At 41.9% G+C, this 72,089-nt stretch overlaps 1 protein-coding gene across 1 annotated transcript; it reads right to left on the bottom strand.

Annotated features, from left to right (window-relative positions):
- Nucleotides 1-19,851: 19,851 nt before the first annotated feature.
- LOC146786142 (cytochrome P450 2J4-like) lies at nt 19,852-65,055 on the bottom strand. Its single transcript, XM_085633166.1, has 7 exons — nt 65,014-65,055; nt 54,984-55,163; nt 50,309-50,475; nt 48,869-49,017; nt 24,452-24,612; nt 21,488-21,664; nt 19,852-20,004 (listed from the first exon to the last, which is right to left on the bottom strand). Exons 2-7 carry the CDS (start codon nt 55,152-55,154, stop codon nt 19,852-19,854), a joined length of 978 nt encoding a protein of 325 aa, XP_085489292.1. The 5' UTR covers nt 55,155-55,163; nt 65,014-65,055.
- Nucleotides 65,056-72,089: the final 7,034 nt, after the last annotated feature.

Below are 72,089 nucleotides of genomic sequence, written 5' to 3'. Positions count from 1 at the left end.
ACCTGCGGTAGTTAATTCCCTTAATGCGTGCACAACCATAGTTGACAACATGCTGGATTCTATGATCACTACACACCAGCAACCTATACTTCCTTGCACTGCACCAGCTATAGGCTCTCCTACCATTTCCCAACCCCCTACTGTTGAAGCCATATCTCAGGGTAGGGTAACACTCAAGCTGAACCCAAGGGGGAGGATCAGTTCAGCGGATCGGCCCCCAGGGAGGGACTTGACACTACACTTACCTCCTGAAGCCTGCCCCTATTCTATTATTTTAGCTAATGTTCCAAAGCTCGTGGACGGGAACAGCGAACACTGGTCCTCATTAAAAAACAAAGCCCTTCACTATTTGTCAAACAAAACAGTATTGGGGCAACATTTACACAATAATTTTTTGATGATTAGACGTGTACCTTGGGTGGGTAAGACTAACAAGTGCTTAGATGGTGACTGCATTGTCATAAGTTTTAGATCTCCCAGGTTGGTTGAGGACATTCTAAGGCAGGCAGGTTCTGCCAGAGTTCATCTTGATTATGTTAATGTCTTCCCCCTGGGTTTTTTCTATCCCCCCGCTCCTGACCCAAGGATGACCGATAATTTCCAAAAGAGCAGCACACACTTTGATTATCGCGTACCTATCTCTAATAGATATTCTGCCCTATCCTCCTTGGATGACAATGAGTGACTAGGGCAGCTAGAACTAAGTATAGTGTATGAAACTCAGCCAGCAACCCCAGACATGGTTTCTTTGACAGTTAATAGTGCCTGTAATGGTCCCACAGGCCCTCTAACCAAAATGGTCTCTTGGAACATAGCAGGGCTAAGAAATAAGTCAGATGACCCGGCCTGGAGACAACTTATCGGCTCAGGCGAAGTTATCTGTCTCCAAGAGACTTGGGATACGGACAACTCTCTGAGTTTAGATGGATATAAAAGCTTTTTCGCTCCTGCTGTACCGTCTCATATGGGGAGGGCCAAGGGAGGTTTGGTCACCCTGATCTCAGCTAGCATTCCCGGCTCGCTGACTCAACTCGATACAGGTTCATGTAACTGCTTGGCAGTTCAGATCTCCCTCAATGGGGGCAGTAATTTTTTAATTGTTAATTTTTACAATTCCTTTTACAGAGACACCACGGTTGACCATCTTACCGCATTACATTGTTTTTTGGCTAACTTTAGAGAGAAAATTGAGACAACATGTCCTATCATTATCATGGGCGACTTTAACATCCACAGATGCCTAGAAAAATGCTATCTGGTGGATCCTTTAGCCCCAACTGAATCACGGGAGGCCCACTTTGAGCACTCTTCACAGGGTGCACTTTTGGAAACAACTCTCGCTGACCATGGCTTGTTACTCCCTGCCATGGTGGATGAGAACATCCCAACATTTAAAGGGAATGGGAAATATTCTGTGATCGACTATATCTTTATCAGTTCAGGATTGAGGAACACGACTAAGGAATATTCGGCAGTTTGGACACATTTTAGTGACCATAATCCCGTGGTCCTGATCCTGTCTGATCTTTTTTTACAGCCTGCTATTGTCGACGATAGAACGGACAAATCTCATATCCGTCCCACTGATCAGGATCGCAGAATCAGATGGGATAAAGTTATCCCCGATGATTTTTTTGCAAATCTGAAAAAGAAGGTTGGCCCTGAGTTGACCACTTGCCTTGACCTGGAAGCAGGGAACATGGAAGTATTAGGGGCGTATTCCGCAATCTGCTCCCAGATTTCAGCTGATCTCCGGCGCCCAGCGAAAACAAAGGACAAGGCAGATTTAGGCTGGTTTGACAAAAATTGTTCCCTGGCCAACAGAAAATTGAGGGCGGCCTTGAGCAGTAAACCTTTGAACCGGTCTAACATAGTCCAACTTAGGAAAGATTATACTAAAATTTTGGATACCAGGAAAAAGGAGATCCGGGAGGACGCTTGGGAGGAACTTTCTTCCGTTGACGTCCTTCGCAACAGTGCTAAGTTCTGGTCTGTTGTTAATAAACCTTTCTTTCGCGATCCCTGTAATACTCAATTAGATTGCGGTATTGGGGTTCACCAGTGGCACTCTCACTTCAAGTCAGTCTACGAAGTGGGTATGAACGGTGGATTAAATCCCCCTCTTCCCACTATAAAACAATATACTTTATTCGTAACCAAGGGCGAGGTGGCTGAGGCCATCGGCAAGATGACGAGCAATAAGGCTCCGGGTCCCGATGGCGTCCCCTCGGACCTTTTAAATCAGACATTGAGACTTGGTCTATAGTTTTGCTGAACGTTTTTAACAGGGTCTGTGTCGCAGGCATTCCGGACACTTGGTCCGAGTCCGTGATCATACCCATTTTTAAAAAGGGTAACAGAGGGGACCCTAGTTGCTACCGCCCCATCTCACTCATCGATTCCGCAGTTAAAGTCCTGGGGCGTGTAGTCTTGGGCAAATTAACAGATTGGTTGGAGGATACCAACACCCTTTCGTGCCTACAATATGGGTTCCGTAAGGGCCGTGGCACCATAGACCAAAGCTTGAATCTTTACCTTTTAATAGGTAAATACACTATAGCTAAGAAAGGGACGTTATACCTGGCCTTCATGGACTTATCCTCGGCTTTCGACCGAGTGAATCGGTCGAAATTGTGGGAACTCCTTCTCAAGCAGGGAGTAGACGAAAATCTTGTCTACTTCTTAGCAGATCTCCATAGAGATCTTTCTGCAACTGTCAGATACGACCGATTGGGTAACTGCACTGGTAAGATCGGAATCTCCAATGGTGTTAGACAGGGCTGTATTTTAGCTCCCCTCCTTTTTACACTTTACATCAATGACCTTGCCACTGCCTTAACAGAGTCTTGTAAAGATATTCCTAAGGCTGGGAAGTATCAAATTCCTGCACTATTATATGCAGACGATGCTGCACTGTTAGCGCGCACAGCAGTAGGGCTTCAAAGTCTTCTAGACACATTTGCCGACTTCATGAAAAGACTTGACCTAAGCGTGAATTTCTCTAAATCGCACGTCATGACTGTAGGTTGTAAACCCAAGAAAATAAAGACCATGCTATGTGAGGGCCACGTTTTATCTAGAATCACCAGCTTCCCATACCTGGGGGTCATCTTTGATGACAAGTCATCCTGGGCCCCTCAATTAGTTGCAAAACGTAATGCCTTTGCTAGATCCATCATAGGCGTTCTGGACTTTGCTCGTAAACTGGGGGTGAAACCCATGCAAGCCATACTGAACATTTATGCAGCTAAATGCATTTCCATAGCCATGTATGGTGCGGACCTGTGGGGTTTCAAAAATGTGAAGGAACTTCAGGTGGTAGAGGACAAGTTCTTAAAATCGATTCTATCGCTTCCCCAGGCCACCTCGGGTTATATTGTACACCAAGAATGTGGGGTTGGTTACCTAACTGATCGGATAGCTTTAGCCCCCCTATTAAAATGGCTATCAATCTGGCTAAATCCGGAACTCGATTTAAATCGCGAAATCATAACAGACTGTTTATCACTTGAGTTCGGAAGGGCTATCCCATGGCTCCGTTATGTTAAGAACTTAAGTGACGATATAGGTCGCCCAGATATATTCGATAATCCCAATAATCTATCAAAGGGAGACCTTAAATGGGTAAAAGATATATATAAGCGCAGAACAACTTTAGCCAGAGAAGAAAGGGAGTTAATAAAACCTACAGTAAAGGCCCATCAGCTATTAATTACTACATGCAGCATTGAGCCTTACCTGACCATTGTGAACAATATGAATCATCGCTTTTTATTGACAAGGTTTAGACTGAACAAATATCATCTTTTGTTTTCCGATTCCGCAGGATGGATGAAGGACAGGGACTTAGAGATCTGTTCATGTGACAGATACTCTCTTAAGGATACTGTCCATCTTATCTTTTTTTGTAAACATTTGTCCCCTCTCCGCAGAAAATTCATCATCCCCCTTATCAAGAATAAGGGATTCAGACAAGTCAAACCTGCCCTTTTGTATCTCCAGCTGCTAAGTACTACCTGGGAGACTTTTAACATTGCTAATTTTTTGACTATTGCGATGAGATTAAGGAAAAAAATCAAGTGGTCCTAGTCTTGTTTTTAAAATTGATTGTGATTCATGAGCAAACCCGACCTTGTCTTATTTTAATGTAGTGTTTTTAAATCATGTGCACATGTCTATTTTAAATGTAATATATATTGTATTTATTGTGATGTTTTGCACTTTTATGGCTCTTGATATGAGCCGAATAAAGTAATTTTGACTGACTGACTGACTGACTCAGTGAAGGAAGGTTCGGGTTGCGGGGCGGGGGAGGCGGTTTGTAAATCTGCAGAACAGGTGGGAGTGGGTTCAGGTGCTGTGGGATCAAATAAGGCGCCAAGCATTGATAAACAGGTTAGCACTGATAAACAGGTTTTGGATGGGTCTGAATCCTCATATGGGCAAGTTTCAGGTGCCGTTCACCCCATGCATAACAAATTACCTTACATGGGTTTGTCCATGCCCATGGGTACGTATTTGGCTGAGAAAACTAAGAAGAGGGTTTGGGACCACGAATTTGTAGACGTATTCAAGCTTCTTCATAGGGATATTCAAGCAAAGGAACGGTCCAAGGAAGAAGAGTGGGAGCTTTCGAGGCGACCTAGGGTTCCAAAAAATATCGAAAATTGGACGGCAGCATTTTTTATTTATGCAAGCGTCTATTGTGAAAAACATCAGGATAGGGCTGTTGCAATGTTTAAGTATATTGATATCATACGCAAAGCACATTTACAGTCCGGGGGGTTCGCATGGCTCAAATATGATGAGGAGTTTAGGGCTAGAGTAAGTCTATTCCATGATAAGCCTTGGGGGGATGTGGATCAGGAACTGTGGCTTCAGTGGATGTCCTCATCTCAGACGCCTGCGACAACGCATACTGCAAGCGGGCTTCCAATTACTTATCAGCCCTATCTGCCTCGCCCCACCTAATTTGAGGCAGGTGTTGTGGGAAGAGGACAACTACCAGTTATGGGATCCTGTTGGAACTTTAATCGAGGTTCCTGCATCAGGCAATTTTTCAGGTTAAAGCACGAATGTTCACAGTGTGGTGGGAAACATGCCATCATCCAGTGTTTTGCCAACCAAAGGTTTGGGGATCAGGGAAAATCACCAAGAGGTAGGGGAGCTTTTCCGCAGTTTATCTCAAAGGGCTCATACCCCAATTAAGTTATCGGTCATGACACAGTGGTTGGAAGGGTATCCTGATACGGAATCAGCTTCAAAACTCTATTGGGGTTTCAAGGAGGGTTTTAAGATAGGTTATCAGGGTCATTCCAGGTGTTAATAACTCTGCGGGATCAGAAGGGCATGCAGGTAGAGGATATTCAAGTGCAAGGTGGGAAGTTTAGGATTCCTTTGAGGAAGTCAAAAACTGATCAGCTGGGTAGTGGCACTTGTATCTTTTTAAAGGGTAGCGGAGTGCAGGATTGTTGTCCAGTGAAGGAATGGGAGTCATTTTTTGTTTCCTTAGGCCTACAACGTGGGGACATATTCATTCACAAGAATGGGAGTAAAATTACTAGTGGACAACTATTGGCAGTTTTACGTAAAACTTTGTCATTGTTGGGAAAAATCCCGCACTTTTTGGGACTCACTCTTTTCGGATTGGGGCAGCGACTGAAGCCTACAGATTGGGTTGGGGTTTGGATGACATTAAAAAGATTGGGAGATGGAAATCTGATTGCTGCACACGATATGTAAGGAAATGAGATGTTATTTACTATGTGGACTAATATTGTTTTTTCCCCGCTAGGTCGTGTTAAAAGTTCATTATCATCAAAGAGGCGGACATGGATAGTGGGCCATTCGTTTGTAAAGTGGTCAGCCAGCTTCGCCCAACAGCAGATTTATGGCCGAGCTCTTGGTTTGCCTAGCAAGGGACATGAAGTTGTATGGCAGGTGAAAGGGGGGATGAAGAGGGATGATTTATTTCCTATGTTCTCTGAGCTGTCTTCTGCTAGAGGTTTCCCTGATTTATTAATAATCCATTTGGGGGAAAATGATCTTGTGGCATTGTCCGGTTTATCCCTTTTTGAAGAAAATGAAATAGGACTTGGCGGTGCTCAAGAATAACTGTGTAGATACAACTCTGGCTTGGACTGAATTTATTTACAGGCACCATTGGAGGGGAGCTCGCAACCACACGGCGATGGAAAGGGCTCGCAGGAAACTCAATCAGGAAATGAACATTTTTTGTTCTGCAATGGGGATAACGTTTTTAGCTCATGATAATATCACGGGTGCAGAATATCATCTATTCAGGGAAGACGGGGTGCACTTGTCACAAATGGGCCAGGCATACTATTTAATGGAGTTGAGAGATCTATTGGCGGATTTTTGGTGAGAGAATCTTTGGTGTTCCTTTAATATCCACTAAGGTTGTGGCAGCAAACATCATTTTTGTTTAAAGGGGGGGGGGGGGGGGGACCAGGAAAACTCTCTGGTTTTCCTGGGTGGTGTTTTTTCTTGGGGGTTGGATGGCCTGGGGCGGGGGAGGGGCGTTGGAAAGGTTGATTGGGATTGTGCATTTCATGGGGTATTTTTGATGAGAAGTCTTGTGGGGAATATTTGGTTTGATAGCAAAAGTTTCAAGAGTAATCACAATGGGGTTTTTGTTCCAAGAATGTTTATTGTAGCAAGATTCTAATTTATGTTTCCTGGCCTAATAAAGTGACCTTTTATGCTAAATGCAAATATTTGGTGTGGTTGTTCATATTGCGCGATGAGGGCCGGAGGGAAAGTCCGCCATCCAAAGTAGGCAATAACGTCTGTCTTGAAATGCCTTGAAAAAGGAAGTAATGTTCAAATTCTGTACTCGTAGGAGATTTGCCTCGGGCTCCTCACAGTACTGAGTATGGTCGAGTGCTGGGTTAGATTTCTGGTTGGTTAATTGGATCTACTAGTAGGGGTTCAGGGTATCTTGGCTTAATAAAGGGCCGCATTTTAATGCCCAAGGCATTGAGTTGGGCATACTCATTCAAGACTTTCTTGGCTAAGTCTAGCGATGCCCAGACTGTTTTGGTTGCTTCAGTTCCAAGTTGATCTGTTGCTTCCACAAATTCTATTGACTCCAAGTCATTGGTTTTTAGATTCTTTAAGCTACTGATGGATTTTCAGAGACGTAAGATGTTTCCCCTGTTTAATATGTCAGCCCAGCCCTTTGATTTGTATTCAGGAGGAAACACAATGGTTGTTGACTCCTACTCCTGTTGGGCTGCTTGTTCGCAGAGTGACTATATAAGTTGATTTTTTAGTCTTGGGCTTTGGGGGCTCGTTTCGCCCACCCGTGCTGAATCTATGCCAGGACCTGGCATTATGGTTACAACGCCATGTGTGATTCCTCTTCTGTCTCAAGGGTTGTCATTAGCATTTATGCTGTTGCTTGCTGTTGTATTTCCGGTAGCACTTCTTTTGGCATCTTTATGCCCTTCCTGGATGATGTTCTCTACTGTCTCATAGTTATGATCATGCTGTTCCCTCTCCGAAGTTGAGATGCCTAGTGAGTTTACCTTTTGTTGATTACCAGGGCGTTGACTCTGATCATGGGTGGAAGATGCTGGTTGAGTCATTTTCCTTTTCCGACCCTTCCTCTTCTGCTTTCTCCACTGTTTTTATGGTTATTGATGAATCAGTTTCCTGCGGAGATTTGCTTATCATGACAAGATTCCCCATTGGGGGTGTGAATACCCTTCGAAACAAGGATGTATTAGAATCTTTTGCTTTTAGCCTCGAATCCTCGTGGGGCTGCCCGGTTTCTGATTTTAAATTATAACTGAGCTTGCCCCAATCTCGGTTTATTGGGTTTATCGCTGGTGGGCCGGTATTCTTGGCTGGGACTGTTATTTTTGCTGATTGACTTACCATAGCCTCTCTTATATCAGCTAAGAGATTGCCCATTGCTGTTGGTAATGTTGACAATTTATCTACAATTGTTACGCAGGTACAGCTGGCCTGTGTAAACTGCGCCTCTGATTGGGCCTTCCTGATCAGGTTGTTAAGGTCTGCCAGTTTAATATCAATATTTGCCACAAAAATAGAGAGTGAATTTAAGACTAACAGTTGGATATCCATCTTGTCAAATTGGTATTGCATGGCATTCACGGACATTTGCGTAGTATGCAACAGGGAGGTCCAGATGTCTTTTCTTTCCTGCAGTTTGTCTTGTTTGATATCACATTCTGATGAGATCCTGCTCTTTCCTTTTGGTTCTTCTCAAGAGGCCTGGTTGTACGAGGCTACCAACTCCTCCCATTGTTCTGGTGTAAGATAAGATGTCTCTAGCTCCAATTCCTGAGTTTTTAATTTGTATAGCCCTTGCGTTTTTTTATTGAGTTGAGTTTGAATGGTACTTTGCGAGAGTTGGTGGCGCATCTGTTCCTGTGATAATCTTTCCAGTGGCTCTACTGTTGTTGTTTGGAGCTCATCAGATGTTTGTATTCCTTTTTTGCTGACCGCCGAGTTGTGGGCGGTCATTGTTACCCTCGGTGACCTCTGGTATGGCTGCTGAGACTTGTTGCCTCTCCTGTTTAAATTCTACCTGTGTCCCAATTGATTCATGTTGTTGGAGGGTCTGAAGGATTCCTACGTCTCCCTTTGGGGTGGTGATGTTATTTGAATGTGTATTTAGTTGTACCTCCTCCTCCTCCTTTTACTTGAGTAGTGCGAGCCATTTATCCGCGTTTTCAACCTGAGAGTGCCCGTTGGAATCATGATTTTTTTCCTTTTCCCTTCTCTTTCATAGCTAGTTCATGGCTCGTAGGCTGTCCTGGAGCATCATTCTCACTCCCTGTGCTTTTTATGTAGCTGTCGTAGGTGCCGCAAATGCTGGGCCTTACCGGCTCTTGCATGTGCATAGATTCTTGGCTTGTTTACTCCCTTTCCTCGATTCCTATCATCTTCTCTTCTTTCCTTACTTCTTCTAGCTCTCTTGTACTTGAACTGTTATTGGAAGTTGTCGGTTCTCCGCATTCCTTCTTCTGTTGTTGCTGTACTACCGTTGGTTAGACAGGAATGGGAAGACTGCTTAGACTGTCATTGCTCTAACACAGCACTGCCCCAGCATCTTTTATAAAAGAGAATTTGGTGTATATTTTTGGTTGCCAATTAGGTTTGTTCAAGGTGGTCACGCTAGATGTTGTAGGGGTTATGAAAGCGGAGCCTGTGGGCTGGAGAGGAATGGTGAGACCAGGGAGCAGTCTTCCTCATTTCTCGTCAGTTTACTTTTGCTTTCTTTAGAGTTTGTTTTGACAGTTGTCTTGTGCATCCTTTTACTAGGCTTTGTTACGGTCTGCTGCCTTACTTTCCCTGATCTCATTATGTTCTCGAACGATCTCAGACGATCTCAGACTTGGGGATCCAAGTCCTTTCCTTACCCCTTCCACAGCTGGTCAGTTTTCACCCTTTTCTTCCGCGCCTGGTGCCTCCGCTGTCTGACATGTTTACCCTCGGCCTCTGGGTTGGTTCTGAGCGGGACAGAGCCGGCACACCGGATGTAGAATTGTGGATAGCAGGTGTGCAATCCTGTGGAAGAGTGCTAGCTAGTGTGTGGTATGGGGGGAATCTAACAGAATGAGTGAGTGAGGGCTGAGTGAGGTAGCAGGCTGTGGTGTAGGGACAAGCCACACCGGACTAATTCTGGCAGCTTCTGCTCCTATTCCCACAGACACCAACCACCTAGAGACTCTCACTGCCCTCTGCTCTCTGTCCTTACCCTGCTCTCTATGCTACACCAATCTAGCTGGTTCTATTACCCGGAGTTTTAGAGGTCTCATAGACCTTAGAGCCTTAGCATTGTTTGTCTTGTGTTGTGCCGTGCGGCCCCACTATGATGCTGCAGAACGCTGTTGGAGCCTCTCAAGAAGACTCTACAGTGACCTCCTGGGGCCTAATTGATCTGCCCATGATATAATCACTTCTGCACTGTTACGTTTCAATTGCTGTTGCTGTCGTCTGGGGGTGCTTTGATTATCAGTCCAAAAAAAAAGTTAGTGGGGCCTGGGACTGAAATGGTGGGTGGGAATGGTGGATTTGAGCCTCGAACAGGCTGTTAATGCTGGAAGTTAGGGCCTCTGGCCTCCCTTCGGCACTCTCAGGACTCCTCCCTTCAATGCTTCTGCATTTCTCACGGAAGTAGCCGCTTATTGGCTGCCCCCCCGCTGACCACCCCTCGGCGGAGGTTAGAGAGACCCCCTGCCAGTCGGCTACCACATCCCACGAGCTCCCCAACTCGCTCACCTCCTCTCCGTAGGTAGAGGTTGGGGCTGAGGTCTTTCCGGGGCTTTGGGACACCAGATCTGCAGGTTTCTAGGCAGGTCTTAGGCAGCAGGCCCCGAGCATCTCCTGCAGGTTGGCGCTCCCTTGGAGTCTCCTTTTCCGCTTCTCACCCACACCAGGCTGCGCTAGTGGTAAGCGATTTGGAGCGGCAGAGGCGAGAACGAATGAAGCAAAATGGAGAAAATCGGAGCAGCAGCGCGTGGGCAGCAGGTAACCGCTGAACTGCTGAGCGCTGTAGCTGAAGGAAGAAATGTTGTAGAGTGGTCCTGAAAACTGACCCCAATAAGATACAGAGGGAAGCAAGAACATGGGTGGTGTGATGGGGAATGTCAGTCTCTCCGAAGGGAACCAAATAGATTAAAGAGCGAAGATCCCTCTGATAAAGATGACCACAGGCACCTAAAAATGTTCTATTAAGCAGTGTGCTCTCAAAAAAGAAGCACACTTTGAGGCAAACTGGAGAGAAATGCACAATGCTATTGCCAGTGGTGACTTGCGGCTCTTCTGGCACTAGGTACATACAGTGCGTACAGTACCACCTTCCAACTTAGAAGCCCAAACTCTTGAATCCAAATGTGTCATGTTTTTAACTGAACTTTATAAAAGACCCAATGATGAAGATGAAAGGGATCATCAAGCAGATTGTATCAATCTGTGGCAAGTACAGGAGTCAGGTATTTCATCAGGGATAATTTCCAGTTTGAAACCATCTTAGGCAGATTGCCCAGAGAGCCTCCCAGTTATTCTTAATAAGTCTAACCAATTGTGGTGGCTGAATGCCCTAGTTCCCATTTTTAAATGGGTTTCCAAAACAGGGGTAGTTATGAATTTGTGACAATGTGCAGTAATAAAGCCCATCCACATACCCATACCATGCAAATTGCTGTTTGATCTCGTTGGTGGATGTGTCCTAAAAGATATATGCCCAGGCTCTTTTTATATCAATTATGCTAGGACTTTTGGCTATATGAGAATTGCTAAAGAGCATGGTGAGTTTTGGTCAAAGTGTTACACAATTGACCATTGATTTCTCTCTGAGGTGCCGAAAGAAGGCCCACAAGCACAGTGGGCAAATTATGCTGAAGTTTTGTTGACTTCCAGGTGTAATTCAGAGTACTGGACCATGGAATACTATGGAAAACATAGTTTTACCCAATACCTGCTGGCTTTGATAAGGAAATGATGTGCAAACAACTGGGTTCAGATAAACCTAAATGGGCTAAGATTTTTTATGGATCTAATCCGGGTTAACAATGGGTTAAGACAGGGATGAGCTCTAGTCCCCATGTTCTTCAGTTGTTTACTTTCTGGTCTCCCAGAAGTCCTAGGGAGTGTGGGTTCTTGCTTCCCTGAAATATGCGGGCACATACTCATTGCCTTATGTATGAAGATGACTTAGTGTCTGATTTATATATTGGCGGAGTCTACGCTGTCTCCATTGTTGACAAACTTCTCTGATGGCCCTGGGGAGTAAGAGCTGTCAGAAAAAATGGCTACATATCCACTCACCAAGTTTAGATGGGCGGATATGTAGTCATTTGTTACTGTTCCTTCCACAAGGTGAAACCTAGCTGTAAGGAACTGTAAAACTATAATAATGCTTACTCTACCATGGGAGAAGTCTCCCATGGTGAGGGAGCATTCATTTGTTTCTTTCCAAAAAGCAAATTCAATTTTAGGATTTTCTGTTTGAAAAGAAAAATAGATTACTGTTTGCTACAGGGTTGCGTCCTTCGGAGAGGAACCGCTGTGACGAATGTTCCTGCCATTGCCTTTATACATGCTGCTTGGCAGTCATTTGTAAATTACATATAAATCGGGGCTTGCTGGATCTTACACCTATAGCAGTGGTGTAACAATAGCCCCTGCAGCCCCCGAGCTCCAGGGGCCTCCTCCGCACTATGCACTGGCAGTGGGGCCCCTGGCCATAAAGCTGCTGACTGGGCCCGGAGCATGTGGGGTCCCCTCGGTTAACTTTGCAGGGTCCCCCCCAAGTTTTGTTACACCACTGAATTATAGGCTTGAAACAGAAGTTGCAAGCCTTATATGCAAACTGTGAAATTAATTTCCTGACAACTAATGTGGATAAACCCAAGACCTTGAGCTTTTTTAGACGAGGCCAAAGACATTTTCCTGGTATTTTAGTACGTCCCCTTTAGAGAAGGTAATCTAGGTATTAGCTTCTCCTGGAATCCGAAATGGTATAGGCCCATGTCGAAGATACAAACTGTGCTTTTAAGCACAGTTAATGCTCCGAGGAGATTTGATCAGAGAAACAGGGGTCTATCCATTGATCCATTTTTAAAAGCAGTATCAGGGAAACTGATTCCTCAGGCCCTATAAGTTGCATTGTATTATATATTTTTTATATGTATATATATCTGTGTGTGTGTGTTGAGCAGTAGTTATGGTAAAGCAGCTAGAGAAGCTTGAAATGTATGATGAACTTTATTGAGTTCAGTGAATGATTTTCTATATTGTATTTGAATTGTTTTAAAGAACATACTGTATGATGAATTTGAGTATTTTAGTATGAATGTATATATTCTATTTTAGTCCTTATTTCAAGACGATGTCAGTGTGCATATTTCTATGTGATGTATGTTTCAGAAGTAAAGTATTTAACATCTCAATGCTGCCACAGAATGTGTAGAAATGCACTTTCCTGTAATATCCTATAGCATGCAAAAGGAAACTTGTTGTTTTACATATATCTCCTTTCAGCTGATCACTGTTTCTTTGAAAAACAAATCTGAAAAAAGCAATTGTTTTCCCTTGTACACAACTGCAGCTGTAATTATGGTCCGAGATCTGCCTTCCAGTGCCCCTGCTGGCTTTGGCAATAGACATTAAAATGTCACAACTTAACTGTAAACCTTATTACACTTCGTCATTCATTTACAGATGACTAGAGATGTAATAACTGTAGTGTGAAAAGGAAAGAATGTGCAAGGTCCCTTGTTTATATATATTATAACAGTATTAGCCATCCTGTTATTCTACTCCCATGCTAAGGACAAAGGAAGTGCCCACATCACTTGTCTTTTGGGTAATATTGCTGCTAGTTGTTGATCTGAATTTCCTACAGCAGGTGGTTAGGTTTGTTGTGTATTAGTGGTAAGAATGGACCTCCCTTGAATGCCTCACTTATCTGATATTTAAGCAACTCTACTTCCAATTTTCCATCTTTACCCGAAGCAGCTCTTTAGCCTAAACCTCTTATTAAGGTCACTGTCAATCTACTCCACTCCTTTCTGCTATCTCACCCTACTTTCTCTAACTCTCCACTCGCTCCCTCTATTTACTGTGCCCTCTTATGATATACCCTACCCCCGCTCTTTAAATTGTTTCTTGGCAAAATTCCCCACTCTCTCTCTCTTTATATGCTAAAGCCTGCCCTCAGTCCACTCTACCCACCAATGCATTTCTTTGGGAAAGTACTCTTCATAACTTTATGTGACTAACCTCTAAACACTTGTAAACACTTGTAACTAAATAAAAAAAATGTTGAGAATACACACCACACTGCTACGGCCTCCTCTGCCCCTTGACTGAAGTCGCACTCCTTCCACCCTGCAGTTTCCATGTGCTGAGTGCATTTGTATAGTTTCTAGCCACAATCTTAGTGATGCCACAAGGCACCACTCATCAAATCAATGACAGAAAAGCGAAATGATATATTAGTAAATTTTATTTAAAAAATAAGTTCACAAGAAGAATTACACTAACATACAAGAAAAAACACAGCACTGACTGGCCAGTCTTAATTTATAAATTAAGAAGATGTAACTGAGCAGTGGTCTAGGTGTGGGTAATGTCTTAATGTTCTCATTCTGACCATGTAGCCCATCTATCATACCTACTTTAATCTGCAGAAGAGAGACACTGGGTTAACCCCATGCCTCTCTTCCATCCTCTTCTGCAAGATACATCCTCAGTGGGTCATGAACGCTCTTCATATTGTGTTGAATACTTCTTACTGATCATGTTGTCTCTCTTTGTAGCTTTCATAATTGTTGATTTTTGGGGATTTCACTTCTCTTTCTTTCAAAATCAGGTCCTGTGGTTCATGTATCAGCATCTGACCATTTGCTGTATTTCTAGTACAACAGCAATGAATAGGTACCTATTGCCTTGTGTGGTTCCCTACAACAATGGTCCCTTTGAAGTCTATGAGGTAGTATACTTTTAGGTTGGTGGGTGGGTGGGTGATTGTCCAAGGTGATGGTAATCCCACAAACCTGAATACTTTTTGGAGGTCTAGCAAGCATATGACCCCACTTGGCTAGCTATGTTTTAAAAAAAGACAACAATAATTGGGGTAGAGACTGCTTTGCCCCTAGAAGAAACATTCAAACTGAGTATTCTATTCCATACACCTTCCAGGTACCAATTTTAGATTATAGCTACAATACTGTCAAAGTAAGGAGAGGAGCAGTCACAGGTGCACAAGCTTGAAGAATGAGAGATTCTCTAACAGTTTGTCAGGAGACCTGTCATAGTTATAGATTCTAACGCACGGAAGGTCATCTGAAAATGTGTTAGCAGTATTGAATACTTTAGAAAAATAAAATGGCTGCTGTTGTGGTGAAAGTACTTCAATTAATATACACCTATTGTAGGGAGTTATAAGATGGTGCCAGTAGGACATTGCTACTGTACCTAAAACAATTCTGTATTATGAGCCCTTTTGTCTGTCCAGGGCCCTCTCTGCCTAGCAGGGTACAACACAGATCTGATACCGGTGAGGATGTAGTATTCCACCGAATATAGGGTCCATGTTAACATTCTTCACCCCTTCAGGAAGCCTTAAGGTGAAGGCCCGGAGGAGGCTCGTGAAGAAGATGAAGAGCTCGATCCTGACCAGCGTCTCCCCCAAACACACACGGTGTCCTGTAAGACGAAAGACAAGAATGTTGCTGTCAATTCTCCCACAACTATCACAGGCAATGGTTAACATACATAAACCGCAATCACATGGGAGAAGGCATACCTCTGATGTGGAGATGGGCAAGGTGCACAGGAGCACAAATGGGGGAAGCTGCGGTGCGATAAATCCAAACAGCTTTGAATGCAGGGAAGCATCTCTCTACATCCAGATTTTGGCAGCGATTTACTATAATTTTGTCTCAGGGTATGTCCATTTTATGGCGCAGCCAAGATGCAAAATCCTTTTTGGTATTTACTAAGCAATGCAACATTTATTTTAGTGGCTTTGCATGGTTTAGTAAATAAAGTGACAGCAAGGCAGTGCTATGTGCTGCCTTGTGTTACTTTGCATTGAATAGGTATTACATGTGTGGAGCATTAGCTTTCCCATGCATCCACCCATGTATTTTGATGCAAACCCAAATTTACAGCTACATATAATCCTGGGTTCACATCAAAAGGGTGTGCCTAACCAAGAGAGGCATAACAAGGAGAAATATCTTTATTTCTCCTTGTTTCGTCCTCTTTCCACGTGTGTTGCATTATGAGGCACACATACAAAGAGGAATATACCTCTAAAGATTGTTTTTGTACAGGAAGGTATTCCTTCCTGCACAAAAACAGTCTTGCTCTTTAACACAAGCACCCTTTGCTTTGGCTGCAGGCATCCTCAAGAGCTCCAGTGTAGAGAGAGAGGTGACGTTCTCCATATCTTAAAAGATATGGCACTGATGAGCGATCTCCCCTTCTTGCAATGCAGCACAGCAACTCTGCTTGCCATTCTATGTTGTGTGAACTTTTGATAAAATTGCCTATTTTTGCAATGGTTTCCTTGCTTGGCCCTCTCAGGTCTTTTCCCAAGCACATTTTAATGGGGAAATGGTCCTTTTATGAATAGGCATTGCTGTGCTTTTCTTCAGCAAATAAACTTCTTACAGCAATATATGTTAACCATCTAACTTTTTAAAACTATGCAAACATCTTTAAGTTACATGTTCAGATATTCAGAAATGACTCAGCCTGAATCTTGCGTGAATATTGGGGAACAATTGTAAACAGATTGAAAGCAAAGTAGTGACCATAAATAATAAGAATTGTCGTTGAGAATTGTTGCAAGCAAAACTTCAGAGTTGAGAAGGAAGGCTGGTAGGACAGGAAGAGTACTTCATACAACAATTACTGCATACCAGGCAATTTTGTTTGCACAACTCACACTTTGTAAAAGCAGGTGAAGTTTGTGGTGTGAAAAATAGTAATATTTCAAATTCTCAGTTTGAAGCATTTGGATTATCAGTTACCCCTCATTCCAGCCTCTAGTACTCAGAATACAATAATAATATTGCACAGTGGAAAACTGCACTTGTGGTATCTGCATTCCCTCAGCAGTATTCCCAATCCTTAAGAAAGGAGAGGGATGTTGTACCAATCCCCACCCCTTACCCACACTTGGACAAAATAGAGGATATAGTTATTAGCTGCCCCTATGTATAAACTGGAATTCCCTGGCCCCATCTCCAATGTAAATCAGAGAATGGGTGGGATACTGGACAAACTCTTCATTTCATAGGGCACATATTTCTCCACCACCGCTTCTGAAGGTGGGAAATGAATGTACTTGCCTCAGGGCAGTCTAAGGGTGAAGAACATTTTTTGTGGAATCGCTCCCTCACAGGTGAAACAGGCCGAGGAGAAAGCTGTATGTTTGTAGAACTTATATTGCAGCAGTCTAGCTGGGGAGAAAAGGACTCTGCAGGCATATGCATAAACAAAAGGGACAACGTTGTTAGAATGACATTTCTTAAGAAGTGTCATGTCAACCTTAACTACTTAGGAGCAATACATTTAATAGACCCTTTAAAAAGGAATGCAAACACCTTATTCCATGGACCAGGACTCAAATCTGCTTCTGCATAAGTCAGACCTAAACCATGCATAGCTCTTCAGATCAAGACCCCATAAGACAAGTGGAATAGTCACGTTCAGTTATGATTTACTTATCCAGCAAATTTTTATGTACTTTGCTAGGACAAGATGTTGAGGTTTTTCCTATGATATCACATGTATTATTATTATGATGACCTTATTTACTTTCGAAGAAAAACTAAAACTTCACACTAGACATGGAGAAGCTTTAAAATCAAAATTGCCAGTACCATATCAACTTAAACAAAAGGTGGAGAGAACTCATGTGGGTGCAAGGAGGAGGGGAATGAGATTTCTTGATCAGAATAGTTTATGCTTTTGAATAAGTTTACTACTTTTTTGGTATTTAGAAACTGTGCTTTTGTAGTAACCCCCATAGAAAATAATGTTACAGGAAATCTAACTATTTTAAATAGTTAAAATAGTTAAACAGATAAATTGAATAGTGTATATTTGCTATTTAATTGTAAAATATTTTAATAATCTGCTGTGAATTTGAAAAATAATGTAATTAAACATTTTTTTGAAAATCATTAAAATAACTTTAATTCAGTCTGTACATTACTTTTAATAATTATTAATGCACATTAAAAAAAATATCACCGCCAGGACTGCCACATTCAGGGCGGAGGTCTCAGCATGGTAAAGTGTGGAGAAACATTAAACAATTACTAATTGTTACAAGTGATGTAGAGAATTAATTATAATTCATGTAATCAGTTTTAATAAAGATTTATGTTCCATTATGTTGAATTATGTTATACTTAATTAATAGATATTCTTACTTTTCCATATATTTCAACAATAACAAATATGTCCTATTTTTACAAATTATGTTTAGAATTAATTTATATTTCTAGGTATTTTAAATAATCTGATTTAATTTAACATTCTTCCCAATTGGGTTTTATTTTAACTCCCTGCCTCCATTATTTTGGGAGGGTGTTGCTATACCAGTAGCTGGTCCTTTGTAGTGCTGGCCTTACTATAATATTGTAATTTACTACAAAAGTATAAGTGAAAAGGGTTGGTTACTACAAAAGTTTGTGAATAGCACATTGTAGTAGGTTTTGTAGTAGTACTACTCTGGACTACAAAAAAGAACCACAAAGTGCAGTTTGTGAATCAGGCCTGAGGTTTGTATGTTTGAAAAGTGTTAATATGCCGCTGACCTATGGGTGCACGGCATCTGACGTATAGTTAGAATATTAAGAGAAAATCCTGAAGGAAAAATGTTCACTCATTACATCAGTCGTTTGAAAGATTAGTCTGAACTGTATTTAAAGTCAGGTGTAAGCAATACATAAAGCGATTTATTTAAGCATAGTTTTTTCAATACTAAATCACACTGTGATTAATGTTTTTTTCAATACATACTACAACAGTTGCCTTAAATTAGTCCACGCATCAGTTCGTAGAGACATTTGATTGTGTATAAACCAGTGAGACAAAAGAGAAAAGTCTCTGTAGTTATTTATGAAGCATCAACTGTTGGTTTGTCAGGCTGATGGGAAATGACCTGACATATGGTGGCTACACCATAGTTATATGTTAAATATGAAATCAAATATAACTTTTCAACTTTTTAACAACTTTTATTATTATTATTAACTTTTTGTGATTTATGAATTGTGCACTTTGTTTTACTTTGTTTACTGCTGGCATGAAGTTGTTATGATTTCAACAGTGTCAAAGATCAATTCACATCTCTTTCTGGTGTGTTAACGTGGTCAAAGGTAATGTGAAATCACAAATTGTGATAAGAATAGAGGCTGTATTAAGGTTATGGAGCATAATTACAATAAAGTGGTGAAGCGTGTCACTAAGCCAAGAAGGCTAACGACATGCTTCGTCACTTTAGAAATGCGGGGCAGTACCATATTTACTACACTATGGTGCAGCCTTGCATTTCCCCCTGCGTTGGAGCTAAATTAAGCTGCCTAGCGCCAATGCAGGCACCCTTGCACCAGGGTGCCTGTGTTGAGGGGAAGATTGTTTATGTGCAGGAAGATCCCCCTTCCTGCAAATAAACAATCTTTAAATGCTGTTTTGCAACTTCTATCTGTGCTGCTTGATGCTGCCCACATAGAAGTTGCAAAATGGGTTTCTTTTTAAATGATAGCCCTGCATTTCATAGGCAATTTGGTGTTTGTATATGTGCTGCACAAGGCAGCACACATGGAAACAGCAAACACAAGCATTTCTCCTCATTTTGCGTGGTTAAGACCAGGGTTTCCATGGTCTTAATTTTGGCGCTGCCTCCTATTTACATCACCATTCTAATGGGTATTGCGGTGGAACACCCATTGCCCTCCCCGTTCACGCTAAACACAGTGTAAAAGGGTGCCTTAATTACAAGGTAGCATTAAGCCATGTTAATTATCAGTGAAAGTGATGTTGTGAAGCGATAGTGGTTTTTAAATATGTCCCTGTGTGACTTCACTTCTGCTACCCATGGCATTTTGGTGAATTACTGTCATTGACTGTTCGCCTATACATACCTAAAGGACATTCTGCACATGGTGCTTGTTTTGAGTTGTAAATAAACATTCATCTCTTAGTAGGATATCATGCAACCCAAATATAATTCTTTATTTGCATTTGTTAATCTACTGAACATGCCCATTCCTTAGACTTCTGAATTAATACCATGTAGGGTATAATATACTTTCTGCAGTAGCCATCCTAGACCTCACCTTGAATTTCTGAGTATTTCACCATGTAAAGGAGTGCCCAGCGTAGAGTGGTGGTGGTGGTCTCTGTCCCAGCTCCAAAACAATCAGCTGCAAGGCGGACCATGTTATGCTCATTAAATGTAGAGGCGACATCATGAGAGTCCTGAATGGAATATTATTATGCAAATTCAGAAAATGTGAAATATTGAACCAGCTTATTGTGAAGACATCATAACTTGGGGAACTGATTAGTAATGTAAAGCAGTATAGTCTTGGTCATACAATCAAATCAATAGAAATTCGTATGTTGAATTGCATAAATAAATTATACAGATTGCAGATTTCATTTTATCATAGGTACAGATAACATTGGGTTAGATAAATTAGGGTAAGGGTATATTATAAACTCTGACATGGAAGTATAATGAATGTGGATTAGTGATCATGCTTGCAGTAGTTATGGTGATATTAATTGATTCCCTTATCCAGAAGAATGGAAGGGAAGAAAGACTTAAGAAATTTGACGGATGGGCAGATTCAATAAACCTACATTAAGGAGTGATCGGAAAGAGCAGTATTTCCCTTTGAAAAGTGGAATGGAACAAATTAGTAGCAGATAAGAATTTTAATAAAGGAAGGAAGGATGATAGAATCAGTGAAGGATGATGAATTTATTCAGCTTTTTTGTTCTGTAAATTGCCACATTTATTGCCTTTCTCTTCCTTTGGACAGCTGTGAAACTATCTCTGTCAATAGGGTTTGGTTGACTTACTGGGGTTGTGTTTGCAGTTTGATCCTGTAAGAAATGAAGTGAGTTCTAAGCTTGCTGAGGTGTGGGGCCCACTACCATGTTACGGAGGAAGACGTGTTATTCACAGAAGTGACCAGGGGCGGTAATATAGAATGCTGCTCACTCTCCTTGTTAGTGTGGAGGGCACCTATCAAAAGGTGAGCTTGATGTTAAGAAGGAGAGTGCACCGTATTACGTTGCGTGTGCAGCCCCCTGGCAGCCAAAAAGTTTAGCTGCCCTGGGAGCAAGGCAATCATCTGACATACAGAGCTTCTTTAAAGATCCCCTTGCAGGCGGGTGCAGTGGGGGACTGCACCCCTTTCTCCCCTCTAGAAGGCAGGGGGCGCACTGATAATGCACCACATTATAGGTGGCGCACTGTCAGTGTTCCTCCTGACAGCTTCTTTGCCTTAGCGCACATATCTATAATACGGCACAGAGGCAATGGGATTCCCTAATTTGCATGGAGCCACTCCCCCAAGAAAACGAGGGAACACCCTCTAGTGATAGCGCTGTCTCTATATGTGCTCCAGCACTATTTGGATTACAGAAAGGGTAGCAGAAGTGTCAGCTGACTGAATTAAGACCTTAAAAAGGCATGGCCTTTAAAAGCTCAGTTGGTTTGTTAGTTAAGAGCTGAAGTTAATCGAACTATCTGAATACAGAACTTTTAATTTTTTACTCTTACACTTTATTCTTCAGTTAATTTTACCCATTTGCATGAGAAACCATTCAGTCATAAAGATTCCTGTTGTGTGACATTTTTTCTTTTCCTCGCTTGTTTTTTTTTTTAATGTACAAAGCGCCACCAGGGAGCTTGACCAGAGCAGCCAACATGGCAGAAGCAAACACTTACTGTTGATATTTTAGCATGGTAGAAATCAATCAAGTCCTGGGGCTCTTCAGGCACTTCATTCTCTTTGTGACTCTGAATCTCCTTCTTCACAAATTCTTCCACAAAGACATTGCCCTTGAAGACATCCTGATGAGGTCCTGGAAGATGCCGCATCAGCCAGGGGAACGCATCAAACAGCTGGAGTGAAAGATATTGCATTGATTAAGCAGAGTGTCCCTTCTGATCATACATTTAATAAAAATATTGTAGGAACTTAGCAGATACTCCCTGAATGTTCTGGTTTGACACAATCTGAATCAAATACAGATGCATTCTGGATTATCGGTAGACAATCATGAAGCTTCACGCTCTTATTTATGTGAGTAGGTGCCTGGGACAAGTGTTTGATTGTCTGCGTGCCTAACAAAAAATGAAATTAGAAACTGCATTGTCAGAAAACGTAGAACATAAGAAATAGTATGTAAGAACTAGGCAAGAGAACTTTGATTAAACTCAATCTATACAAGTTCTGATTCTTCTGTGTAATCTCGAAGGAAAGCCTTGCTGTTTGTGTCGAGCTGTTATGGTTGAGCTCAGATTCCCTACAGTGACTAGCGTTTATTTCTAGGTGCCATATTCTAACTGTGTTAGAACCCAGCCACAGCTCACATCACTTTTGAGGCTTCTCTCCCACACCTTCAAAAGTTCCCTTGTCCATCAACCCTCCTTACTCTACCTCTTATTCAAATGAACCCTGCTCACCCATTCTTCGAAATCCTTTTGTGCCCACCACCCACAGACGGGTCCCACAACAACAACATATCTTTGCTACTTTTGTCCAAAAGCATTTCCTACATCTTGTTGCTTTGAAAGTGGACTTGTCTCTGAGGCAGTTTCCAGAACTCCAGTGAAAAATGTAGGGCACCAAAAGCAAGTGACAAAACATCCAAGTACTTAGTGACTTAGAATCAGTCCTGAGGCCGACATGCTAAATGAGAAATACAGAATGTGGAAAAAGTGCAGGGCACTAAAAAATTAAATCTTAATAAAAATGTGATGATGTAAGAGTTCAGAAGTGATGGAGAAAAACTATAGCACATGTCAGAAGGGCAACTAACCAGAGTCAATGTGAATTCAATTTCAATGGTGATCTGTCCTTTACCCTAAACCTACATATGAAATTCAGAAACACATCATAGTATAGTGTTCGCTCACTGTCCTGTGTCTAGTCTTAATGTATGATACAGGCTTTGTTGCCACCTCTAAAATATTTTAAAGTGCTTTGGAGAGGATTAGTGGTGGAAAAATGCGAAACATAAAAGCACCTATGTGAATTCCATACATAAGACTGTAATAGAGAATTGTGCTAAAATTATCCCTGATCATGAGATCATTAATATGATGTCAGCTACTGTGGGATTTTTCTATCTCTGAGAACATCAGCCTCTCTGACTAGTGTAAACTGCCCTCTCTGTGAGTATAAACTAAACCAGTCAATATTTTGGAAAGGTGTTGGTGTGAAATTGTGTAAGATTGAGAAAATGTAATCTCATCCTTTGACTGTTGTATTCATCTCTTTCTCTTAAAATGTATATTTTATCCAATTTCTCATCTAACTTCTATTTGTATTCTTTAGCTCTCTATTTTCTCTGTCTTTGGTGGTGTGCTCACTCTCTTTTACTTTATCTATCATTGTCTTCGTCCTTCATTTTGGTCTTGCACATTTTAATCTCACTGAATGTGATGTCAATGTCCGCCTGATATTGCACACATAGCAATGTCAGTACCAGTAAAAATGATGTATGCTATGACAAATGTACGCATTATAATGTGAATGTGGGTAAATATGATATCAATGACCGCCATGAACTATGTACATGTAAATACTAAGTCATATCACTGCTGGCAAATTCACCACAGATGACCTCCTCATCAACCCCAAGTCAGAGATATGTGGTGAGACCCAAACCCAAGCCTACTGATCAATAGGTCACAGATGGGGTTACACTTAGCCTAAAGACAAATGCGCAAACATGGTACACCCTGACTCATCCCACAGATAGGCAGTTACACCACAAACAGGTCCAAGGAGATTGACCCCAGTAAAACACGTTTGGCCAAAAGCGTGCATTCCCAAAATACAACAAAGTTAGATGCCACATGTAGTTAGGAACACTTACCCAACCAGAACACGACATGCACACCACACACAGTGATCAAACGCTCCCTATGACAGCTATCTGGACAGATACACACTGCCCCACTTTAGCGATCCATGAGGTCGAGAACCACCTATGCCCCTGTTATCAGATGGTTGTATTTATGGTTCATGACTAGGCCTGGATCTGCATGCTTTACAAGAATGTGTAACTATTCAATTGTACCTAAGGAACTGTATATTACCGGCCAAAACGTCTGTACATTGAGACTGTGGTCAGACACTACTCTGTTGATGCTCTTCCGGCTTCTGCGTTTAATTATACCAACCTGTTCCTATTTTTCCAAACGCCTTGTCTTTTCAATTTGTCAAGGTAAAATCATATCCGAGCAACACACATGTAATATTAATATTAGAGCTGGTATACCCCATTGGGGTAGCTATGTGCTGTACAAACTTTAATATTAATAATAATAATGATGTTCTATCGTCTACTGCTGCAGGTTTTATTCTACGCCAGTGCTGTCATGGTTTAGCATACTGTCTCTTTTGCACTTTCCTCTCCTTGTCCTTTTCCCTTTTAAGTTCCCTTACTCCTTTACCTAATTTCTCATTTCGATAAATCTGTTTCTCTCTACATGGGCATTCATCTTCTTCCTAATTTTCTCTCTCTATCTGTAACAGAAAGCTTGCATCTATGATTCATCAACTTTTCTTTCACAAGCTAACTTGTAATCTGTCTCAGGTCACACATTGAAGTTTTCATGCACAGGTTGCTTCCTCTGATTAACCACTCACCTACAGTATGAAGTCATCTTAAGACTCACCCTGCCCCATGAGCTGACTAGTTTGCTGGCAATTACATAATTTGCTTCAATGAGCTGATGGAATTCTTTATCATCTCTGGAGAAGCGGTGTCCAAAAACCACTGCAGATATCACATTAGTGACAGAATGGACAATCGCAGGAGATGGATCCAGGCTTTTCCCTGCAACAACAAAAAGAAGAGTTATAACCCACTCAAGTAAGGTATAATATACGAGAGCTGTGGGGCCCACAGCTGATCATACCTGAAAAACGGAGAAAAACAACAGTGGACTGGAATGCTTTTCAGAGTAATTTAAGAGGTTATTTCAAGAATTCGATCCACTCCCCTTTTTTCTGAATATTTAGCTATCAGCGTTATTCTCATGTTCTCTCAGGTGCACAAACCAAGACATTGATTACTCTTTTTGCAATGGAAAGTTTGTTTCCCAAACCTCCCTGACTTTGGAAGTAGTTTGCTTTGATCACTCAAGCTCTGTCTCAAAGGATGCAGTCTGATGCTAGAGTTTAGATCCGATAAAAAACAGATGCAGCTGAAATAAAGATTGTAAGAAAACAGGTGTTTTTTTGCAGGTCCCCCCCCCCCTTTTGCCCCAGTTAGACTACCAGATGTTTTTTTTTCGACTCTGAAAGTACCCGGGAGCCTGCTTACCAGGCCCCAGTACCAGAGCACATTCCCCAAAACTGATATCTGTCAATTGGTAACCTCAATTGGCAAAGGACTTTAACCCGCTTATGAGTCCCTAATATATGGTACCAATGGTGCCGAGGGCATGGGTTTTAAAAGGGGCGCCAGGTCTTCAACACAGTTTGTGCCACCCTGAGTAATCCAAGTAAACTACTGACAGCAGGCCTGCAAATGCAGACTGCAGGAGTAGTGCAGACTGCTTCAACTCACCATGTGTCGCAAAGTGAATGTACTATTTTTAATATATGCCAGTCTCCCCTAAGGAAGGCCTCCTAAAGTCCAAGAGGCAGGGTGCATTATATTAAAGATGTGGGCATGTAAGTGCATGCTTATGTGTCCCTATAGTGGCCTTTACTATTAAAGGAAACTATAAGTGAAAGACGATCCATAGGATAACATGGGCTGGCACCTGGGCAAACCCGATGTTGGAAACTCCATTATGGTACTGCCAAATATGTCATGTTTTGTATCAAACAACATCCCTCCTCCTCACCCCTAACATGAATCTCATGTTGAGGACGATGTGGCATACACCATGGTGGCTACCTTAGCCTGGTTGACCCAGCCTTTCCTGTGAGTTAGCTGCCAGCCGGCGCTTGCTGCAGCCACAACTGGAATCTGACCCCCTGCCAGGAGATCACACCTCCCTCCCTGATAGGCGGGCTAGTGAAGTGGCATATCAGGGCAGTGAGCTGCAAAGGCTGCACCACCTGTGATATGCATCCAAGCTTTGTTCCAAAGGAGAAAGTAGCCCTCCACCTGTCCACAGGTAAATGTGCACTGGGGGAGGCAGGAAAATTAGATAATCAGGGGCTGTACTTCTAGAAGGCAAGTCACACCTCTAGGGTGAGATACCTGGTCTTTACAGCTGAGGAAAACTACTGCCATTTTTAAAAGTGGTAGAATAGTAGTTTTGGTGTAGAAAAGATGACCTACACCCCGGATTTTGAATAAAAATACTCACTTGCACTTACAGCTGGGTCTGTTATCGTCTGTTCTGGTTTCCAAGAGATTTGGGTTTCCTGGGATCTTTGTGGCGAAACTTTCGGCATATATATATATATATATATATATATATATATATATATATATATATATATATATATATATATATATATATATATATATGTGTGTGTGTGTGTGTGTGTGTGTGTGTGCGCGCGCGTGCATGTGTGTGTGCGTGTGTGTGTGCGTGTGTGTGTGTGTGTGTGTGTTTCAAAAGAAGCATGTACTCACACTCCTGTACCATGCAAACAAGCACACCAATGTGTTTTAGTGAAAATCCTTTAATCACAGCAAGTCTTCCAGCATAATGCGTTTTGACTTTAACAAGTCTTAATCATATGCAGCAAATGAGAGTGACCATTCATTTGATCTTATTTAAACACAGCTTCAAAAACAGTGAGGAAGGACCAAGGTACCCAGGCATTACGCCAGATACAGAAAGTTGCATTGGGTCGGTCTTTCAAAATATTTTGCACAGATGTATTGCATGAAAACAGTGTAAACTTCCAAAGTTCCATGGGGTAGTCAATCCAATGAAAGTACAGTACTTCAGGTTTACTGATTTCAACTCTGCATTCACGTTGCTCATGTACTAAAGTCATAAGGACCACAACTTTCATAATGCTTTGTAATTGTTTGTATACCATTTCCCAATCCTTCAATGTATTTCACTTGATTCATTAATTTCCTTCGGTTACACGTACCAGCATGCCCTTTTTGTGCCTTCAAAGGATATAATTCCACATATGGCAGAGTCATTTGGCATCCATGTAATGTCAAAGGAAATGGCACTCTCGTTTTAAAACCCGGTTATCTAATGGTTGTAATACATGACTGCCTCGAGTTTTCTTCAACATGGAGTGCACAAGTCCAGTGCTCCCACAAACTCTGGCTGTTCCAATAAACTTTCCAAGTCGGGCGGGCCTTCTCGCCCTGCCAGCCACACTTTTTCTGCATCCTGAAATTTAGCCAGCGGGCATTCTTTTCCAATATGTTCCAAAAGCAGGTGACGCTGGGGATGCCCAGCCTCTCGGGTCGGGGCCTAAGAGAGTGCATCAGTCACCAATATATTCCAAAAGAAGCATGTACTCTCCCTGCAGTACCATGCAAACATCTCATTTGACATCACTGAGGAAATAATCCAAAGAACAACTCACACACCCACTCACAACCCCATACAACCTCTCATATACCCATTCAAACCCCTGCAACCACTCACATACTCATTCAAAGACCCATACAAGTACTTACTCATGCATTGAGCCAGTCACACATCCACTCAGTAACTTTGAAGCCACTCATACAACCCTTCACTCACCCATAAAGACACTCACATGCCCACTCACTTACTCATACAGATACTAACACATGTACTCAATCACCTGAACAGTCACTGAGACAACCACATATTCTCCCAAAGAGCCTCTCTCACACTCACTTAACTCACCCATACAGCCACTCACACACCCTCTCACTCACTCATACACCTACTAACACACCCATTCAAGCACCCATACAGCCACTCATGCACCATCTCATTCCCCAATACAGCCACTCATGCCCCTCTCCTTCACCATTTAAAGCCACTCACACACCCACTCAGTCACCCATACACCCACTGATGACCCTTTTATTCACCATTTACAGCCACTTACATACCCATTTACTCATCCATACAGCTGCTCACCTATTCTTACAGCCAGTGACACACCCACTTGCTCACACATATAAAAACTCACACAACCACTCACTCATCCATAGTCTCTCACATACCCACTCACTCACACATACACGACTTACAACCCACTCACTCACCCATACAGGCACTCACACACCCTCTTATTCACCCAACAGCCACACATACACACTCACACATGGATACACACAGTTACACAGACATGCACATTACCTATGTTTTAAAACAGAATCACTCATTAGTAATTCACAAACTTAACTAAGTTATTTTTTGTGGTACCTTAGAATGTAAGTAATTTTTATTGTGTTGATTATTTAAAATCTTACAACAGTACATATCAAAAAAAGGGGGAAAGAATTAAAAGTTATATTCCTAATATAAAATCACATAAAATTACATTACATGGGCTAACTTAGTCAATTAAATATTTGCAATGATTGCCTCAACGAGTTTCTTTTTAACTAAAATTAAGAACTTTACAAAAGAGACATTTAAAATAATATCATCTGGAACCATACATTTAATCACCGCCTGCCTGCATGACCGTATGCTGCGAGAATTAAAATGGGCCTTAAGCAGTCTTTTTCTTTCTTGTAGTAGTTCAGGACAAATACATAGTAAATGAGAAATGTCTTCCTCTCCCCACTTACACAGTCTACATTTTGTTTTGGTTTCTTGAAATTCCAATGGGGGAAGATGACATAGCCCAGGCATAGATCCGAATCTCGCATTAAGCAGAACCTGCTTATTTTTTTCCGTCCGCGGGGTCGTCAAATATTTTTGGACCTCCTTCTTTTTATATCCATTTAGTACCATCCATGCATGGTTTCTCTTTGTAAGAATGGCCTTATCCTTTACGACAGATAAGTGGGCTGCAGTTTTATTAATAATTTTCTTAAATGATAACTTAGTTATGTTCATTTCCTATATTGATGTAATACCGAATGCTTTAATTGCCTCACTAAGATAGCGAGCAGCAGTGGAGTTAGTGTCCCTTATTATTTCTGACCATAAGAGCTGCGAAATCTCGTTATGTTGATCGGTTTTTATTTGATTCCAGACTTTTATGAAATGTCCTTGCCTTGCAAACTCTTGATTGGTAAGGCCAAATTCCAACCTTATTTGCGAAGGGGACGCATTCGCTGGGAGGTGGAAAAGCGCTCGGTAGACTCTGGTTATGGTTTTGTTCAGGTTGACGCTGTCATTACCCATCACAGCTTCGCTGCCATATGTAATCGAGGGTAAAAGTTTTGCACCAACTATACTTAGAAGGGGGCCATAGGTCAGGGTGGGTAAAGACTTCTGGATAGTTCTAAAAGCTGAAGTTAATGTGTTAGCTTTTCTTTGTGACTCTTTGTTGTGTAGATGGTAGGTGCCCTTTCCATCAAATAATACGCCTAGGTATCTGTAGACCTCGACTTGTTCAAGTTCTATTTTTTCCATAAACCAACGGCTTTTATATTTAAGCCTAGCGTTTTTGGCAACCACCATAATTTTGGTTTTGGTCTCATTTATAACCATCCCATTCTCATTCGAATATGTACAAGTCCTTCTAATTAACCGCTGTAAGCCCACTTTTGTGTGGCTCATCAAGATGACATCGTCCGTATACATCAAGTTTGTGAGCCTCATTTCTGCCAGTTTCGGGGGATGCGCATTTTCTTTATCTAAGATTAGAGGTAGGTCAGCAAGAAACAGATTAAAAAGAAGGGGAGCTGGCACACAGCCTTGCTTAAGACCTTCATTTGCTGGGATCTCCCTCGATAAAGTACGACCATCGCCCATCCTCACGCTTGCCCATGTCTCTGAATATAGAAGGCAGATTAACTTAAGGAGTGGAGTTGGAATTCCCATTTTTTCTAATTTTTTCCAAAGCAGTTTTCGGTTGACGCAGTCAAACGCCGATTTAAAGTCTATAAAACAAAGGTACAAAGGTTTTTTTAATCGGAGAGACTTGTCAATTAAAAGTGCAAGAATCATTATGTTGGTAGTGGTACCTAATCCTTGAATAAAGCCTGTTTGGTTTACGGGCATTATTTTTTCTTCCATCTGCCATTCTGTTAACTTCGTAAGTATTATTCTGGCAAAAGGCTTATCGTCAGTATCTTGCAATGTGATCAGTCTGTAGTTTTCAGGCAGAGCCCAATCACCTTTTTTTAAAAATGGGGCTTATTAGGGAGCCACGCCATGACTTAGGTACCGTTCCTGTCCGAGCAAATTCTAAATATAATTTTTCTAAGATGGGTGCCGACAATTCTGTTTTTTCTTTGAGGAGCGCAAACGGTAGCCCGTTTGGACCCGGAGCGCCGTTCTTCTGTTGTTTTATGAGTTTGATTATCACTTCTTTATCTATGGCTATGCATGAGTCTGTGTCACTGCCTTGATAAAAAGTGGTGTTTACATTGATTGTTTTATGCCCCTGTTGCATTTCTATTGGGGTTGTATACGGAGTCTCTTGATTCAGGTGCCTCCTCAGGTACTTGTCCCATTCCTGCTCAGACAGAGGTGATGAGACTGCTTGCTTATGGGGTCTTGCAAGACCGTTGATTATAATCCAGAAGTCCCTTGAATTCTTTTGCTTACTGGCGTGAAATATTTTTGCCCAAATTACTTGTTCGGCTTTGCTTTTCTCACCCCATATTAGTTTTTTCAAATTCTGGTTTAATAACTTTAGTTTTCCCATGTATTCTACATTTCTCCCTGTTTTGTTGGCTCTTCTGATGATCCTGTTTCGTTCTTTCTTCAATGCTCTTATTGTTAACGGCATATTCAAAGTAACTTCGTTTTCCTTTTTATTTTCCCTTCTGTAATTTGGCCTATTTGATCTTAATTGACCTTCTGTTTTAGTTAGGATGCCGATCAATTTTTCCCATTGCTCTATCGCTGTTTTTGATGTAGTGTCTTTCAAGGTTTTATCTAGGATCATTTCTAGTTGTTCTCTCATTTCATCTTTATTTTCCATGTTCCAGATCAGTTTTTTATAATTAATAGTACCAATATGCCCTTGAACGATCCGGTAGGTCTTTTTCGTCGTTACTTCAATATCCATTAATATTGACTGCTGGGAATGATCACTTTCGTTTACCTTTATTAGTCGATATGAGATGATGTCTTGGAACATACAAACTGATGTCATTGTGTAGTCGATCCTGGAATTTCCCTTATGACCAAAGTAGCTGTATTTAGGTGGAACATCTGGTTTTACTCTTCCGTTTAGTAGTCGAAGACCCAAAGCTTCCGTGTCCTTTAAGAAAGTCAGTCCTATTCGATTACTGTTGGAAATGGTCGCCGTCCCTATATCCTGCTCAGGAATTAGCCATTGTAGGTTTTGGATAAGCGTGGTCTCATCTCTTATATGAGAAGACATTAAATTGAGGTTAAAGTCCCCGGTGACCAGAAAATCCGCTATTGGGTCATTCAACATTTTGTCAATTAGAACTGCATTCAGGGTTCCACATACTGTCTCTCTGCTCTTATTGGTGGGCAATATGTAGACAGAGATCAAATATATAGTTCTAACATTTTGAGTATTTGTTTTATAACTGAGTTTAACCATCAAGATATTCAGGTCATCTGTCTCCACTTGCTCATGGTCAATGTGCAACGCATTGGAGATGAATATTGCCTGCCCAGCACTTGCTCGCCCGAACCTTTGCTCTTTCTTTGCATTCTTGTAGTATCCGGCGTAACCATGTAGCATGAATGGTCCCATGTTTCCTGCAGTACTACTATTTCTGGGTGTCCAAGTATTGAGTCTATACACGCATTGCGTATTTTCCCCCTCAGACCATTAATGTTCCATGAACATATTTCTATTGTCTCTTTATCTTTACTGATAGGTCCTGTTTGAATTGGAGGGCCATATCATTGTGCATGGTTACTATGGAGTGCCATATTAATCAATTTTTCTTTCATTTCTAGGTTTGTTTCTCCCTTACTTTGCAGATTTGGGCATACCTTTTTTTCCGGAGATCTACCTAGTGCGTTTTTTAAGACTGACGTAAGCTTGGACCTTAGTATTTTTTGTTTTGGTGAATTGTCCACATTTATGAAGGGAGTGGGGTAGACCTCTGGGAGTTGTTTCGTTAGCATTATACCCCATGATTTGAATGTTTGCTGCTCCTTCATTATCTGATCAGCTAAAGATAATGTTGTTAGTGAGATTAGAGTTGGAGTTTGACTGCTCAGTTCATCCTCAATAAATTGTACAGAGATAATGTCTTCACTTACAATGTTATTCAGTGAGGGTATGGATTTAAAAAGTCGGAGTAGATTCCCTCGGTTGAGTATGTCTTGTTTACCTCTCGATTGGAATTCTGGTGTAAATATAAGTTTCTCAGCATTTTTAGGGATGTGTTGGCTAGTTTGGTCCTTTTGCTCTATTTGATTCGTTCGCAAGCTGATTGTTTTACTCCCATCCATGCTTTTGATATGCAGATTGACCCACTCATAAGGTATTTCAGGGCTATTTTCTACCCTCCGTACTATGGGGGCCCTTTCTTTTTTTGAGTCTTCCTCGTAGCACACATTGTGATGAGGGATCATTACATCCGTTGTGTCACTTGATTTGATTCCACTTCTTTTATCTGAATTGTTAGTGAAAGGTTCTTTTTCATCCCTACTTTGATTAGCCTCCCCGTTTAATATTATTTGCAGATGTTTTTGTTTCCCATTCTGCTCTTGCATTTCCAATATTACTTTGTCCTCCCCTACTGACATATGGACGCATTTTTTTTTCAAGTTTTGTTGTTTCAAATTTTGTTATATTTTGGCCTTTTGATGGGGTTTTTTCAAAAATAGGTAAGGAGTTGTCATTTTCTTTCATGTTATTATTGTTTTCTGTAGTAGGTAACGCTTCCTCCTCAACTTTGTTGTTTGTATTACTCAGCTTTGTTTTCTCATTTTTCCGTGCTTTGCGGAGTTTTTTCTTTTGACGTTTTGACATCTTTGTAAAACCATCTGAGTCAGTGTCACTCTGATTTGAGTCAGTTTTATCCACTTTAATTGAAGTCTCGCACATATAATCCTTGTGCATTAAATCGTTAGCCTGCTGTGTCTGTAAGTTGATTTTATCACAGGGTTGGTTTACTAACGTATGTGGATCTTTGTCTATGAGGATATCATATCCAAACTCAGCTGTTATTTCTTGCGTTCCCTCGGTGCTTTCAGGGATTATTACCGGATTGACCATACTGGATCGAATCTTTCTTTTTGTATCTTCTATTATGGTAGTTAGAACTGCTGGTAGGGCTGATAACTTATCCATGATTGGAACGTAGATAGAATCAGAAGTACTTGTTTCATTTTCCCTTTGTGCCCTGATTATAAGATCATTTAATTGAGCCAGTTTGTTATCAATTCCCGCTACATTCGTAGCCATCATTTTTAGGAGGTCAATCTGTATGTCCATTTTATTCGATTGGTAATGAAGAGATTCTAACGTAAGGGTAGATGTTTGGTAGAAAATATCCCAGGGTTCCACTATCTCCTGTTTGTTGAATCCCTGTAGTCCCTCTGTTTTTGCCCCTTGCATAGTGGTTTCTTTTTTCATTTCCTTAGGAGTGTTGATGTAATTGTCACTCTGGTGATACTCCCCATGGTGTTTAGGGAGTGTTTCAGTTCCTTCAGCAGTTAGAACCAAGTTTTTCTTTATCTCAACTTTCACTTCCAAGGGGATCCTTTGAATTGCGTGTTCAATCCTATCCTGACAAATTTCCTGGCTTCCTGCCGTGGATTGCGAGTAAGGGTTATTGAGTGGGCTAGCTTCCGAATTAGGTGTTACAAGGGGTTTGTTTTCGTTCTTCAGTGTTAGGCTACAATTTAGCATCTCTTTTGGAGGTTCTTCCTGTGCTATCCGTTGTAGCCGTTCACCAGTCTCTCCGGTATCTAGATTTATTTTTTCAGATTTATTGTAGTTCCAGTTTTGTTCTAGTAGCTCCACTTTTTCATTTTGTTTCGTGTTTCCATAGGGTTTAGAGAATCGATATTACTATTGGTAGGTTTCATAGGAGTCTGGAGTCTCTCAATATTTGTTTCAGAGCTCATTGTCCAAATGCTTCCCGCAGGATCCTTAAAGAATTGAAATTTGTCCGGTATTTTGCCAGACTTCTCAAACATCCGCGCAATAGGGGATATAAGGGACTGGGACTGACCGGGTGCGTTGGTTTTTACATTTTTCAGCACAGTAGGTTTCTGTAATCTTTTAGCGCGTTTTGATGTTGAACCCACAGTTCTTACTTTCCCCGATCTCATGGTGTTGACGTTAACGTTAGGTGCGTTGTAGTTGTAGATTTAATTTTAATTCCACGTATCTGTCCGGTGGTTATTGAGAGTGATGTTCTTGAGATCTGCAACTTTCTTTGCCCAGAATCCCCACTTTGCCCAGGCTCCGGCCCAGGCCTAATAATAAGAATGTCAGTCTAACCGCCCAGCACCCCGTATGCTCCCAAGCCCGTCTACTCCCTCTGTGACCTCGTGGGCCAAGACAAGGGGGCAGCTGCCGCCAGGGAGCAGAACTGGAGCACAGGCGGAGCGGCGGGGCAACAGCCACAGGACTGTAAATATGTGAACGCGTCACTAGCACCCAGCACTAGCATCCAGAGCCTTTTGGGGGAAAACAAGACAGTTCTACGCCTACCGTTCTCCTGCGTAGGCAAGGAGGCAAGTTTGGCAATTTTATTGACAAGTGTTGGCAAGTTTTTTTGGTCCTCGGAAATAGATGAAATTTAGGCCCCCTAGGATGCACTCCCACAACGCCTGAAGGAGTTGACTCGTGAACAAATGCAAAATGCAATCGGCCCAAATCGGCCCAATTCGACCCTACTCAGGTCGAGCTTTATCTGGAAGCGGTGCTTAAAGCGAACTCAAGGAGGTGGTAGCGGCAGAAGCAGCGTTTATGTCCCGGTGCTTCCCCTCCGTGAACCACACCGCACTAATCACCCCGGCACCGGACGCCTCTCACGATACTCTCGAGAGGGTCACCATACGCTCTTCAACACTCAACTCACCGGTGGTCCAGCAAGAGAACTCGGCTAGTGCTCCTGTTCTCGCTCCCGGTTACTCTCCAGCTCCAGCACCCTCTCCTGGGCGGGTTCGTCACTCCCAGACTCTCCTGGGCTCTTTTTCCGGAGGCTTTTCCGAGGGTTTACACGGGCTGCGGCGGCGTTGTTTCCACAGCGCTATTACAGCGCTTACACCCGCACGCAGCCTGCTGCCCCCTCCCCCTCCGGCTCCGGCTGCGTTAAACAAAGTTTTTAGTGGCTCCAGCGAAGAAAAATGCGGCTGGAGAAATGCTTAGCCGCGCTAGGCCACTATTGGCGACTCCGGCCGCAAAAGAGAAAGGTTTGGCAAAGTAAAATGTTTGAAATGTATTGACGACTCCACGTCAGGGAGAGTTTTGCCCGCTCCTTCGTCGAGAGGGATATTTCCAATTTCGGCTTCTGCTCCGGTCGCGCTCAGACAAGCGCTCAGGCAAGCTCAGGCAAGTGGGAAGGAAGTCACAGTAATCAAGTACGCAGCGAAGCAGCAAGGAATGGGGCGTCCTTCGCCTCCTCACACCGCTCAGCTCTACTCTGCTCAACTCCGGCAGCTTCGGCTACTTGCAAATCCCGGACTGAACTTCTGAATCCTGGCCCCCGTGAGGATACCTATGGGGGGGGTGTCCAGTCACTGTCACTGTCACTGTGTCGAAAAACGCACACTCAGACCTCCCTGGGTGTCTCCGCTGGTCCGCAGCGATGGTTTCCCCCTCCTCCTGCTACACCTCTCAGTGCCTCGGCGGTATAGGCTTTCTTGGTGCTGCACACACACCTGCTTTCTGCTCCTCCCCAGCACACGGTGCAACCGAGCGGCTCGCTCAGGCACAGACAAGGCAAGGCGGTCGGGCAGGCAGCAGGGGACCCAGGCTTCCGCGGACACTAGCGGTGGCTCCCTCGGCGATTTCCCTCAGTGGCTCCGCGGCTCTGCGGTGGCTCACGCAGCGAGGGCAGTGCACGGTTGTGTGGCCAGTAACCGCAACCGTTTCGACAGCAGCAGCGGCGTTTCGCTTGTCCCGTCCTGCCCTGCCGTGGCGGTCTGGTTTCTGATTCCGATACTGTCGTTGCTCTCTGGCTCTCTCTAGCGGCTATCTGTGACTGCTGCGCTATGCTCCATTGTATGTTTAACACTCAGAAACATTTAGCAAACACTCACAATCACTGGATGATGTCATCAGTGAAGTCAGTTGAGATGTCATTAGTAATGTCACTGACTATCTCAGGAGTGATATAATATGTGAGGACATAAACAGTGCATTACAAGGGCAAAAGTTATAGTTAGCTAAGGTAACTATAATAGCGGAATTTCTATGGTTCTGTATGAGTGACATATGAGCCTAACTATAATGTTACTTTAACCTTTGTTTTTTCATTCAATATATATTCATAAAAAAATATATACATGTAGATATATATAGATACACATATATATATGTATTCACTGAAAAAACCATAGGTTTCACACATGTTATAGTTAGCGGAAATTTTACTGATAAAAAACCAGTGAAATTCCCCCGTTATAGTTAGCGCAGGCAACTATAACTCACGCGACCGCAATCCTCTGCTGATGCTAATACTGTATTTAGACACTTATTTGCCCATGTCTTCTTCCATACATTTTTAGCTATACATATATTACAAATATTTTTTTTTTCATAAAGACACATATGTCATCAGCAGAAGATTGCAGTCGCGTGAGTTATAGTTGCCTGCGCTAACTATAACGGGGGAATTTCACTGGTTTTTTATCAGTAAAATTTCCGCTAACTATAACATGTGTGAAACCTATGGTTTTTTCAGTGAATTTGCAAGGTTTTTTAAATGCTAATTCCTAACTATAACGTGTGTGAAACCTATGGTTTTTTCAGTGAATTAGTACGGTTTTTTAAATGCTAAGTTTTTTTCCCTTATAATAAGCCCTGTACATTTGGTGGCCTACGGCCACCAAAAGCACAGGGGGTGGGGTAAGTGTGGATAGTGTTTTTTTCCATTGTAATAAGCCCAGCACATTTGGTGGCCTTCGGCCACCAAAAGCACAGGGGGTGGGGTAAGTGTGGATAGTGTTTTTTTCCCTTAACATAAGCCCTGTACATTTGGTGGCCTTCGGCCACCAAAAGCACAGGGGGTGGGGGAAGTGTGGATAGTGTTTTTTTTATTTTTATTTTTTTACCGTACGCTTACGGTAAGCGTACGGTAAGCGTACCCCGCGAAATTGCCGAAAAAAAAATAAAACCGTTTTTGCACTTGGGGGATGTTTGGGGACTCCCTCAACATGACTATGTGGGAGGGAGTTGTCAAAACAGCCCCGTAACATGTTTTTGGCCATCATGTTTGATAAACAACACTCAGTGCGAGAGACAAAATGGCGGCCGCCGCTTCCTGGTTTCGGCCGATTCGAATGTTTACTAAGATCTAAGAGCCAATCAGAATCGCGCTCGCGCACGCCACCGTACGCTTACCGTAAGCGTACGGTAAGCGTACCGTAAGCTGGCTCAGATATATATATTGATTTAAAGGCTATTTTCTCAGAATCTACTGAACAGATTTACACCAAACCTACAAAAGGCACTTCCTTGACCTAGGGACTACCTCTCTGCCAAATTTTGAGTAATTCTGTTCAGCCGTTCGGGCTGTAGCTCGTTCTAAAGGTCCTATGGAAAAATGCATGGGAAAAACGCGTTTTGGGACCCCCCTTTTATCTCAGCCCCCGCTTGACGGATCCCCTCGAGACTTTCAGGGTAGGAGCGGAGCGTAGCGCCCCACCTATTTTGAAAAATTTGCGAGGATTCGTCGACCGGCGCCAAAGTTATTCAAAATAGAATGTTGAGGTTTTCCTATGGAAACGTGGTCCTAACTATAACTACCTACTGGCTACCGCCAGTAGGTAATATATATATATATATATTCCCTGATAAAACGATAGGTTTCAGGCACGTTATAGCTAGGAATTAGCATTTAAAAAACCTTAGAAATTCACTGAAAAAACCATAGGTTTCAGGGGCGATATAGTTAGCTGGACTTTTCACTCGTACAAAACCATAGAAATTCCCCCGTTATAGTTAGTTCAGCTAACTATAACTCGCGCGCCCGCAATGCACTGCTGATGACGTCACATATTACATCACTCATGACATGGTCAGTGACATCACTCATGACATCACTGATGACATCTCAAATGACATCACTGATGACATCATCCAGTGAATGTGTGTTTTTCTGAAAATTATCTATGTTTTATATATGTATATCTCAAGGTCGATGGAAGAATAAATGGGTATATAAATGTCTAAATGGATGATTTGTTTTTGAAAAATTGCTTGTATTACTGACTGATTAAGTGTATCTTAGTGAGTAATGTTTAAATATGTAAATATCTGTATCAGTCTCTCACTTTGTGTATAAGTGGCTGCATGGGTTGGTGAGTAGCTACATGAGTGTCTATATAGGTTATTAGTTGATTTTTTGAGTATCAGTATGAGTGTCTGATGTCTGTATGGTTCGGTGGGGGGTATTACGTAGTGCATAGGTGCATGAATGAGTGACTCACTGTTTGTATGTGTTGAAGACAGCATGTGTGCAGGACTGTATGGGTGGATGAGTGTGTGCATGGGTGTGTTAGTGAGTCAATAGTGTCTCTATGAGTAACTACATATGTTTTAAACTAGTATATGTGACTATTGGTGTATATAAGTGAGTATTTGTGAGAGTGAGAGATTGAAAGAGTTCCTGTATGAATACGTATGTGTTTCTATAAGTGATTGTTTAAAAGACTAAGTATGTGTAAGATTCTGTAGAAGTAAGTGTGGTGGTGTGTGTATAACTGAATATGCAGGTAAACGGATGTTTGATTCTTTATTAGCATGAGTGACTACGTGTGTGAGTAACTTTATGGATGAGTGGCGTTGTGTAACAGAATGTATAGGTGTATGAATACATATGATGAGTGAGTGCATGTATGAGTGACTGTATAGGACTGTTGGTGAATGAGTGGATGTGTATGTGGATCTTACAATTACTGAATAGGTTGTTGTAACTGGTATTGGTATGTCCATTGTTTTGAAAATGTTAATTTCTATTTTTGAATGTGTGTATGAAAGGTTATATTAGGGGGAGAGGAGGTCTGCCACTCTATCACAAGGATGATGTCATCAGTGATGTCATGAGTGATGTCACTGACCATGTCATGAGTGATGTAATATGTGACGTCATCAGCAGTGCATTGCGGGCGCGCGAGTTATAGTTAGCTGAACTAACTATAACGGGGGAATTTCTATGGTTTTGTACGAGTGAAAAGTCCAGCTAACTATATCTCCCCTGAAACCTATGGTTTTTTCAGTGAATTTCTAAGGTTTTTTAAATGCTAATTCCTAGCTATAACGTGCCTGAAACCTATGTTTTTTTCAGTGAATTTCGAAGGTTTTTTAAATGCTAATTTCTAACTATGCCTACAGAGATAGGACATGTGAAGAAAGAAGGAAAAACGCACAGAAAGAAAAAAAAGAAATGCAGAAAGAAGCAACAGAAGTCCTCAAAGACGAAGAAGAGTGCAGGAAGAAATATAACGTGCAGAAAGAACAAACAGAAGAGCAGAAAGAAGCCTTGTTGCAAAATCATCCTGTACCCTCAACTTTTTCAGACGGATACTGGTGGTAACTGAGTCTGCCTAAGCAGTCCTAGAGCCAGTGCTATGTTAAAAGACACTCAGAATACAGTGAAAACACCTACATACACTAGGGCACACTATGCGTTGGGGTCCTCCTGTGATTAGCATCACCTCCTCTGTAAGCCCCTAGTATATAATAGGGCAGGGGATTAAAACTACCTCTGAAAACGCAGCACAGGGCGTGTTTGAACACGTCACCTCATGCCCCGTCCCCTCCCTTCCCCACTGTGTAAACACACCCTGTAGCCATTTTAAGTTGGGAGATTAAGTCCCCTTGAATCCTGAGGGTCCCTAGGGTCCAACTAGACCACTAGGTACCTCCAGTAAGCGCCACAGAGCTGCGTTGCAAGGAGGTGTAAAAAGTGGCATGGCCTCAGAACACCTGTCTGCAACACAGCTCCCTGGCGCATACTGGAGATACCTGTTGGGCTAGTTGGCCCTCAGGGACCCTCAGTATTGAAGGAGAATTAATTCCTCAACTTACAACTGGCCAGGGGGCGCGTTTGCAGAGTGCTGCAAGAAGGGGCCATGGCCTCCGGCGCGATGCCGGTCTTTTATTTATTTATTTTTAAGAAGGAGGGCTGTGTGGCCCCCTTTCTTTTTCTAATTTATTAGCCCTGGGGACCCCATCCCCCAGGGCCTGCACCCTAATTTTTTTTGTTGAAAAAAATTAATTTGGCCCTCCCAAGGCCTTAATCGGCCCCGGGGACCCCAACCCCCGGGTCATGGGCTTTTTTTTTTTTTTTTTTTTTTTATTCTTTAGGAGGGGGGCTGTGTTGCTGGACAAACGGTATGTACCTATCACCATGACGATTTGCGTGATATTCATTAAAAGGTGACTATGCATACAATGAATCCACGTAGAATGTATTCACACCGCTAGTGAAGCTCTGACATGTCTGACACCCTACCGTGCCTAATCCCGGAGACCCCGCTGGTAGGAACTCTCCAAGTAGACGCCCTTGTCGTTTATTTATACAAACATGGGTAGCTATTGACGGGCACATTTAATACACATTCACACCAAGCCATTCAAAGGGGATTCGACAAAAATTCGACCAAACTGCAAGAAACCCCCTCACGGTTAATAAAACACACATCCACCGCCGGATGTGTAATACTTTTTATTTTACTCTCTGGAAAGGAGACAAACCTCACTTGAGAGTCACAGCGTGCTCCTGGCTGAGCCCAATGCTGTGTTACACCCACCATTGCCACACACCTCTGTGTTGTATTCCATCTAGTGCTTATGCTATGACACTCTCTAGCCCATGTGCACTGTAACACCACCCCGTGAATATGTCATGCCACACTTGCCTTCGCACGGGTTATATTGCCCCATCTAACGTGCCTTCCTCGATGCCTATGTTATAAAGCACAGCGCTATGCCATACTTATTACAATCTGGGATCCATATCTTTGTCACAGTGCATGTGCAATGTTACACTACCCAGCACATATTTTATATTACAACTTTAGAGACTACTTAGGTTATACAACACTGCCCTGTGCATATTACACTACAAGGCGCATATCACATAGCAAGCGCTAGTGCCTGTGCTATCTCGCGCTCTCCAATGAATCTGTCATTGCGCACAATGTATTGCATATTATATTTCACGCCCGGTTCATCTTATATCACACTTTTTGGTGCATAGTTTATACCATATACTATATCTAGTTTTCATTTTCAATCGTGCTCTCAGGACTATGTTCTATATAACACTGTGTCCACCTACCCTTTTCACGGGCATTACATTTTGCGATGGGGGGTGGAAGGTCAGGGGATGTTTCTGCCAAGTGAGCCCGGAGTCACAGTCCCAAACATCCTCTTCTTCCTGAATAAAAGTGAGATTATGCTGCATACTAGTTCATATTTTAATTAGTTCGCACAGACACACATTTTAAAAACAATAAAGTTCCTAATACCCACCTTCTATGAACAGCTAGCTTGCTGCCCCATCCACCTCCTCCCTATCCTCTGTTGTCTGAATCCATGGACTAGCCTCCTCCCTCCTGCCATGCATGGTCTGATGTGCTGCCACTGCCCTCCATTTAGCATGATGTACCAGTCCACTCCTCCTGCCCTCCATTGCCCAATTCTATGGGCAATCATTGACCTCCTGCTTAGCCTCTGTGCTTAGCTTGCTGCCCCTATTCTACTTCCCCCTGCCCTCCGATGTCTTTGTGCATGCCCCTGCTCCATCCTTTTTGACCACCATGTTCCATGGACCTGCCACTCCTATCTACTCTGAGTGTTCTGTTGAGCTGCCACTCCCCTCCCACCTGCCTAGCATTGTCAGATGACTGTAACCTGTCCCTGCCACGTCCACCCTGCCTGTCCACATGCCATGCCCTATCCCCTTCCTCCTGTCCTTCATGGTCCATTTTACTGCCACACCCTTCTGCCCTCCCTGGTCTGTTTTGCTGCAACTGCTCCTCCTGCCTGCCCCGCGCGGTCTGTTGTGAGGCCCCTTCCCCTGAACTCTCTTGTCTGTGCCCAGGTCCTGACCCTCCCTTCTATCCTCCATGGTCCTTTGTGCATGCCCCTGCACCCTCCTTCTTGCCCATCATAGCCATTGTGCTGCCACTAACCCTCCCGCTTGCCATGCATGGTCTTCTGTGCTGCCATGGCCCCTCCCACCTTCCCTGTGTGGTCAGCTAGCTGCTCCTGACCCCCTCCCACCTTCCCTCCATGGTCTGTGTGTATGCGATCAGTCTCACTGTTGCTCTCCATGGTGTGTCTTGTTTCTAGTGCCCATCCTGCCTGACCTCCATGGTCATCTTGCTGCTCCTGCCCTGCCCCCTTGCCCCCAGCCCTCTGTTTCCATGTGCAGACCTCTATTCCCTCCTTCCTGGCTTGTCGGTTCCATTGTAATGCCCCTGATCCGTCCCTCCTGCCCTTTATGGTCTGTTATGCTGCAGCTTTCTCTCCTGTCTGTCCATTATGGTCAGCTAGCTACCATTGCCTCTTTCCCCTCTGTTGTCTGTTGTCCATGTGCATGGTCCTGTCCCCTCCCTATTGCTTTCTATGGATTGTTGTGCTGCACTCCCGTCCCGCATGCCCTGTGTGGTGTATTGTGCTGCTGCAAACCCTGATGCCGGCCCTGTAGGGTCAGTTTGGTGCACCTCTCAATGTCCCTCCTGTCCTCTGTTATCCGAGTCCATGTCCCTACCCCAATTCCTCCTGCCTACCATGATCCAATGTACTATACTTGCGAACATTTTGAACTTGGTAAGAGGGAGATTTTGAAATAAATCTGGGGTATTGATTTTCCCCTTTGAGTTACATTGAAAAAGAGATGATTGTAGACAGGAACCAGATCAAGTAAAGCCCATTTGTGCTTAAAAACATTGGACGTTTTCCTGGCTGAAATGGGTCTGTTGGCATGTATGGTTGTATGACCACTGCCTCTTCCTTCTGCCCACAATGGTCTATTACATCACCACAGCCTCTCTTGCCAGTTGCCAGTCCTGTATTGTTGGTTTGTAGCCCCTGCCCCCCTTTCCACTGCCCTCCATAGTCTGTTGTGCTACCACTGCCCTTCCTGCCTGCCTAGTGCGGTCAAATTGTTGCCTCTGCACTCTCCTACCTGCCTTCAATTTTCAGAGTCCGTGCCCCTAGCCTCTGCCTCTCAACAGTATCCCAATGAACAACTAGATTGCTAACATTCTATATTTATTACAAATGTTTTTCAACGCCTGACGTCATCTTGATGTAATCAAAACTGTAATGCCTAGAGCATTTCCTTTAGAAATTACATATATGAGATGGTCTTATTTGCATCAAAACTATTGTTAGTGCTCTAAAAAACTAAAATGAGGACATATTTTCTGAGTTTTCAAATAGCAACAAAGAACTTTTAAATTATTTGCAATCTTAGTTTAGTTTTTTTATCCAGTTGACCACTTGATTAAATGTTGCATCCAAGGGGAGAGGGTGTGGTGTTACTTCCAGAGCTGCAGACTTTGCAACTGGGGAACTAGGTTGGAGTTTCTGCTTCAGCACAACATGATTGTGGTCAAATCACTTAATCTCCCCATGTCTACAACCATAATGAATTTGATCTTGTGTGATGTAACCAATGCTCATGTAAAGCACTCCAATACCTGACAAGTCTGCACTATATAAAACTGCAAATACACAACAAATAAGTGTTTTGCACACTTCTGTCATTGGGCTACATTTGGGCTACATTTGGGTGATATTTGGGCTACATTTGGGCTACATTTGGGCTCTTTTGTCTCTGGTGGCCATTTTAGGAGATTTATTTGTTATGAAGTTTCCTAATTTCCTCATTTACTGCAGTCTCCTCAGTAGGAAATGCTTTCAGTTTTTTACTTTGATTCCATCAAGAAGGTATTCAGATATGTCACACATTTGCCATAAATTCTGAATGTTAGCACTCTAGTTGCTCATTAGATCACTGTAGTAAAGCTACTGCTCACCACGGAAGTCTGCTGCTAGTATTAGAAGTGCATGTTTCAGTCTGCATATCAGAATTGTTTAATGAAATAGAAGAGGATTTGAGAAGTCACTCAAAATATGCCCTAATTTTTCTTTCTTCAGCACTAATCATAATTTCTATGGCAAAATGAACCCCCTCATTGTGTTCCTTTTTAAATTAAATGTTTTAAGTGTTACCAGTTTATTCCAATCAAGATGGCTTCAGGTATGCCATACTTTTGTCATAAGTAAGACAGTAAGCGCTCTAGTTGATCTTAAGAACACTCTGGGACGTTCTGTCATTGGGCTACATTTGGGCTACATCTGGGTGATATTTGGGCTACATTTGGGCTCTTTTGTCTCTGGTGGCCATCTTGGGAGATTTATTTGTTATGAAGTTTCCTAATTTCCTCATTTACTGCAGTCTCCTCAGTAGGAAATACTTTCAGTTTTTTACTTTGATTCCATCAAGAAGGCATTCAGATGTGTCACACATTTTCCATAAATTCTGAATGTTAGCACTCTAGTTGCTCATTAGATCACTGTAGTAAAGCTACTGCTCACCAGGCAAATCTGCTGCTGGTATTGAAAGTGCATGTTTCAGTCTGCATGTCAGAATGTTTTTATGAAATAAAAGAGGATTTCAGAAGTCAAAATGTGTTTTTCTTTCTGCAGCACTAATCATAATTTATATGGCAAAATGAACCCCCTCATTTTGTTCCTTTGTAAATTAAATGTTTTAAGTGTTACCACTTTATTCCAATCAAGATGACTTCAGGTGTGCCATACTTTTGTCATAAGTAAGACTGTTAGCGCTCTAGTTGTTCTTTAGAACACTCTGGGAAGCTGCAGTAGAACACAAAGGAATCAACTGACAGTCTCTGCCCTTGTTGGATGTACATGTTTTACTGAGAATGTCAGACTTCATTCTCACATGACTGAGAAAGATAATGTGAATTTACAGAAAATATGCTCTCAGTTTAGCTTATAGATCACCTTCCAAACCTCTGTGGGAAAAGCATGAGAAAATAGTTTTCTCTAAAACATGGTTCATGATATCACAGCAGAAGGCTTTTCCACATGGTAAAATCACCTTAGAACACACCACAATTCCTTAAATGAGTATGGTACCATCAACAAATGATTTATAATGTAACTAAAGTCTTAAAACCTTCTATTAACTGCAATGCGTTTTAATGAGGTGCTATCATGTATATTGGTCCCAAGATGGCTGCCAACACTTCTTGGATGAAGTGCTGACAGCCAATCAGATCTCAGGATGAGATGTGTGGTTAGGCTCCGCCCAGATATATATATGATTTTACTTTTGATTTTCTCAGGAACTACTGAACAGATTGACTCCATATATGCAAAAGGCACATCCCTGAGCTGAGGACTACCTCTTTGCCAAATTTCAAGTAATTCTGTTCAACCGTTCGGGCTGTACCTTGGACTAAAGGTCCCTATGGAAAATTGCATGGGGAAAACACGTTTTGGGACCCCCCTTTTTTCTCAGCCCCCGCTTGGCAAATCCCCCCGAGACTTTCAGGGTAGGAGCGGAGAGGAGCGCCCCACCTATTTTGAAAATTTCGCGAGGATTCGTCAACCGGCGCCAAAGTTATTCCAAATAGAATGTTGCGGATTTCCTATGGAAACACGGTCCTAACTATAACTATCTACTGGCGACCGCCAGTAGATTATATATATATATATATATATATATATATATATATATATATATATATATATATATATATATATATATATATATATATATATATATATATATTCACTGAAAAAAACTACACATTAACATTTCAAACTATGAAAAACACTGAAATTCACCAGTTATAGTTAACAGCGCTAACCATAACTTGCACCCCACGATGCCCTGTTTATGACCTCACATCTGGAACAACATCATTGATGACAATTCAATTTGAGTGTGCTAGTTTGTTTTACAATTTAGATAGTGGTGGGTAACTACCATATTACTTTTCTACCAAATTGTGTACAGCTTAGGGCCAGCTAATCGGTAAAGTGTATACAAAATGCAAGTACTCCTAATGCACCATAGCTGTGTAGAGGTATTGAACACATTATAAATGTTTGTATTCAAGAGTAAATCAATTTGCAAGTCCTGGTTGACTTGTATTCATTATGCTCCACACAACCTTTTGGTTCTGCAGAAAATGTTTCCAACAGGAGAAAGATTCTACTTAGTAGATACTAACTTTTGTAAAAAGCCTTGAGTTATTATAGAGAATCGTGTCAGCATGATAAATTGTACTTAACATAGAAGAGTGTGTGCACCGAATACTAAGCTATGCACATGTGCTTGTTTTGCTTCAGAAGATGGGCTATTTGTAAAGTTTTCAACACAGTATGAAGGCAGCAGGTAGTATGATCTTTAGCACCTTCAGATCTTAGTTACTTTTAGAAAATAGTGTATTTTTAGACAATTGTTACATAGAATGTACACTGTTCTTAGTAGATTCTTTGAATACCCTGTGGTGTATTTCTCATGAGAATGTCACTGTTTGCAAACATTGGGGTATAGAATGAACTCTTTCCATAGAGTAAACACTGTTTACAGTATTTGGTTCTCTACTGATCTCAACTTCATTTCTTATAGTAAGTTCGTTGAGTCTCAGGATTTTGATGCAGACAAAAGCTGTCTGCAGTAGGGCATTCTTTTTTAAATTAATACTTGCTATTTTATCTTTCTCTGAACAGTTGTATACAGATTGAAGATCGTACTCAGTGAGAGTTTGCCATATATATGTTGATGATTGGTAATGTGAACTATGCTACCAGTAAAGTATATGCTATATGGTCAATGTTGCACATAATGCTTGTTATCAACACCTAAGGCAGTTGTTTCTGTGTTGGTCGTTATGATGCCAGATCTTCTCCTGAACTATTTTGTATTTATTGTCAGACCTCTAATGTATATAACAATATGCGGGAAAACAAAGCTTGGATGATGTCATCAGTGAGGTTACCATGGATGCCATCAATGATTTCATTTTAAAGGCCATCAGTGATGTCATAAATGATGTCATAGAACATGTCATGAATGATGTCATATGTGAGGTCATAAGCAGTGCATGGCGGGGGTGCAAGTTATAGTTAGCTCTGCTAACTATAACTGATGAATTTTAGTGTTTTATTTTAGTTCAAAATTTTAATGTTGTCACTTACAAATTCACCTAACAATAACATTACGTTAACCTTTGCTTTTTTCAGTATATTTCTAAGGTTTGTTAAAAAAGAAAATACAGATACATTTATCGCACCTAACTATAATGTTGCCCTTGTTTTTTTTGGTGCATTTCTAGGATTTTCTAAACATATCGTAATACTTAATTACCAAACGTAAATGCAAGACCTGCCAGGCCCTGCAGCCAACCCTATGCCGTTGGCCATGAGAAGCGAGTGGTTGGCCATAGGGCTTGGCCATTTGTTTTTTAATTAAATGGCAGAGTGGCAGTGCAGCTTCCCTCACTGAGTTGTTGTCGGCCCCGTGGACCCATCCCCTTGGCCACTCATTTAATTAAGGGGAGTGGGCACACATGGCCCCCTCCTTCGGCCAATTTGTGCATGGCGTTGGTGAAAGTTATAGTTAGCTCTGCTAATTATAGCTGGTGAATTTTTGTGTTTTTTTTAAGTTCAAAGCGTTAAGGCTGTCACTATCCTATTTACTTAACTATAACATTAGTTTATCCTTTGCTTTTTTCAGTGAATTCCTAAGTTTAAAAAAAAAAAATCTTTCTATCAAACCTAACTATAAGGTTACTTTAATCTTTGTTTTTTTCAGCGAATTTATAGGTTTAAAAAAAAATTAAAGTAATACTTTATTACCATATTTAATTAATGAAAGGTGGGTGCCTTCATGCCTACCCATGGAACCCACCATATACTTGTTGGAGGCCACAGGGGGAGCCCAAGGGCCCCCACAGCCCCAGCCCCAGTCGGCTCCCCCCATGCAGCGGCACTGCTCCCACCCGGAGGGAGCAGCTCCTAATGCTGCTCCCTCCTGGTGGGAGCAATAGTTTGATCTGTTTTCCTATCCACAGGACAGTATTTTTAAAGTTCCTGTCAGCTGGATAAAGACTTTGTGTTTGCTGCCGCTTGGTGGGAGTTAAAAAAATGCTCCTGCCAAGCAGTAGCAGACACCTTTCCCACACCGGTGTAGGCAAGGAAACCACTATCTCCTGGAGGGTGGTCTCCCGGGACATTGTCAATAAGCTGGCTCCCAGGGGATGGGGTCCCTAGGTCTATTAATGGCACAGGGAGGGGTGCCGCGTGGCCAGACAGCCCTCTCCCCTTTATTATTGAAATTATCCCTGGGGAATGGGTCCCTCTTGACCTCTGGAGGATCGGGGAGGATGGCCACACGATCCCCCTTTCCTTCCATGCAAATATAGGCCCTGGGAATGCTATGTGACTTGTTCCAATGTGAATTTCAACTGGACTGATAACAGCCTGGTTTCCTTGGCCACTGTATCTTGTTCTGATTACAACGGCCATGTTGAAAGATAAATGGTGCCCACGTGCTATTGCTCTTCTTTAGTTCTTGCCTTCAGTTTGTGTATCTTCACTTAACTTTCTGTTAGAATCTGTTAATGTGGATGATTGTTGCTTTAAATGTATGGAACTAATCAAAATGTTCACTTGTATCCTAACCCATAAAGTTGATTTGTATGCTGGTTGTATGATATAGGTACTGTTTATTTAAAGCGTTTAGAGATTCCTTCAGGTCTGATTTGTGCTATATAAAAAAAATACATAAATAAATTGTGATACCTTAAACTGAATGAGCCCAATATGGGGATCAGGTGTTTAATATCATGGAAGTGGCACCTGGGCCTGATACCATTTACCTTTCTTTGTTGCTAAGAACTCCACCAAGCTCTGGGCCTCCTCCTGGATTCGCGCTTTTAGATTTTTCTTCCCAAGTCCTAGATTCCTCAGAGTTGTCAGGCCAAAGCATCTCTGCTGCGTCCAGGTGTGTCCAGTGGAAAAGAAAAATCTCCTACTTAAACAATTGTATATTAGGTTTTAGTTAATTATATCTTCAACGTAAAATATGTATTTAATTTTTCAACCTGGCTAAATAGTGCTTTGGTCCTCGCTGCTAACATAATGCCTGTACAAGTAGAGGAATTCTGTGCAAAAGACTGCAAGGGTGACTTATTTTTGAGCTACAAATATCAGTCTCTCTCTCTCTCTCTGCCACTCATTCAGCTCTTGCTGCTTCCTTTACTAACTGCAGAAAATACATTTTGAAGATAGAGTCGCTGACACACTGTGGGATCTATAATTATCTTCCTCCCATCCACATCCAGGAGCCCTATATCAGCAGCACAGGACACACAGTACATTCACTATGTTTTTGTTAAATAGATAGAATGATAGCTCTTAGATTTTGATTGTTGCACATGTACGTCCACAACACTGTGCAGGGATACTCTATTTCAAAGAGAATCTCAGTGCCAGGATACCCTCCTGGGTGGTAGTGCCCTCTACAAATCTGCATACCATAATAGTGTGCATAGGTAGGTTTGTCGGGTAACACCAGTGCAGCCTCCTGTCAGTAGCACACACTTCAGAGCCTAGACAGAGAGAGCACAGAACTGTATCCCATTGCAGAGGGAAGGCTGCTGAGAAGGCTTCCCGACAGCCAGGTCACTACACACACTGTGCCACTGTGGCGACAACACTGTATTGTGTGACTAATGCACAGCATTCACTGGCTGCCCACCCTGAAAGTCCTAGTTCTTCATCGTCTGTGCTAATATTGCTCGATAGTCTGTTCGTTCGTCTGTCCAGCCATTCATCCATCCAACCACTTACACAATGGCTACACAATTCACAAAGGTTCACTCCATGAGTAGGAATAGGTTAAGAGTAAGTCGCACAACCCAACAAGGAAATCCGTTTATATCCGGTCAGTGAGTCTTTACAGCAGTCATGAATATCTACACTCAGCTTGTATTTCATCCATTCATAACCCAATCAGTAGCACTTCCTGATCTCTGACCCCTGTCTGTTTTTTAATACTCTGAAAAGCTGGCTGAATGGCTTATTGAGTTACACCTTTGACCCAATAAAATACTGTGCAGATCACACATTCAAACACTTGCATGCTCTTGTTCCTGCATCTTCTTGTTCTTCAAGGTTGGTAAATTGAGTGCCATTAAATTGGATCATAATATCTCATATTATTCACAGAGCTTAGAAATGATTGAAGTGCGGCATGAAGCACTATATAAAAACAAGTTATTTGCTACTTAATTATGCTGTTGTGAAGCGAGAGCTACCTACCCCTGCCCTTTGACAGCTCCTGAAAAGTTGGGATTGCAGGGCGTCCAACAAGCTCTTCAGAGTGGGAGATTAGACCATCTCTTAAAGCCTGGTATCCATTCAACACAACCACTGGCTTCGGCCCCAGCCACAGAGTGAACACGTTCCCATAGGTCTTGGCCAGCTGGGGGTGGAAAGTAATCATGGAACAATTTAATGGAACAGCAAACAAGAGGAAATCAAGTACTTACCCTGCCAAATACATATCTGATCTCTTGGGGGAGGGTAGCTATTATGCCTTTCAGACTCTGGGCAGCCTGGGCAAGGCATGTTACCTACGTAAAACTTATGTTACTCTATGTAGGGTAGTGAAACTGGCCTACCATCCAGGAAGATAGTGGCTCACGCAAACCTTGCTCCTTCCTAGGCATTATTTAGCTTCTGAGAAATTAAGGTGCTGTTAGCCAATCATCATATTTGAAATTGCCTTAACTAAGTAGTATAAATGATTAAGTGTAAAACAACCAAGTTTAAAGGTGCACAGCTTACAGTTCATGCATGCATGGGGACATGATCGGATCCAAATGACTGTCCTAAACTGAACTCCCTTCTCTTTTTTACTTTGCACATTGCAAATCTCCCATTACACACTGTGGATCAAAATCAGTGTCCTCCACCTTTCAAGGATGGAATTATCTACATCATTAATAATGGGGTGTACATCTATCAACAATAATTTTATTTTAGAAATATCTTTTGGTGTCCAATTGCCAAAGAGTTTTCTGTGAGTAGTTGTGTCTTAATCCAGGCCTAGGCATTTTTTATCCATGTATTTTCGGGAGTAAAATGCATACCAATGAAAGAAGCTGTGTAAATCACAAATTCTCTAGCCTGCATTAAACGTTGGTCTTAATGGGAGCTACCCACACACATTAATTTCTGTCACATGGTCCAGACTCTTTTGTAAATCCTCTCATACACCTGTTTGAAGACTTTGCTCTGGAAATAGCATACAGGAGTTTCTTGAAGTGCTGGTCCTCTCACATTAAGTTCACTAGACTGCCTAAAAGAATGACAGTGCCACATCCATGCACTGTCACTTACTGTCCCGGGTAAACCTTGTTTGTCTTAAGGTTCAAGTGCTACATAACTACACAGTAGGCAATTACCAGGCACTTGGTATACACAAAATGTCTTGTGGGAACTATGAAGATAGACGTGCCGCAGCTACATGCTCTGCACTAGCAACGTTTTCATCCTGTCTTTGGATAGGAAAGAATATTTCATGTATGATTATAATGGAAATGGCCACTAACGCGCAATACTCAACATTATACAAATCACCTGCAGAAAAAAGAACACTATTTTGACCACCCCACTGGTATTGGCTTCTTTATGTTATTATGTTTGCTTGTGTGGCGGGGCAATGTGTGCTTTACAGGATCAATGTGGACATCACCATGGTCATTTGATGGGCAACATAGAAACAGGCATAGCAATGTGTGCTTAACTGTGGCAATGTGGAAGCTGGTGTGATAATGCTTGCTGTCTGGGGCGTACTTAAAAACTAACTTATTGCACATTTTGAGTAGCTTGAGGGTAAATCTCCTGCCTGAGCATGGAAAACCTGTAATCTCTACCACCAACTCTAACACTAAAAGCAGCTCTTTCTAGGAATAGCACCTCCCCTGTCTGAGTAGCATCACTGCACTTTGAGCAACTGTGGCCCATTTGAGCCCCGGCATTTACAAGTTGACTGACACTGAATATCACCCACCAGAGCCCAGCAATATGTAAGAAGCACAGTGTACTATCTGAGCAACAGATACATCATGGATTTACCCAGACATTTGATGGCAGCACAAGGCATAGAATGTGGCGTTGCAGAAATAACCAACCGATTTAGATGGGTTAATAACTAACAGATCAGCAATAATATTACATGCATCAGGCACCGCGTTTCCTGTGGCAGAGGTGTCTGTGTATTTAGTATTTAGTGTTTTGCTTCTGTATGTATTTTCTGACAGGTACAAACATGATCTGCTGCAGACAATCCCGAGCATGGCACTGAGGCAGACCTGGCTGTAAGGATGCACAGATTGCATCCTGAATCTGACTGCTCCTGAGGGCTAAGGCCCATCTATTTGCCTCAGCCCTCTTTGCTTATGTTAAAATCATGAGCACTTCACACTTGGACAGTTACACTGGTAAAGGGAGTCTGGCCTAATGGAATATACACCCCTACAGTGTTGGTGTTAAAGAATCACATGGCAAAAGTAAGAGGGGCATGTGAGCAGGGACATATAAAGTGGTCACATAGAATAGGCAGCTGTTTGTCTTGAACCAACATCAATAGGAAACCATTGACTAATGAGTCCCTGAGGAAACCCCATGGCTGAACCTTCACACCTCAGTGCAACGTTGGATGAGGTGTCCTCTTACTCTGCTAATGAACTGACCCACTCTTGATTTACAAGGGGGAGCAACACTCAGTGCCAGAAAGCACTAGCTAACAACCAAGACCCTCGGTTTTCTTGAACAGAGCCTGTCAGAAGCCATCATTGAGAGTTTCACTGAGATAACTTTGTGGCAAATGGTGAGTGCAGTTGAGTTTAGGAAAATGTTATACTTGGTGCACTAAAAACTGCACCTCAGGAACCGTTTCTGAACCTTTGCACCTGAGAACATACCCCTAAGAACCATCAACATACTAACTAGTCTGGGTGCTCACTTACTACTCTCTGAGGGCACAGAGAGGCCCAGTGGAACCAGCGATCAGTGAACTCCTCTGGGTCTTGTAATAAGTTGGTTTATTTTTAAAGTATAAAAAAAACAAAATAAGGTGAAACAGAGCATTGGCAAGCTATCAAAATCCTTTGTCAACTTGAAAACAGCTTTACGAGTTTGAGGCGATTTTGTAGTTAAACTGGGCATCGACTAGTTTAGGGAAAGACCTACAAATGCACCCATAGGAAGCCATACAGCATTAAAAGTATCGTTATAATTGAGCAACATTATTTTGGTGGATGGAAGAGCAGTAGAAGAAACATTCAGCTCGAAAGGTTTGTGTGCGTATGTTTATGTGATTGAGTTGTTTGTATCTATCTATCTATCTATCTATCTATCTATCTATCTATCTATCTATCTATCTATCTATCTATCTGTCTGTCTGTCTGTCTGTCTGTCTGTCTGTCTGTCTGTCTGTCTGTCTGTCTGTCTGTCTGTCTGTCTGTCTGTCTGTCTGTCTGTCTGTCTGTCTGTCTCTCTCTCTATCTATCTATCTATCTATCTATCTATCTATCTATCTATCTATCTATCTATCTATCTATCTATCTATCTATCTATCTATCTATCTATCTATCTATCTATCTATCTATCTATCTATCTATCTATCTATTTATCTATCTATCTATCTATCTATCTATCTATCTATCTATCTATCTATCTATCTATCTATCTATCTATCTATCTATCTATCTATCTATCTATCTATCTATCTTTGTGTATATATAAACACATCTCTTTTCCTGGGCTCCTGTCCAGTGCTTAAAATTTATGCCACAGGACCAGATGACTCATTAATATTGTTAAGGGCCTATTACATTTAAATTGACCCCTTGGGTACAAATAAGGAATAACTGTTGTGGGTATTTTTAAAGAAAAGTGGACCACAGACATATTAATAAGATAATGTGAATATTCTCCAGTTAGTCTTTTACATAACACACTGGGTTATCACCTCTATGGTGGATGATTTTCTGTTTGTCACTATCCTTTTATTATTTGACCTCTCCAAAGAGCGTGCAAATGAACTGGAAAGAGAACAGTCTCTCTGGGCTCCGCTCAAGTGTTTGGTGGCAGTGCCAGAGGTCCTGACTGCTCAAGGGTGTCCATTTGCCTTGTTAAATGCATTTTAAGTTTAAATTACTCTTTAGACTAAGTTTAAATTACTCTTTAGACACAAACATAGAGTGTTGATTGTGGATGTTTTAAGGTAAATTACTTTGTGCAAGAACATTGTACTTGAAAGCAGAATGTGAAATTAGCTCAAATGACAGCATATGGATGAATATGTCAGAGCTTTATTCCAAACAGACCTCCTCCATCAGCTTTCCTCATCACCGACTGACTACCTGTCGAACATTGCCTCCACATTCCATTACATCACATTCTTGAACATAAATCTTCCAGGACATTACACGTCTTTCTTTTTTTTTAAATCCACAAAACAGAGAGACCACCATACTACTAAAATATATAAAACAATATATTACGTGCAACAAAAACTACATTTTCTGTTTTTTAATTTTTGAACATATTCTTTCAGATAGTTGGCGTTGTAACTTTTTCCAGCACTCCAGCTTCTTCCATTACTTTCTTGATGATTTTCATCATTTAAGTTTCCCATCCTCGACAAATGGTATTCCTCCTTTTGCTTCAGTCATCTAAGAATATCATCAACCTTTCAAAAACATACATATTTGTAATAGCTAATCTGTTTCTAAATGTGGTCAAATACAAATTCTAGCCTTTCATGAGCCACTGTGATAGAGCAACCCACCTGCAAATTGTTCTTATGCCCAAGTATCAGTGTGTGTCTGTGTAAAGAGCACTATAAACTATACATTCAGCTGGGAAGCATTTGCACACTCATTAGAAGTAACAACCACCTTGTAACCAAGTCTACAATACCTGCATGAGGACCTCGTGGTGCAGCCCAAATTTCAGGGTCCAGAGATTTCCAATGATGGGCAGCGGAGTCGGTCCAGGAGGGTATCTTCTCCTCAACCACTGAAGCTTGAAGTAATGTCCAATGAAGAGAGTAAGAAACAGAGCAATCAACAGCTCGGTGATTGACAGCATGGTAGGTGCCTGTGAGGAACTTTGATTTTTGATCGTGATCGAATCGACCCGCCATTTTGTGCTCCACCGCCATTTTATGTTGCCCGCACTCAGGCAGCACGGCGAACAAAGTCATTTCTGCATTTCTGCTTTTTCTGCAATATTGTGTCGAAATGAACCCTCTGCCTCTGTTTACGAAGCTGGTGTTTGGACTGGCCGAGTACACTAATCCTCGTCTGGTTTCCTTAATCCCTGTCTCAACTATCTGTTGGTTCACACTATTCTTTTCTGACTTTATCTTATCGTCTGCCCTTCGCTGTCCTCTGCTCGTATTCTCTCGTTTCACAACTGTCCTCCAAAACACACAAAGGTGTCTTGCCATCTGCAAGCCAGTTACAAATCCTTTAATACATTAACCTGAGGGGAGGGGTAACAAACACAGTTGGAGGAGAGGTTGTCCCGAGTTACATGATATCTTGTTTTCCAACTCTCCCTATTGGTTCTGGTTTATTTTCTGACTTTTCTTACTGGCTCTCTCTGTATGTTTTAGGTGTGTTCTTGGTTAATGTATATGTTACCTATATACTATAAAAGACTGTGCGCCACAGAGTGAAGTGGCAGTCTCCTGAGAACCTACCTTGTGTACTTCTGGGATAACTGTACTAGCTGCAGCTAAATAAATCTGATCTTTTACCCCTGACAGAGTGTCCCGTGTCTCTGTGAAGCTGAGCAGGAGAACCCCGGAGATTAAGGCGTACCCTGCGCCGCCAGGCCCATAAGGTTCTGGCTCTTCAAATGCCGCCCAACGTGGGGCGGTTTCAGTGGTAGTGGTTCTGCCTGAAGGTCGTGAGGAACCCCGCAAGAAAATTCTGGAGGAATCGCGAGCCACGTTCAGCGACCCCTGTATGTCGAAGTGGTCCGAAAGTCTTTTGCAGCGTGTTTACTCCTTCCTGACGGCTACTGAAGACTACTGCCCTGACTGCTGCCCTGCCTTTGCCCTTTCTTTGATGATGTATGGTAAGGCGAGACGATAGACGGGCCTCTGTCGGTGTAAGAAGACGTCCTTAGTTAAGTATCTTCGTGGGTCGCGCCCACAATTTTTGTCCTTTGTTCTTTGTTTAGTCCTTAGATTCGGATATTGCAATAGCCGAAGCCGAGGGGTAAGTGCATTTGTGCTGCGTAACCATAGTTTACCCCCTTGAAGTTTGTGAACAGTCAGGTAAATTCACGAGAATGCCTGGTCTGACTAAGTTTGGAAAATGTTGTTGCTTTGGTTGTAATAGGGATTCCCGACTTGAGGATTCTTGTCCGATTCCTTCGGTTGGAACTCCCAAATATGAGCTCTATTCTAAACATGGTATTGGCCCCATTGCCTTTAACGAGACATGGACCCGATATACAAAGAAAGATGGAGTTTTAAAGTGGCCAGAAAATGGTAGTTTCGAGCCTGAAGTGCTAGATAATTTGGAAACAGCGTTATTTAAAAGAAAAGTCCGGCCGGCAATGTTTGACTCTTTACGCCTTTGGCGTAAGGAAGCCAAACAGAGAGAAATTAAACAAACTAAACGAGATAGGAAAGCACAGGGTATGACAATTATACAGGCTGCCCAACAATTTAAAGATGATGAAATTAATAATGCGATGGAAATTTCAGAAAGACAGCATTGTACGGCAATAGATAAATGCTATCCAGTGTTGCCTGTTTCCCCTTCCGATAATAAGAAAGACATAAAAGAAGATCCCCTGATGTCTCATTTATTAAGATTGCCTCCGCCCTATGTACAAGGTGCTAATGCACCTCAGTTGTTACAGCCTGTTCAGCCGCTAGCAGTACCTCCGCCTGCTCCGGCTCTCCCGAATTTGCCCCTTCCAGTATTACCGCCCTTACCAGCTTTGCCCTCAACTTCTTCTTTGCCCTTATCTTCTGAAGATCGATCTCCTACGCCTTCTGCTCCTCCGGCAGTTGCTGGTTCTCCTTCTGTTAGTTCGCCTAATACCTTGTCCCCTATTCTTATGTCCAATTCTCCGTCTGTACGTAAGCGGCTCACAGACACTGTCACTGGTATTTTATCTCCTTTCATTGAAGCTTTAAATGTGTCTCCGGCTTTTGCTCGAAGACAATCTCGTAGTCAGCTTCCAGATTTCGAAGAACGAGAAAAGTTAAACTCTCTCGCACGTAAATGGATCGAGAGAGGTTCACAACATAGTGTGCCCGATATAATGTCCACCTTTTCACAATTGAATGCGCCTACGCAAAGATATGTTTTTAATATAATGTGTGACACCCTTGCTAAAGAGTGGGAAGATATGAATTTGAGTTCGGTTCCACAGGGTCTGTTAGATGTTCAGGCTGATTTTGATAAAGGTTTTATTGTGGGTTCTAAGGTTGAGAAAGCTGTTAGGACACTTATTACCTTTAGAACTTTATTGTCCTCACAGACTTTCCTTGATTCCGATCCGTCGGTTAGACTGACACTGAAAAATTATCCTATGAGAGAGGTTCCCCCAGTGTGGAAGGAAGCGGTTGCAGCACAAGGTGCTAATCCGGCTGTTCCTGCTCACTTCCAATGAATATGGGTACATGTTCCCTGGAAGAGATCTGAAGTATTAGCACTAAAACAGTCTCTGCCAGATCCACGTAAAAATCCTACAGGTTATTATAAAGAATTATCACAAACTGTTGATGCTTGTATTATGAATCTAGCTGATATCGACATGTTGATGGGAAATGTAGTTCCACAGGCGTTATGGGCTAAAATTCGTAAAGAAGATCATGTTCAAGAGTTGGGTGGTGGTTGGAATGCTATAATTGCCGCAGATGCAGCACAAGTAGGTGGTGCCAAACCTGATGCCTTGATTACGGAACTCCCCGGTAGAATCATTACATTAATGAAAACAATGATGCCTGCCCTGAGAGTAAATTGGGATAAACTGGCAGCATGCAAACAAAAGAAAGATGAGAGTGTCTCCGATTTCTTCACTCGTTTTGAGGAGACGTTCATTGATCATAGTGGTCAAGATATGGCTATAGAGGGTGGCCAGCGACTATTTGTAGACCTATTTGTATTTAATTTGCTTCCCGAGCTGTCACACAAATTAAAAGACTCCTAAAGTTCATGGGCCGTTTCTTCTTCTGCTCAAATATTGGCTACTGCACAATAATATGAAAACAGAGATAAAGAAGAAAAAGAAAAACAAGAGAAAAAGACGAAAGAATTAAAAACGAAGGTTCTCTTACAACAAGCTTATCCTCCTCGTTATGCTCAGCCCCAGATTCAACAGCCTCCGCAGTTTCAGAGGCTGTATCAAAAACCTGAGCCATATATTCCGCGACCTTTGTTAGGTCCTAATCAATGTGCCTATTGTAGAGAGGAAGGTCATTTTAAGAATAGTTGTCCGGTTTTATTGCAGCGCAATGGAGCACTATCTGCTCCACGAGGTCGTGGTGGCCTCCAGTCAACAAATAGAGGTAGAGGTCGAGGTATGTTGACTCAAGAACAGCGTTCCCTTCCTCCTTCGAGTTCCTTGAACTACTTTGATCAGCAGAATGTTAGATCCACACAGTACTATAATGAAGATCATTATATTGAAGGTGAAGATGAAAGTCTTCATGCTAACTAGGACAGCCATGGACAAAGTAAGGGAGTTGTGTCGATTCCAGTAGATCAGAATGGACCTTATGTTAATGTTACTACAATGGGTGTTTCAGAGCCATTCCTTTTAGATACTGGTGCGACGAGAAGTTCTATCATTCATTCTAAACTCCCTGGGGAACCTTTGTCTGGCTTAACGAATGTATCTGTAGGGTTTTCTGGCACCCCTGTTCGTAATCCGGTCTCTAGCCCTTTGTCTATTTCAATTGGTCCTTATGATTTGGAAGCTCCGCTTCTTTTGACGAATGGTTGTGGTGAAAATATGTTAGGTTTAGACTTGTTGAAAAGAATGTATGATACGATATATTGTTCTCCTTCTGGTGTACATCTCACTCTAGGACAGAAACTGATGTCTCCAATGTATCTGTCTAAAGATCAATTTCCACCTGAACTGCTTTCTCTCCCTACAACGCTTTGGGCCACAGGTCCGAATGATGTGGGTTGTCTTGAGATTCCACCGTATGTTGTGACTCTCAAACCGAATGCTGAATTGCCACGTATTCCACAGTATAGAATTTCCACTGAAGGTGAAAAAGCGCTTTTGGGAATCATTCATGATTTGATTCAGAAGGGTGTGGTTGAAGAAACGAGAGGAAACATATGTAACAGTCCGATTCTTCCTGTTCTTAAACGCACTGATCCTTCTCAACCTCCTGTTTACCGTTTTGTAATTGATCTTCGAGAGGTAAACAAAATTGTTGTACCACAGTTTCCGGTGGTCCCAGATATCACTGCTCTGTTGACAATGATACCCTCCACGGCAACTTGGTTTTCAGTTATCCATTTAAAGAATGCCTTTTTTAGTATTCCCATTGCAGAAGAGAGTAGGGATATTTTTGGCTTCTCTCTTGGAGGCCGAAGCTTTCGGTTCAAACGCGCACCACAAGGCTATTGTGAGAGTCCCTCTATCTACAGTCAAGCTTTAAAATATCATCTTGATGCATTTCATTTACCGTCCGGTGCTGCTCTTATCCAATACATGGACGATCTGTTAATCGCTGCTGATTCAGAAGACATCTGCAAAGATGTGACTGTTGCACTGTTGCGACACCTGTTTGATCTGAATCACAAGGTATCACCTTCCAAACTACAATATGTCTGTCGAGAGGTTACCTATTTGGGTCATCTCTTGTCAAAGGAGGGAAGGCGATTAACACCAGAACGAATCCAAGCAATTGCTAAAATGTCTATGCCATCCACACAAAGAGAGGTACATGCCTTTCTGGGCATTACTTCCTATTGTAGGCAGTGGATACCGAACTTTTCTTTGTTGGCCAAACCTCTGTTGGCACTTACTCTGAAAGATACACCTCAGCCCCTTCCATGGACTAATGAATGTCAGAAGAGTTATTCTGACTTACGTAATGCCTTATGCTCTGCTCCTGTGTTGGGAACTCCTGATTACAGTAAGCCTTTCACGCTTTATGTCCATGAGAGAGAGGGTTGTGCATTGTCAGTTTTAACACAGCGTTTTGGAGACAAACAGCGACCATGTGCTTATTTCTCAGCTACGTTAGATCCAGTAGCTAAAGCGTTGCCTAGTTGTCTTAGAGCAACAGCAGCAGCAGCAATTTCTATTCGACAGTCTGCTGGAGTGGTGTTAGATAACACTCTTATTGTTATGGTACCACATGCAGTGGATACCTTGCTGAACAGAACAAAAACACAACATTTGACTAGTGCTCGTTTGTCTGAATATGAGCTAACGCTTTTAGCTAGTCACGTACACATAAAACGATGTAACACTTTGAATCCAGCTACATTGTTACCTTTAGCAGAAGAGAATGGTGTTCAAGAACAGCATGATTGTTACCTCCGTACTGAGGAGGAAACAAAAGGAAGGATTGACTTGAGAGATACACCGCTAGAAAATCCGGATGGAATTCTATGGGTGGATGGTTCTTGTTTCAAACTTCCAAATGGAGATACAGTATCAGCTTATGCTGTTACTACTTTACATACAGTTGTGGAAACAGCACGCATTAGACACAATTCAGCTCAAGCAGCAGAATTAATAGCTTTAACGAGAGCATGTGTGTTGTCAAAAGGGAAGAGAGTGAATGTGTATACTGACAATCAGTATGCATTTGGGGTAGCGTTTAATTTTGGACGCCTTTGGAAAGAAAGGGGATTCCTTACTTCACACGGCACCAAAATACAACATGGTGAGTTAGTGACAAACCTTCTTGAGTCACTTGCTTTACCTGCTCAAATAGCGATTGTGAAGTGTAGTGCACACAAAAAGATTACAGATGATATTGGCCGAGGAAATGCATTTGCAGATGAGGTAGCGAAAAAGACAGCGAGAGATGTGACGAGTCGAATGTATGTTGCAGATCCCGCAAATTGGGTCAAAGAGAGAGGAATGTACGAGGATACAGTGGAAAGCATAAACGCGATTCAGAAAGAGGCTACAGAGAAAGAATTAAGAGAGTGGAAGGAAAGTACAGGAAGGTTAGATGAGATGGGATGTTGGGTTGAATTGTCTGAACATTAACGTTGGCTGTTACCAGACGCTTATGTACTACCAGTAGTTACTATGGCACATGGTCCAGCTCACCTAAGTACAAAAGGCATATGCAAGCTTTTGGCTCCAGTATGGCAAAATGAAGGAATCCCGAAATGTGCAGAAAACGTAGTAAAACATTGAATTGTCTGCCTAATGTATAATCCAGGAAAGGGAACCCCAACTCCAGCAGGTCACTTTGCTCCTCCGACATATCCATTTGAAGTATTACAAATTGATTATATTCATATGGAAAGGTGTAATAACTTCAAATATGTTCTGGTGGTAGTTTGCGCTTTTTCAAGATGGATTGAGGCTTACCCCTTAAAGGACAATACAGCTTTATCAACTGCTAAAATTCTACTAAAAGAATTCTTCCCCAGGTTTGGTTTGCCGCGCATTGTCTGGAGTGACAATGGGAGCGAATTTGTGGGTCAGGTTATGCAGAAAGTTTGTGCGGGACTTGGCATAAAGCAAAAGATTCATGCGGCAAACCATCCACAGTCAGCGTGTTTAGTAGAGTGCTACAATGGTATATTGAAACTTAAAATAGCGAAAGTACAGGCTAGTACAGGATTAAATTGGCCTGATGCTCTACCACTAGCTCTTCTATCCACCAGAACAGCAGTACATTCTCGTTTGGGACTTAGCCCTTACGAAGTGGTTTTTGGGCGCCCAGCTAACATATGGGGAGTCCCTCGCCCTAAGAAATACTCAGACCTGCCATATCCTATGTTGGTTGATTACTTACATGACCTGACAACTAAATTGCGTGTTCTCCATCAACAGGTTCAGAGTACTCTGCTGGAGGCTTCCACAGACCCTGGTCATACCATCCAGCCAGGTGACTGGGTCTGTATAAAGAACTTCCAGAGGACGAAAAATCTGGAGCCCAGGTGGAGGGAACCTCGGTTGGTCCTCCTTACTACAAGAACAGCAGTGAAAGTCGAAGGAAAGAAAAACTGGATTCACGGTGTGCATTGTAAGAAAGTGCCGTTGCCTCTACCCTTTGATCAGTGGGTGCGTAAGGGTATCAGAGACTCGGAGAGTGAAAAAGTTCCACGTTTTATACCTTTCAGTGACGCACACCTGAAAGGAACATTGTCAGAAAAAGAGGATGATGACATTCTACAGGAAGCAATACCATTGCATCGTCGTTTAAACACTACAAACCCACGAACATTGTTTCAGGAACAAACTGTCCCAAACAAGGAAAGATATAACCTAAGATCTCGACTAAACAAGAACACTTAAGATTTTTTCCCTCCTATGTAGTCTTTTGTCTCGGTTGCAGGGTCACGGTAGGAGTCTTAGTCACAACCTGAGTGGTGGCAATAGGTCTGCAGGACTTGCAGTGTCATAGGACGGCAGACAATCGTGACTTAAGTGATTGAGGAAGATTGCCGTGAGCATCCATTTAGAAAGATGGAAGCTACATTTGGCGTGAGAGAGAAGAAGGATAAGATGAAAGATAATCATTATAAAATAATGTATAGTCGTTGTGGTATTGCTTTATGCATAATTATATTATTGTGTATTCTTTTAGCGTGTATTGGTTGGATTGTTTATGCTCTGCAGCAAAAAGTTGTCCCTACTATTTCTACCTCTGCGTCTTCCTCTTCTACTGCTTCTCCGCATCTATTTCATACACTTTCCAATCATGAAGTCATTAGACGAACTGAATATTATAATAATTCGTTTATTCAACTTTTACATCAACACCAATTAGTGATAAATACAACCAACTGCTGGGTATGTGGACTTATGCCACATACCACAGAAAAAGGGATGCCATATTTGGTTCTTCCATTCTCCTATGAGGGTTCTGCTTGGGCTTACTTCGTTATATTCTCTAATGCTTATCAAAGTAAATTTAGGCGACCTGTTGGCTCATATATTGGTGGTCCAGATTTTAGCCATAGTTCATTGATAAAGGGTATGGTGGCTATGGCTAAAATCATGGAAAATAGTAAAATCTCTATTGATGAAAGAAACGCCTATACCAATTGGAACGTCACGCATTATATTACTAGTCTTAATGACAAAGTTAAACAGAGAAAGTCATCACCAATATGGACTATACCCCATCAGGGCAATTTCTGTCTACAAATAAATGACCGGTCTGCTAACACCGAACGCAGAAATAGCTGTTCTCACACATATATCTTCTCTTCTCAGAATTCACCGCCATTAGTACCGTCCCAGGGCATGTATTTTATCTGCCACGATAGGGCTTATACGTGGTGCCGACTGGTTTCTCCGGCACTTGCTATATAGCTTTTCTTCTTCCCCCTACATATACTGCTTCTGCAAGTCATCATCGAAACAGGTATGGCAGAGGGATTATTGATTCAAAAGACACAGCAGGACAAGAGGGAGGAGATTTCCTTAAAGGATTTCTTCCTTTTTGGGGTCCTATGGCCAATAGCAGAAATATAAGGCAACTGGTTCGGGAGCCTTGAGTAATATCACGGCAGAACTGCAAGCGGATCGTCTTATGACTTTACAGAACCGTGTTGCCTTAGACTTTATTCTTGCAGATCGCGGTGGAGTATGTAGATTGATCGGGTCAAGTTGCTGTGTTTTCATACCTGATGACGCTCCGACAGTATACCAAGCCATTTCTAAGTTACATATAATCTCCGAGTCTATTCATCAAGATGAAGGAGATTGGTCAGTATTGGAATGGTTTGGGGGACTACTGTCCAAATGGGGCTGGAAGATATTGACGTTCCTTGGAGTAATATTAGCCATCATATTCTCTTGTTGCTTATGTATGCATTGAGGGCCCGCTATCTGCGACCTCTGTGCTACCATGTGTATCCCTACACCCAAAACACAAAGAACAGAGAATATTAGAATGATGCTACAGCAACAGCTCGATGACCTCATGGCCATCGACATTTACTCAGATTGACGTGAGTCAATGTATCTTGCCTTAGTTCTGGCAAAAGGAGGGCCTGAGAAACTTCGATTTTTGATCGTGATCGAATCGACCCGCCATTTTGTGCTCCACCGCCATTTTATGTTGCCCTCACTCAGGCAGCACGGCGAACGAAGTCATTTCTGCATTTCTGCTTTTTCTGCAACATTGTGTCGAAATGAACCCTCTGCCTCTGTTTACGAAGCTGGTGTTTGGACTGGCCGAGTACACTAATCCTCGTCTGGTTTCCTTAATCCCTGTCTCAACTATCTGTTGGTTCACACTATTCTTTTCTGACTTTATTTTATCGTCTGGCCTTCGCTGTCCTCTGCTCGTATTCTCTCGTTTCACAACTGTCCTCCAAAACACACAAAGGTGTCTCGCCATCTGCAAGCCAGTTACAAATCCTTTAATACATTAACCTGAGGGGAGGGGTAACAAACACAGTTGGAGGAGAGGTTTTCCCGAGTTACATGATATCTTGTTTTCCAACTCTCCCTATTGGTTCTGGTTTATTTTCTGACTTTTCTTACTGGCTCTCTCTGTATGTTTTAGGTGTGTTCTTGGTTAATGTATACGTTACCTATATACTATAAAAGACTGTGTGCCACAGAGTGAAGTGGCAGTCTCCTGAGAACCTACCTTGTGTACTTCTGGGATAACTGTACTAGCTGCAGCTAAATAAATCTGATCTTTTACGCCTGACAGAGTGTCTCGTGTCTGTGAAGCTGAGCAGGAGAACCCCGGAGATTAAGGCGTACCCTGCGCCGCCAGGCCCATAAGGTTCTGGTTCTGCACCTGGCTCTGCTTCTAGCAGATCTCCTAAACAGTGGAATTTAAAATTTACTCAGCACTATTCTTGTCTTAGTATAATTTATTCCTAGTTCTTTATGAATCCTATATCTATTTCTCTAGCTGATCCTGTCCTCTTTTCTCTTTCATTATCTCTTTCTCTCTCTCTCTTCCTTTTTCTCTCTTTCTCCCCCTATGTACACTGAGTCTATAGCATGTCTTTACCTGACCTGAATGTCTGTTTCCCTTTCTTCCCTTTTTCTGCCATCCTTTTATTTAACTCAATTTCACCTCCTTTCTCTTCCTTTATCTACTTTCACTTCCTTTTTTCTTATTGCCTTTCCTCCTTTATGTCCAGCCTTAATATCTATCTTCTTCAGTATGTATGCATCTCTCTCCTCCTTTCGATTTCTGTAAAAGTCACCTTCTCACTCGCATTCTTTTTCACGTTCTCTCCCCTTTTATACTTTGTCTAAGAACCACAGAGGAGGCGTATATTCTCAAAGTGTACAAGATAAGAGATTGTTGTTTGTGTAACATGCTTGCTTATCACCTGCAAGTTTGAATATTTGCTTTTTCATCAGTACCCTGCTGTTGTTTGACCTCTTGTAGGTGCCTGCAAATGAACTGCCAATAAACACATCTCTTTTCCTGGGATCCTGTCCAGTGCTTGGAATTTATGCCACAGGACCTGATGACTCATTTATATTCTAAATTGACCCCTCTGGTACAAATAATTTATAATTATTGTGGGTATTTTTAAAGAAAAAAGTGACCACAGACAAGTTAATAAGATAATGTGAATATTCTCCAGTCAGTCTTTTGTATAACACACCGGGTTATCACCTCTATGGTGGATCATTTTCTGTTTGTCACTATCCTTTTATTATTTGACCTCTCCAAAGGGCGTGCAAATGAACTGGCAACAAAACAGTCTCTCTGGGCTCCGCTCAAGTGTTTGGTGGCTGTGCCAGAGGTCCTGACTGCTCAAGGGTATCTGTGTGCCTTGTTAAATGCATTTTAAGTTTAAATGACTCTTTAGACACAAACATAGAGTGTTGATTGTGGATGTTTTAAGGTAAATTACTTTGCGCAAGCAACATTGTCCTTGAAAGCAGAATGTGAAATTAGCTCAAATGACAGCATATGGATAAATATGTCAGAGCTTTATTCCAAACAGACCTCATTCACCAGCTTTCCTCATCAACCGACTGACTACCTGTCGAAAATTGCCTCTACATTCCATTAGATCACATTGTTGAGCATAAGTCTTCCATGTCTTCCCCTTTTATTTTATGCACAAAACAGAGATACCATCATACTACTAAAATATATAAAACAATATAATACGTGCAACAAAAACGTCTTTTTCTTTTTAATTTTTTTTAAAATATATTCTTTCAGATAGTTGAGGTTCTGACGATTTCTACTACTCCAGCTTCTTCCATTGCTTTCTTGATGATTTTCATCATTTAAATTTCCAATCTTCGACAAAGGCATTTCCTCCTTTTGCTTCGTTCGTTCAAGAATATCATCAACTTTTCCAAAACATACATTTTTGTAATGGCTATCTGTCTCTAAACTCGATTTACCATAACAGAAACCCCACATAGGGATTTCCTATTTATCACAACCGCTTGGTTTTACATCTAACATTTCCAGATTATTACATTCTCTATACAAACATTTGTAGTTTTTCTCAGATATTATTGTCAATTGTGAACATGAGTTGAAGAACATTCTTTCATTCACACTAACAGCTTCACACAGGTTGCCAAATACGCTGCGCCACAATTGTAAAATAACTTGACTGCAACTTTCATTGTCTTGATACGGTTTTTTAACCTATATGAATGACCTGCATAAAATTATATGTTTTCTGCATTTGTTACAAATACTCTTTTGGGCAGGGCAATCTCTGAAACTGGCCATGTGTCCTTGCTGGACATACCTATAGCATGTTCTCTTAATCGTTCTGTCACTCTTTCTGCTTCTCATTTACTTCACACCCTTCAAAGCATTAACATGTGCTTCTGCTTTCTCACTTGAATTATTCTTTACCTCCGACATGCTCCAATCTTTTAAATGTCACTAATACTTCACACAAAGATGGCTCATCTTTTAGCCAAAGTTCCTCCCTTAACTCCTCCTCCTCCCAGTTGAAGCTGGTGCTGTGGGTTCAACAGATGCAGGCCCAGTCCTTTTCACCCAGACAAGAGGGCAGCGGGTCAGCACGGCAGTGTAGCAGTCATTCAGAGCAACGGTCTCCAGAGCGGCAGTCCTTTCATCTGCACAGCAGTCCTTCTTTCTGGCAGAGTATACACAGGTCCTGAAGTGTACTGAAGAGTTTGTGTTTGGGATCCCATATTTATACCTGGGCCTTCCTTACGAAGTTGGAGAAGTTTCTAGAGGTTTCCCTTTGAAGTGCACAGGCCTTCTGCATTCCCTGTCCTTGCTCCAGACTAGCTACAGGGGGTATGCAGCCCTTTGTGTGGAGGTAGGATACAGCCTATTTAAATATAAGTAGAACTATGCCCAGCTTAGCCATCCCATCCTGTCAGTGATGGGCCATCCAGACACACCTAAAGCCTCTATTGCGAGTGGCTGACTTAAAGGAATACACAATTCCCAACTGTCAGCTACACCCAGTCATGTGACCCAGAGATATGCTGCAAGCACTAAATGGCTAAGGCAGGAAAATGCCAACTTTCTAAAAGTTCCATTTTCAAATTTGCAATTTAAAATCCAATTTTATCATTACAAAGTATTTTTCATCACAATTTCAAAGACACCAATCATGAACTGTTTACCTGCTCCCATTTGAAAATTATCACGTATTAGATGTAATATTAGTTAACTTCAATGTTAGCCAACGGGAGAGGTAGACCTTCACTCGGAGTCCAATGGTTGCCCACGGAAGGAAAGTTGAATGCCACGCTAAAAACATCGCGAAAAAATGAAAAGAAAGGAAAAAGAAACACTTGACTCAACTGGAGTTTTATTTCGAGTTTGGGCAACAGCACAGTATTCAAAATTGGTATTTATTGTGGCAGTCCATAGGTACCTTTTAGAATCATGGTTCATTGGTTGAACATATGAAATGGAGCTCTTTTAATGTTGTGTCCTGGGGAGAACCCTTAAAGAAATGCGCCAAAGTTTGAAACGCATTGCCAGCTTCTTTTTTCAACCAAATAAGTGTTCAATACATGGGTTACCACTGTTTGCTCACAACTAAGAATTGTTGAAAAGTGCAGAAAGGAATATTTCATGTGAGTACAGTAGGGTCACTATTTGGCGACTGCTCCTGCTAAGAATATTTGAATTTTCCCTAGTTAGGTAGTAGTCAGGGGCATCATGGTATTCTTGCAGATGTAACTGTACAGAACCTGAGCTTACAAAATCTTTTTTTTTGTTACGTTTGGAGTATATGTTTTATTTATCTGTAATGTAATTTACATGTTTGTCTGTATATGTTTTTTGGTTTTTGAAATCTTGTGATTCCTGTATATGGTGAAAAAACAATGAAATTCTAAATAAACAATTAAGTTTTCAATAAGTTACTCAAAAAAACATACTTTGTACAAAATAAAAAATTTTTTTTTTTACAATCAATCATAGAAATGTATTTGTGTGATGAGAAAATTAATGGGTGATTGAATTATAATCAGTATTTGCATTGTTTCTGATATGTTGTATTTATGGCACAGCCTTACTGACTTAAGGCTAAACTCTTTCTTGGTATGTGACTTTATAAAAGAGTCATTTTCAAAATTGCATTATAAAATCCAACTTCACCAAGACAGAGGATTTTTCATTACAATTCCAAAGACACCAACCATAAAATGGTTACCTGCTCACATTTGGGAATTTTTACGTATTAAATGTAATATTGTTACTCCTATCTTAGCCTATGGGAGAGGTATGCCTTGCAGTAGTGAAAAACAAATGTAAGGGCCTTTCACTACCAGAACACGTAAAACTAAAAAGCACATGTCCCACGTTTTAGATACATTGTACCCTGACCTCTGGGCTGGCCAATGCCTAGTTGCGACTTACATGCAATAAAAAGAAAGGTTTTGGCCTGGTAAAAGGTCTCCTTTGCCAAGTCGACAACACAGTTTAAAACTGCAGGACACAGGCTGTAGTGGAAGCACTGAGATATGGTTAAAGGGCTACTTAAGTGGGTAGGACAATTAGTGCAGAAAGACCACTAGTAGCATTTACTTTACAGGTCCTGAGCATAGGTAGTGCTACTTTACAAGGGACTTATAAGTAAATGAATTGTGCAAATGGGTCATAAGCCAATTCTACACTGTTGTAATGAGAGAACACAAGCACTTTAGCACTGGTTAGCTGTGGTAAAGTGCACAGAGTCCTAAATTCCGCAAATAAATGAAGGCAGAAAGCAGGAGGACTTAAGGCAAAAAGTAAGGTGGAAAACCACATCAAGGATGCCAGGTCTAACACTGGGTATGTCTCAAGCCTGTGCACAAATATTAATCCTTCAGATGTGAAATGGTGTGCCAGTCATCGAATATGATCCAGGTAAGTAGACAATATTGATAGAACAGAAGTGGAATGGTTTGCCAATCACCAAATAGGATCTGATTCAGCCCACATTTTTAGTTTACAAAATCATGGACTAATATTTCTATATTAATGTGCCTTCAAACAAAGGCAATTAAAGGCTACATGACTTTGGACTGTGTCTATCTCGTGTGTCTCTGTGACATGCTAATTACGACATCACAAATACCTAACCTGGCATGGGTGGAGTTGCACAGAATGACTTGTGGGCATGTAAAACACTTTATGTAAATGCACCAATTCAATTTTTGATATACGACATAAGCCTTAATATTTATTATGCAACAACGTGGTAATAATGTACTATGGCAGAATCATTTACAAAGGATCCCAAAGTCTCAAGATGTCTGTCAAATATTGCTCAACAATCCCGGTAACATTCACTCACAACGTCATACCATTTCAGACTAGCTCAGGCAAATTGAAAAGTGTCCCCTTCCTTGTGACATTCATTTTAATCAACAAGGGGGGACGTAGAGCTTTTGGTAAGGTCCAGCATACATGCCCCAGTCAGTTCAACAAAAAGAGATATGCAGTTCCTAGGTGGGTCTAGTCGATAGGATTAGAGAGAGGAGTCGAGAGATAAGCTCATAAGGACACCGTGGTCCAAATTGTATGGGTCAGGAGGGGAATTCCTCCTTATACGGCAAAAGATCTCCGCCAAAGAGCCCCTCATTGGGTGCCCGTCGGGTATTGCAGCGCCGACCCGACGAGGAGCAGGCCCAATGATGAAGCTTGGCACCTAGCTGGCTGGGTGTGTGAGGACCCTAGTTCCGTAAGCAGGAATTCCCCTCCTGACCCATACAATTTGGACCAAGGTGTCCTTATGAGCTTATCACTGGGCTCCTCTTTCTAACCCTATCGACTAGACCCGCCTAGGAACTGCATATCACTTAGGAACGGCATACCTCTTTTTGTTGAACCATTCCTTGTGACAGCCATGATTTGAGTCTTTCTCATTATCACAAACTGTTGGGTGAGGCTAACGTGCCATGATGGTAACAGGGTGGGTGTTGTGTATTAGGTGACCAATATAATGGGGAGAGATTTGTGATGTTTGAAGAAACTAAAACTAATTTTGAAATAGGGTCTGATCAAATCCTGTTTAATGGCCGCATGAATCAGGCTGCACACCGTAAACGGGAGGGATTTCTCACAAGACCACAGAAATTGGCTCCCCTGGCAGTAATTGTGAACTCACAAAGGGTAGTTAACTGATACCTAGTATGTAAAAAACCCTTGGCGCCTGATTTAGATTTTGGCAGATGGGTTACTCTGTCACAACGGTGATGGTTATCCTGCCCACTGAAATTTAAATCCTATAATATCCTAAGGGATTTATATTTCTACGGACAAGATATCTGTCACTGCTGTAACGGCGTGACCTGTGCACAGGAATAAAAATCAGCCCCTAAAATACTGCATCTAAAGATATTGGAAAAGGGGGACATTACCTTGATTTTCAGTGTGTAATGAATTGGGTGAAACACTAGTTTAGCATAAAACTGTGACAAGTAATGCAAGATTACATTTTACCCAGATTAAGACTATGCACAAAGATATCCATAATTGAAGGGTAAAATATACATGCCAGTTCAAAAGACCACTTTTGATGTCACAGCATGGAGGCTGAATGTTTTCAGATACTATGGTGTGAGGAAATACAGTTTGTTATATGGCATGGTTGTGCAACCTCAGCATTTAATAAATTCACAGACCTATCTTGGGCCCAGCGAGGCTTGTTTGTAGAACCTTAGCTCAACCCTAGGTAGCTGTGGGTTCGAGCAGTCACGCTTTATCAAAGAAACAAGATAAAAGCATGTAAGTATCAAAACAATCAAATAATACAGGAAACATAACACAAAGGAAATCCAACATTTATCTATAAGAAAGTAAAAAAATGATCTTTATGAATTTTTAGACATCAAAATTAACAAAATCCAGGAGAGGCTTCTGGGGGTATCAATTATTAAGGAAATCGTAAATCACTGCTTTTTCATTCCAATTACAAACAAGCATTGGCAACTAATGCAGTTAGATGTTACTTTAAACATTTTAGAAAACGTCTGTTAAGTTGGGATTTGGTTACTCCAGCCCACTTTTGGTGATCAGCTCCGGCAGGTGGCAAGTCACAGGGGCCAGCAATGCTGAGCAGGACAGTTATCCCAAGCCACAGACATCAATGAAGTGGTTCTGATGCAAGGCATATGAGATGCTCAAGGTGCTGAGAATGCAGTGGATGCTGATCCGGTCAACGGGGACCTTCATGGGGCCATTCCTTTGTCTACAAATGTGGTGGAGTGTATTTAACCAAAAAGGTCAGTGTCCCTTGAAGTCCAGGTGAAGTACAGCCAAAAGCCATTTGCCATTGTCCTGCTGGTCTCCGGTTACAGCATAACCAGCTGTTCCCTTAACTAAGTGGGATGGGTATTCCCAGACGTGGGACCCGTGCTCACTACGCCACTGGAGTCAAGCTATCCTGGCTGATGACGGCT

This window comes from Triturus cristatus, chromosome 11 (genome assembly GCF_964204655.1).
Source record: "Triturus cristatus chromosome 11, aTriCri1.1, whole genome shotgun sequence".
Lineage (NCBI taxonomy): Eukaryota > Metazoa > Chordata > Amphibia > Caudata > Salamandridae > Triturus > Triturus cristatus.
The sequence above is the reverse complement of the archived record's forward strand: the minus strand, read 5'-3'. Positions and strand labels throughout refer to the sequence as shown.

What these genes read in the sequence shown, in the direction of transcription:
- LOC146786142 (XM_085633166.1), bottom strand. Translation starts at nt 55,154, where the DNA reads ATGCTGTCAATCACCGAGCTGTTGATTGCTCTGTTTCTTACTCTCTTC. An exon ending in CTGTCAAAGGGCAGGGGTAG is followed by an intron (nt 49,018 to 50,308) that starts GTAGCTCTCGCT and finishes TTTAAGTAGGAG; the next exon opens with ATTTTTCTTTTCCACTGGAC. An exon ending in TAGTCAGCTCATGGGGCAGG is followed by an intron (nt 21,665 to 24,451) that starts GTGAGTCTTAAG and finishes CTTTCACTCCAG; the next exon opens with CTGTTTGATGCGTTCCCCTG.